The sequence below is a fragment of the Stegodyphus dumicola genome, chromosome X1, assembly GCF_044657685.1.
Source record: "Stegodyphus dumicola isolate Sdum_Otavi_A_Nest chromosome X1, ASM4465768v1".
Classification (NCBI taxonomy): domain Eukaryota; kingdom Metazoa; phylum Arthropoda; class Arachnida; order Araneae; family Eresidae; genus Stegodyphus; species Stegodyphus dumicola.
Window position 1 is genome coordinate 200087405 of NC_140780.1, and position 72089 is coordinate 200159493.

Below are 72089 nucleotides of genomic sequence, written 5' to 3' on the forward strand. Positions count from 1 at the left end.
TTATTCAAATACTTTACCTTTAGCCTTGAAGCAGGTGTTCTATATTAAACTGTGTTAATTCACATACAGAATTAGTAATATAATAGCTCAAAATATTTTAAGAACCAAACACGCATTAAATAAACATTAAAAAATCTATATACATTTATTAGTGTTACGAGGGTTTATTCTGAAATATTATAAGGTCACTTTCAAAGAAATGATAGAACTTTTCACTCAGGGAAGGGACATTCTGTCTGGCTGCCCGGGTTCCATCCCAGCTTCTGTTACAAAAGTGTCATAGAAGAATTTTAAAAATCCAGAAACGAAACTTATGAAGAAATTATTGAACATACCTGGTTCTATGATTTAGCCATTCTTACAGACATAGTAACTAAATCTTAAATTTGAGGGAGGGGGCGGGAGAACTAAACTAAAGTCTTTGAATTAATGGGTATTATAAATTCATTTTAAATCAAAATTAATTTTGTGAAAATATTACACAAATATGAGGAATATACATTTTTACCATAATGTAATGTACGTTTTGCCCCTTTGAAAATCTGGAGAACTAAGGGGTGAAATATAAGAAAACTGAAAGAATCATTTGGAAAATCTCATCGAGCTTAAATTAGTTTCTAAATTAGATGTTTTGAGTGTATTTAAAATTACGCTAACCACTTCATTCACTTCAAACCCATTACATAATACTAGTATTTAAGAAAAATGGTAAAAGATTGCAAATATGTTAAATAACAATTCTATTGATATAGAAATGGAAATAACTGATTTTCATCCTAATTAAGATCAAGAATATCACAAAAAGCCATTTGAATAGTCCTAGAACAGAAACATCATGAACAGTTAAACTTTTAAAAAGATAAATTCCTGCTTCCAATCTACTTAAAAATGTGAAAGAGGATTTTCAACAATGAACTTGTTAAAATCAATGTTTAGATACAGGATAACAAATCAACATCCCAACGACTGCAAGGATTTAGCCATAACATCGCATGTATCAGAGGCAAAAAAAAAAAAACTCGCAGAAGAAATGCAGTGTTAAATTTCACATTAAAATACGATTTCCCTGTATTTAACTTTCATCTTGCTGAATTTTTTGTAAATAATACAAAGAGTATACCTTTTCTTTAACATATTATACCACACGTTTTTATACTTTGTGTAATGCATTTATAACTGAAATATTAAAAGTGCACTAGATACTTGTAGCTCGCCAAAATTTTATAAACTCAAAATTGGCTCCCTTTAAGTTAAAGTTGCACATAACTGCACTAAGGGAAGGAATGCAATTTTATTTCTTTGTCTGTATTTGGTTTCATTTTCATACAAAAAGAGTTAAAAATAGGGTTATCTAATATTGTTATCTAGGTAACAAAATTTAAACAGACATTTTCAGTAAAAATTACAGAATAAAAGATTTTGTTTCCCTGAAGATGCAACACCTCGCTATTCCAGGTATGGTACAGACTGCATACTGTCAGAAAGAAATTCCTTTCTTAAACAGGGAATCCATATACTTTAATCTGTTTTTACACAAGTACTGTTTATGACTAATGGTCCAGGAGTAAAATACTTTATAGTTAATCCATCTAAATTTTTATTATTTCCGGTCATCTGTATAGACTGTTTATTTATCACGACTAAACTACCAATCTGCATTCTAGATACCTCATATAATTCTTAAAGTCACGTTTCGTAGCCTATCATTTCTAATACAGCAGGTACTTGCTGAGCGCAGACTTGTAAAGCGTGATTTTGCGTATAGCAGTACCTTACAGGATTCCATTTAATTTGTCCACTGCTAGAATTTCATTCATACGTGGTTCAACATTCATCCATCAACACCAGAAAGAATTTATCTGCTACTTTAAACAAATTCCATAGACTGAAAATGAAGTTAAAAAAGTCTTACAAATCTCAAATGTGAAGCATTCCGAAGAATTTTCACATATGGAAGATAGAGAAGTCAAACAATGAATCAGAAAATTACAAAAGAAGAATTGGGTGCTTATAAAACCCCTTGATAATAAAAGCGCTCATTACGAGAAAAAGCTTTTAACTGAAGATTAGATGAAGGAATCGTTAAATAACAGAGAAGCAATGTCTGATCTTCTAGCGGAGATGGACACAATTAAAGAAAAAAACGGACACTTTGAAAGAGCTACTGGGAAATATGTGCTCTTTACAGCGACATGGTTACAGTTGCATCAGTCATTCTTATAAGCAAAAGACGTCAGCTTTTTCAAAAAATAATTCTGCCATGTATTTGCCAAGAGAACGAAAACAAGTGCTAAAGAAACTTTCAGAGTGCTTTTCAAAACCAAGTTGAAAGTTAGTCTGCAGAATTTTACTTCGATAATAATAAAACATCTCTGATTTTATTTAAAAATGATTTTTTTTTTTTATCGATTTTAAAGAGATCTTCGCAAATTGGTTCATAAAACTTCACAATATGCCAAAATTGTTCAGATTAGGGACAAAATATAATAAAGTATGCTTAAAACAACTAAGAAAAAGCACATTTTGAGCATCCTTAACAGAAGACAATTTGGCTCCACTAACTTTCTTTACAAGTATACATTAAATTTTTATTTACATTTCTTTTTTATTCAACACTTAACTTTCAATGGTTTTAAGAGAAACAGCACTTGATAGAGAGACTCTAAATTCGGAAAAAACTGAAACAAAATTGGTTTATACCCAGGCAGTGCAATTACACTGGCCTGTTGGGAAGAGAAGACCCCGTTGGACATGGAAAATATTAGGCCACACAGAGAGGAAAATGTTTAGCCTCCTCCTCGTAATGCGAAAGGAGGCCTCTTGGGAAAAAATTACACCACAGCAGTACTTTTGAAACCACTACGAAGCAACAGAACTCTAACAAATCTCAGACTTCTGATAATTATAGTGTGATTAACAGTTCAACCTCACTTCGAATATTACAATACAATATAGAGAAAGCACCAATTCAGACACTTCAATATGAAATTCAAAACCTACGAAATTAATGCACAAATGCTACCCTAAACATTAAAACATAATGTGACACGTTCATGTAACATAAATAACTAGTAAAGCTCCAATATAAAGCAACATGTGAAAAGGGATGGACAAATTATAACGTTCAAGTATTTCTAGTGGAAATAAAGTTGATATAAAACAAGACTTACCAGCCACAGATGTCTTTTTGCTCTGCATTATTCCCCCGTTCTTTTCATCATCGTTCTTTTTCTTTCACGATATCATGTTCTGAATTCCAAGAGTGCACAAAAGTGATAAAAATTACACTAGAAGAGGCCAAAAGGGAAAAAAAAATGAATCATTAGATTTTAACTACTTTGATATTAAAGAATAATTATACACAAAGAGAAATATCTAATATTGTTTCTTAATATATAAAACTTCAAGAGTCGCCTTCTTTGTTTTAAACTCCAGCAATGTGCTACTAAAAGCATGACTGCAATCGATAGAAAAGCTGATTTTCCTAATACGACAGAAGTACAAGTAAGCGAAAGGGGTATTTAATATATGGGTACAACATGAATAATGAAAGAAAAAAAAATTAGACAGTTATTACGGATACACAGAATAAAAGGGAAAATGATCTTCGAGAAGAGTAAATAATTGCAGCGCTGGTAGAAAGATGGCACCAAAAGACAAAGAGCAGGTAATTTTAAATCACAAATAAATAAAATAAACTTTACTGCTAGCTTTGAAGCAGGTGTTATATATTAGACTATCTTAATTCACACACATTAATTAGTGACATAACAGATCAAAATAGAGTAATCAAACTCGCAATACATTAATATTAAAAGAGCTATACATATATACTTTTAAAGATTTTTTTTAAAAAAGGGCACAAAAACACCTCTCTAAACACAGACTTGGAAGAACATCTCGGAAACAAAAGTCGTATACCATAAAAGAAATATTTCATTCAGAATTTTAATGTAAGAACCATTTCTAATTTTAAGTTCTCTACTTAGGTACTCTCATCCATGAGAGAGGACGGCTTAGTGCGATATACCAGAAATTATCTTGAAATATTACCAGGAGACTTTAATGTAATTACAGAAATATTTCACTCAGGGAAAGAACATATTGTGTAGCTGCCCGGGTTCGAGCCCAGCTTTAATATAGCAAGCTAAAACACATCAAATGCCATTGAATGATACAGCATTTTGAAATGTTACAAAAAATTCAAATGCAATTTCGTGGAAGAGCTATTGCAATTACCTACATACTAAAATTTTGACCAAAAATTCAAGAAAACTAAGATACTCCTTTTTCTTTCGAAGGAATCAAAGTCATATACTAATGTAGGGATGCTCAACCTATTGTACTATGGAACCTACACATAGGAATGAAATTTTGTCAGCTATGTGAGACGTCCAATACCGAGAAATTCCGTAAATTGTAGAATAGAACCTGCGTCTGAAAACAGACGAAAGGTAAAACATTATTCAAATACTTTACCTTTAGCCTTGAAGCAGGTGTTCTATATTAAACTGTGTTAATTCACATACAGAATTAGTAATATAATAGCTCAAAATATTTTAAGAACCAAACACGCATTAAATAAACATTAAAAAATCTATATACATTTATTAGTGTTACGAGGGTTTATTCTGAAATATTATAAGGTCACTTTTAAAGAAATGATAGAACTTTTCACTCAGGGAAGGGACATTCTGTCTGGCTGCCCGGGTTCCATCCCAGCTTCTGTTACAAAAGTGTCATAGAAGAATTTTAAAAATCCAGAAACGAAACTTATGAAGAAATTATTGAACATACCTGGTTCTATGATTTAGCCATTCTTACAGACATAGTAACTAAATCTTAAATTTGAGGGAGGGGGCGGGAGAACTAAACTAAAGTCTTTGAATTAATGGGTATTATAAATTCATTTTAAATCAAAATTAATTTTGTGAAAATATTACACAAATATGAGGAATATACATTTTTACCATAATGTAATGTACGTTTTGCCCCTTTGAAAATCTGGAGAACTAAGGGGTGAAATATAAGAAAACTGAAAGAATCATTTGGAAAATCTCATCGAGCTTAAATTAGTTTCTAAATTAGATGTTTTGAGTGTATTTAAAATTACGCTAACCACTTCATTCACTTCAAACCCATTACATAATACTAGTATTTAAGAAAAATGGTAAAAGATTGCAAATATGTTAAATAACAATTCTATTGATATAGAAATGGAAATAACTGATTTTCATCCTAATTAAGATCAAGAATATCACAAAAAGCCATTTGAATAGTCCTAGAACAGAAACATCATGAACAGTTAAACTTTTAAAAAGATAAATTCCTGCTTCCAATCTACTTAAAAATGTGAAAGAGGATTTTCAACAATGAACTTGTTAAAATCAATGTTTAGATACAGGATAACAAATCAACATCCCAACGACTGCAAGGATTTAGCCATAACATCGCATGTATCAGAGGCAAAAAAAAAACTCGCAGAAGAAATGCAGTGTTAAATTTCACATTAAAATACGATTCCCCTGTATTTAACTTTCATCTTGCTGAATTTTTTGTAAATAATACAAAGAGTATACCTTTTCTTTAACATATTATACCACACGTTTTTATACTTTGTGTAATGCATTTATAACTGAAATATTAAAAGTGCACTAGATACTTGTAGCTCGCCAAAATTTTATAAACTCAAAATTGGCTCCCTTTAAGTTAAAGTTGCACATAACTGCACTAAGGGAAGGAATGCAATTTTATTTCTTTGTCTGTATTTGGTTTCATTTTCATACAAAAAGAGTTAAAAATAGGGTTATCTAATATTGTTATCTAGGTAACAAAATTTAAACAGACATTTTCAGTAAAAATTACAGAATAAAAGATTTTGTTTCCCTGAAGATGCAACACCTCGCTATTCCAGGTATGGTACAGACTGCATACTGTCAGAAAGAAATTCCTTTCTTAAACAGGGAATCCATATACTTTAATCTGTTTTTACACAAGTACTGTTTATGACTAATGGTCCAGGAGTAAAATACTTTATAGTTAATCCATCTAAATTTTTATTATTTCTGGTCATCTGTATAGACTGTTTATTTATCACGACTAAACTACCAATCTGCATTCTAGATACCTCATATGATTCTTAAAGTCACGTTTCGTAGCCTATCATTTCTAATACAGCAGGTACTTGCTGAGCGCAGACTTGTAAAGCGTGATTTCGCGTATAGCAGTACCTTACAGGATTCCATTTAATTTGTCCACTGCTAGAATTTCATTCATACGTGGTTCAACATTCATCCATCAACACCAGAAAGAATTTATCTGCTACTTTAAACAAATTCCATAGACTGAAAATGAAGTTAAAAAAGTCTTACAAATCTCAAATGTGAAGCATTCCGAAGAATTTTCACATATGGAAGATAGAGAAGTCAAACAATGAATCAGAAAATTACAAAAGAAGAATTGGGTGCTTATAAAACCCCTTGATAATAAAAGCGCTCATTACGAGAAACAGCTTTTAACTGAAGATTAGATGAAGGAATCGTTAAATAACAGAGAAGCAATGTCTGATCTTCTAGCGGAGATGGACACAATTAAAGAAAAAAACGGACACTTTGAAAGAGCTACTGGGAAATATGTGCTCTTTACAGCGACATGGTTACAGTTGCATCAGTCATTCTTATAAGCAAAAGACGTCAGCTTTTTCAAAAAATAATTCTGCCATGTATTTGCCAAGAGAACGAAAACAAGTCCTAAAGAAACTTTCAGAGTGCTTTTCAAAACCAAGTTGAAAGTTAGTCTGCAGAATTTTACTTCGATAATAATAAAACATCTCTGATTTTATTTCAAAATGAATTTTTTTTTTATCGATTTTAAAGAGATCTTCGCAAATTGGTTCATAAAACTTCACAATATGCCAAAATTGTTCAGATTAGGGACAAAATATAATAAAGTATGCTTAAAACAACTAAGAAAAAGCACATTTTGAGCATCCTTAACAGAAGACAATTTGGCTCCACTAACTTTCTTTACAAGTATACATTAAATTTTTATTTACATTTCTTTTTTATTCAACACTTAACTTTCAATGGTTTTAAGAGAAACAGCACTTGATAGAGAGACTCTAAATTCGGAAAAAACTGAAACAAAATTGGTTTATACCCAGGCAGTGCAATTACACTGGCCTGTTGGGAAGAGAAGATCCCGTTGGACATGGAAAATATTAGGCCACACAGAGAGGAAAATGTTTAGCCTCCTCCTCGTAATGCGAAAGGAGGCCACTTGGGAAAAAATTACACCACAGCAGTACTTTTGAAACCACTACGAAGCAACAGAACTCTAACAAATCTCAGACTTCTGATAATTATAGTGTGATTAACAGTTCAACCTCACTTCGAATATTACAATACAATATAGAGAAAGCACCAATTCAGACACTTCAATATGAAATTCAAAACCTACGAAATTAATGCACAAATGCTACCCTAAACATTAAAACATAATGTGACACGTTCATGTAAAATAAATAACTAGTAAAGCTCCAATATAAAGCAACATGTGAAAAGGGATGGACAAATTATAACATTCAAGTATTTCTAGTGGAAATAAAGTTGATATAAAACAAGACTTACCAGCCACAGATGTCTTTTTGCTCTGCATTATTCCCCTGTTCTTTTCATCATCGTTCTTTTTCTTTCACGATATCATGTTCTGAATTCCAAGAGTGCACAAAAGTGATGACAAATTACACTAGAAGAGGCCAAAAGGGAAAAAAAAATGAATCATTAGATTTTAACTACTTTGATATTAAAGAATAATTATACACAAAGAGAAATATCTAATATCGTTTCTTAATATATAAAACTTCAAGAGTCGCCTTCTTTGTTTTAAACTCCAGCAATGTGCTACTAAAAGCATGACTGCAATCGATAGAAAAGCTGATTTTCCTAATACGACAGAAGTACAAGTAAGCGAAAGGGGTTTTTAATATATGGGTACAACATGAATAATGAAAGAAAAAAAAATTAGACAGTTATTACGGATACACAGAATAAAAGGGAAAATGATCTTCGAGAAGAGTAAATAATTGCAGCGCTGGTAGAAAGATGGCACCAAAAGACAAAGAGCAGGTAATTTTAAGTCACAAATAAACAAAATAAACTTTACTGCTAGCTTTAAAGCAGGTGTTATATATTAGACTATCTTAATTCACACACATTAATTAGTGACATAACAGATCAAAATAGAGTAATCAAACTCGCAATACATTAATATTAAAAGAGCTATACATATATACTTTTAAAGATTTTTTTAAAAAAAGGGCACAAAAACACCTCTCTAAACACAGACTTGGAAGAACATCTCGGAAACAAAAGTCGTATACCATAAAAGAAATATTTCATTCAGAATTTTAATGTAAGAACCATTTCTAATTTTAAGTTCTCTACTTAGGTACTCTCATCCATGAGAGAGGACGGCTTAGTGCGATATACCAGAAATTATCTTGAAATATTACCAGGAGACTTTAATGTAATTACACAAATATTTCACTCAGGGAAAGAACATATTGTGTAGCTGCCCGGGTTCGAGCCCAGCTTTAATATAGCAAGCTAAAACACATCAAATGCCATTGAATGATACAGCATTTTGAAATGTTACAAAAAATTCAAATGCAATTTCGTGGAAGAGCTATTGCAATTACCTACATACTAAAATTTTGACCAAAAATTCAAGAAAACTAAGATACTCCTTTTTCTTTCGAAGGAATCAAAGTCATATACTAATGTAGGGATGCTCAACCTATTGTACTATGGAACCTACACATAGGAATGAAATTTTGTCAGCTATGTGAGACGTCCAATACCGAGAAATTCCGTAAATTGTAGAATAGAACCTGCGTCTGAAAACAGACGAAAGGTAAAACATTATTCAAATACTTTACCTTTAGCCTTGAAGCAGGTGTTCTATATTAAACTGTGTTAATTCACATACAGAATTAGTAATATAATAGCTCAAAATATTTTAAGAACCAAACACGCATTAAATAAACATTAAAAAATCTATATACATTTATTAGTGTTACGAGGGTTTATTCTGAAATATTATAAGGTCACTTTTAAAGAAATGATAGAACTTTTCACTCAGGGAAGGGACATTCTGTCTGGCTGCCCGGGTTCCATCCCAGCTTCTGTTACAAAAGTGTCATAGAAGAATTTTAAAAATCCAGAAACGAAACTTATGAAGAAATTATTGAACATACCTGGTTCTATGATTTAGCCATTCTTACAGACATAGTAACTAAATCTTAAATTTGAGGGAGGGGGCGGGAGAACTAAACTAAAGTCTTTGAATTAATGGGTATTATAAATTCATTTTAAATCAAAATTAATTTTGTGAAAATATTACACAAATATGAGGAATATACATTTTTACCATAATGTAATGTACGTTTTGCCCCTTTGAAAATCTGGAGAACTAAGGGGTGAAATATAAGAAAACTGAAAGAATCATTTGGAAAATCTCATCGAGCTTAAATTAGTTTCTAAATTAGATGTTTTGAGTGTATTTAAAATTAGGCTAACCACTTCATTCACTTCAAACCCATTACATAATACTAGTATTTAAGAAAAATGGTAAAAGATTGCAAATATGTTAAATAACAATTCTATTGATATAGAAATGGAAATAACTGATTTTCATCCTAATTAAGATCAAGAATATCACAAAAAGCCATTTGAATAGTCCTAGAACAGAAACATCATGAACAGTTAAACTTTTAAAAAGATAAATTCCTGCTTCCAATCTACTTAAAAATGTGAAAGAGGATTTTCAACAATGAACTTGTTAAAATCAATGTTTAGATACAGGATAACAAATCAACATCCCAACGACTGCAAGGATTTAGCCATAACATCGCATGTATCAGAGGCAAAAAAAAAACTCGCAGAAGAAATGCAGTGTTAAATTTCACATTAAAATACGATTCCCCTGTATTTAACTTTCATCTTGCTGAATTTTTTGTAAATAATACAAAGAGTATACCTTTTCTTTAACATATTATACCACACGTTTTTATACTTTGTGTAATGCATTTATAACTGAAATATTAAAAGTGCACTAGATACTTGTAGCTCGCCAAAATTTTATAAACTCAAAATTGGCTCCCTTTAAGTTAAAGTTGCACATAACTGCACTAAGGGAAGGAATGCAATTTTATTTCTTTGTCTGTATTTGGTTTCATTTTCATACAAAATGAGTTAAAAATAGGGTTATCTAATATTGTTATCTAGGTAACAAAATTTAAACAGACATTTTCAGTAAAAATTACAGAATAAAAGATTTTGTTTCCCTGAAGATGCAACACCTCGCTATTCCAGGTATGGTACAGACTGCATACTGTCAGAAAGAAATTCCTTTCTTAAACAGGGAATCCATATACTTTAATCTGTTTTTACACAAGTACTGTTTATGACTAATGGTCCAGGAGTAAAATACTTTATAGTTAATCCATCTAAATTTTTATTATTTCTGGTCATCTGTATAGACTGTTTATTTATCACGACTAAACTACCAATCTGCATTCTAGATACCTCATATGATTCTTAAAGTCACGTTTCGTAGCCTATCATTTCTAATACAGCAGGTACTTGCTGAGCGCAGACTTGTAAAGCGTGATTTCGCGTATAGCAGTACCTTACAGGATTCCATTTAATTTGTCCACTGCTAGAATTTCATTCATACGTGGTTCAACATTCATCCATCAACACCAGAAAGAATTTATCTGCTACTTTAAACAAATTCCATAGACTGAAAATGAAGTTTAAAAAAATCTTACAAATCTCAAATGCGAAGCATTCCGAAGAATTTTCACATATGGAAGATAGAGAAGTCAAACAATGAATCAGAAAATTACAAAAGAAGAATTGGGTGCTTATAAAACCCCTTGATAATAAAAGCGCTCATTACGAGAATTAGCTTTTAACTGAAGATTAGATGAAGGAATCGTTAAATAACAGAGAAGCAATGTCTGATCTTCTAGCGGAGATGGACACAATTAAAGAAAAAAACGGACACTTTGAAAGAGCTACTGGGAAATATGTGCTCTTTACAGCGACATGGTTACAGTTGCATCAGTCATTCTTATAAGCAAAAGACGTCAGCTTTTTCAAAAAATAATTCTGCCATGTATTTGCCAAGAGAACGAAAACAAGTCCTAAAGAAACTTTCAGAGTGCTTTTCAAAACCAAGTTGAAAGTTAGTCTGCAGAATTTTACTTTGATAATAATAAAACATCTCTGATTTTATTTCAAAATGAATTTTTTTTTTATCGATTTTAAAGAGATCTTCGCAAATTGGTTCATAAAACTTCACAATATGCCAAAATTGTTCAGATTAGGGACAAAATATAATAAAGTATGCTTAAAACAACTAAGAAAAAGCACATTTTGAGCATCCTTAACAGAAGACAATTTGGCTCCACTAACTTTCTTTACAAGTATACATTAAATTTTTATTTACATTTCTTTTTTATTCAACACTTAACTTTCAATGGTTTTAAGAGAAACAGCACTTGATAGAGAGACTCTAAATTCGGAAAAAACTGAAACAAAATTGGTTTATACCCAGGCAGTGCAATTACACTGGCCTGTTGGGAAGAGAAGATCCCGTTGGACATGGAAAATATTAGGCCACACAGAGAGGAAAATGTTTAGCCTCCTCCTCGTAATGCGAAAGGAGGCCACTTGGGAAAAAATTACACCACAGCAGTACTTTTGAAACCACTACGAAGCAACAGAACTCTAACAAATCTCAGACTTCTGATAATTATAGTGTGTTTAACAGTTCAACCTCACTTCGAATATTACAATACAATATAGAGAAAGCACCAATTCAGACACTTCAATATGAAATTCAAAACCTACGAAATTAATGCACAAATGCTACCCTAAACATTAAAACATAATGTGACACGTTCATGTAAAATAAATAACTAGTAAAGCTCCAATATAAAGCAACATGTGAAAAGGGATGGACAAATTATAACATTCAAGTATTTCTAGTGGAAATAAAGTTGATATAAAACAAGACTTACCAGCCACAGATGTCTTTTTGCTCTGCATTATTCCCCTGTTCTTTTCATCATCGTTCTTTTTCTTTCACGATATCATGTTCTGAATTCCAAGAGTGCACAAAAGTGATGACAAATTACACTAGAAGAGGCCAAAAGGGAAAAAAAAATGAATCATTAGATTTTAACTACTTTGATATTAAAGAATAATTATACACAAAGAGAAATATCTAATATCGTTTCTTAATATATAAAACTTCAAGAGTCGCCTTCTTTGTTTTAAACTCCAGCAATGTGCTACTAAAAGCATGACTGCAATCGATAGAAAAGCTGATTTTCCTAATACGACAGAAGTACAGTAAGCGAAAGGGGTTTTTAATATATGGGTACAACATGAATAATGAAAGAAAAAAAAAATTAGACAGTTATTACGGATACACAGAATAAAAGGGAAAATGATCTTCGAGAAGAGTAAATAATTGCAGCGCTGGTAGAAAGATGGCACCAAAAGACAAAGAGCAGGTAATTTTAAGTCACAAATAAACAAAATAAACTTTACTGCTAGCTTTAAAGCAGGTGTTATATATTAGACTATCTTAATTCACACACATTAATTAGTGACATAACAGATCAAAATAGAGTAATCAAACTCGCAATACATTAATATTAAAAGAGCTATACATATATACTTTTAAAGATTTTTTTTAAAAAAGGGCACAAAAACACCTCTCTAAACACAGACTTGGAAGAACATCTCGGAAACAAAAGTCGTATACCATAAAAGAAATATTTCATTCAGAATTTTAATGTAAGAACCATTTCTAATTTTAAGTTCTCTACTTAGGTACTCTCATCCATGAGAGAGGACGGCTTAGTGCGATATACCAGAAATTATCTTGAAATATTACCAGGAGACTTTAATGTAATTACAGAAATATTTCACTCAGGGAAAGAACATATTGTGTAGCTGCCCGGGTTCGAGCCCAGCTTTAATATAGCAAGCTAAAACACATCAAATGCCATTGAATGATACAGCATTTTGAAATGTTACAAAAAATTCAAATGCAATTTCGTGGAAGAGCTATTGCAATTACCTACATACTAAAATTTTGACCAAAAATTCAAGAAAACTAAGATACTCCTTTTTCTTTCGAAGGAATCAAAGTCATATACTAATGTAGGGATGCTCAACCTATTGTACTATGGAACCTACACATAGGAATGAAATTTTGTCAGCTATGTGAGACGTCCAATACCGAGAAATTCCGTAAATTGTAGAATAGAACCTGCGTCTGAAAACAGACGAAAGGTAAAACATTATTCAAATACTTTACCTTTAGCCTTGAAGCAGGTGTTCTATATTAAACTGTGTTAATTCACATACAGAATTAGTAATATAATAGCTCAAAATATTTTAAGAACCAAACACGCATTAAATAAACATTAAAAAATCTATATACATTTATTAGTGTTACGAGGATTTATTCTGAAATATTATAAGGTCACTTTCAAAGAAATGATAGAACTTTTCACTCAGGGAAGGGACATTCTGTCTGGCTGCCCGGGTTCCATCCCAGCTTCTGTTACAAAAGTGTCATAGAAGAATTTTAAAAATCCAGAAACGAAACTTATGAAGAAATTATTGAACATACCTGGTTCTATGATTTAGCCATTCTTACAGACATTGTAACTAAATCTTAAATTTGAGGGAGGGGGCGGGAGAACTAAACTAAAGTCTTTGAATTAATGGGTATTATAAATTCATTTTAAATCAAAATTAATTTTGTGAAAATATTACACAAATATGAGGAATATACATTTTTACCATAATGTAATGTACGTTTTGCCCCTTTGAAAATCTGGAGAACTAAGGGGTGAAATATAAGAAAACTGAAAGAATCATTTGGAAAATCTCATCGAGCTTAAATTAGTTTCTAAATTAGATGTTTTGAGTGTATTTAAAATTAGGCTAACTACTTCATTCACTTCAAACCCATTACATAATACTAGTATTTAAGAAAAATGGTAAAAGATTGCAAATATGTTAAATAACAATTCTATTGATATAGAAATGGAAATAACTGATTTTCATCCTAATTAAGATCAAGAATATCACAAAAAGCCATTTGAATAGTCCTAGAACAGAAACATCATGAACAGTTAAACTTTTAAAAAGATAAATTCCTGCTTCCAATCTACTTAAAAATGTGAAAGAGGATTTTCAACAATGAACTTGTTAAAATCAATGTTTAGATACAGGATAACAAATCAACATCCCAACGACTGCAAGGATTTAGCCATAACATCGCATGTATCAGAGGCAAAAAAAAAAACTCGCAGAAGAAATGCAGTGTTAAATTTCACATTAAAATACGATTCCCCTGTATTTAACTTTCATCTTGCTGAATTTTTTGTAAACAATACAAAGAGTATACCTTTTCTTTAACATATTATACCACACGTTTTTATACTTTGTGTAATGCATTTATAACTGAAATATTAAAAGTGCACTAGATACTTGTAGCTCGCCAAAATTTTATAAACTCAAAATTGGCTCCCTTTAAGTTAAAGTTGCACATAACTGCACTAAGGGAAGGAATGCAATTTTATTTCTTTGTCTGTATTTGGTTTCATTTTCATATAAAAAGAGTTAAAAATAGGGTTATCTAATTTTGTTATCTAGGTAACAAAATTTAAACAGACATTTTCAGTAAAAATTACAGAATAAAAGATTTTGTTTCCCTGAAGATGCAACACCTCGCTATTCCAGGTATGGTACAGACTGCATACTGTCAGAAATTCCTTTCTTAAACAGGGAATCCATATACTTTAATCTGTTTTTACACAAGTACTGTTTATGACTAATGGTCCAGGAGTAAAATACTTTATAGTTAATCCATCTAAATTTTTATTATTTCTGGTCATCTGTATAGACTGTTTATTTATCACGACTAAACTACCAATCTGCATTCTAGATACCTCATATGATTCTTAAAGTCACGTTTCGTAGCCTATCATTTCTAATACAGCAGGTACTTGCTGAGCGCAGACTTGTAAAGCGTGATTTTGCGTATAGCAGTACCTTACAGGATTCCATTTAATTTGTCCACTGCTAGAATTTCATTCATACGTGGTTCAACATTCATCCATCAACACCAGAAAGAATTTATCTGCTACTTTAAACAAATTCCATAGACTGAAAATGAAGTTTAAAAAAATCTTACAAATCTCAAATGCGAAGCATTCCGAAGAATTTTCACATATGGAAGATAGAGAAGTCAAACAATGAATCAGAAAATTACAAAAGAAGAATTGGGTGCTTATAAAACCCCTTGATAATAAAAGCGCTCATTACGAGAAAAAGCTTTTAACTGAAGATTAGATGAAGGAATCGTTAAATAACAGAGAAGCAATGTCTGATCTTCTAGCGGAGATGGACACAATTAAAGAAAAAAACGGACACTTTGAAAGAGCTACTGGGAAATATGTGCTCTTTACAGCGACATGGTTACAGTTGCATCAGTCATTCTTATAAGCAAAAGACGTCAGCTTTTTCAAAAAATAATTCTGCCATGTATTTGCCAAGAGAACGAAAACAAGTGCTAAAGAAACTTTCAGAGTGCTTTTCAAAACCAAGTTGAAAGTTAGTCTGCAGAATTTTACTTCGATAATAATAAAACATCTCTGATTTTATTTAAAAATGAATTTTTTTTTTATCGATTTTAAAGAGATCTTCGCAAATTGGTTCATAAAACTTCACAATATGCCAAAATTGTTCAGATTAGGGACAAAATATAATAAAGTATGCTTAAAACAACTAAGAAAAAGCACATTTTGAGCATCCTTAACAGAAGACAATTTGGCTCCACTAACTTTCTTTACAAGTATACATTAAATTTTTATTTACATTTCTTTTTTATTCAACACTTAACTTTCAATGGTTTTAAGAGAAACAGCACTTGATAGAGAGACTCTAAATTCGGAAAAAACTGAAACAAAATTGGTTTATACCCAGGCAGTGCAATTACACTGGCCTGTTGGGAAGAGAAGACCCCGTTGGACATGGAAAATATTAGGCCACACAGAGAGGAAAATGTTTAGCCTCCTCCTCGTAATGCGAAAGGAGGCCTCTTGGGAAAAAATTACACCACAGCAGTACTTTTGAAACCACTACGAAGCAACAGAACTCTAACAAATCTCAGACTTCTGATAATTATAGTGTGATTAACAGTTCAACCTCACTTCGAATATTACAATACAATATAGAGAAAGCACCAATTCAGACACTTCAATATGAAATTCAAAACCTACGAAATTAATGCACAAATGCTACCCTAAACATTAAAACATAATGTGACACGTTCATGTAACATAAATAACTAGTAAAGCTCCAATATAAAGCAACATGTGAAAAGGGATGGACAAATTATAACATTCAAGTATTTCTAGTGGAAATAAAGTTGATATAAAACAAGACTTACCAGCCACAGATGTCTTTTTGCTCTGCATTATTCCCCCGTTCTTTTCATCATCGTTCTTTTTCTTTCACGATATCATGTTCTGAATTCCAAGAGTGCACAAAAGTGATGACAAATTACACTAGAAGAGGCCAAAAGGGGAAAAAAATGAATCATTAGATTTTAACTACTTTGATATTAAAGAATAATTATACACAAAGAGAAATATCTAATATTGTTTCTTAATATATAAAACTTCAAGAGTCGCCTTCTTTGTTTTAAACTCCAGCAATGTGCTACTAAAAGCATGACTGCAATCGATAGAAAAGCTGATTTTCCTAATACGACAGAAGTACAAGTAAGCGAAAGGGGTTTTTAATATATGGGTACAACATGAATAATGAAAGAAAAAAAAATTAGACAGTTATTACGGATACACAGAATAAAAGGGAAAATGATCTTCGAGAAGAGTAAATAATTGCAGCGCTGGTAGAAAGATGGCACCAAAAGACAAAGAGCAGGTAATTTTAAATCACAAATAAACAAAATAAACTTTACTGCTAGCTTTGAAGCAGGTGTTATATATTAGACTATCTTAATTCACACACATTAATTACTGACATAACAGATCAAAATAGAGTAATCAAACTCGCAATACATTAATATTAAAAGAGCTATACATATATACTTTTAAAGATTTTTTTTAAAAAAGGGCACAAAAACACCTCTCTAAACACAGACTTGGAAGAACATCTCGGAAACAAAAGTCGTATACCATAAAAGAAATATTTCATTCAGAATTTTAATGTAAGAACCATTTCTAATTTTAAGTTCTCTACTTAGGTACTCTCATCCATGAGAGAGGACGGCTTAGTGCGATATACCAGAAATTATCTTGAAATATTACCAGGAGACTTTAATGTAATTACAGAAATATTTCACTCAGGGAAAGAACATATTGTGTAGCTGCCCGGTTTCGAGCCCAGCTTTAATATAGCAAGCTAAAACACATCAAATGCCATTGAATGATACAGCATTTTGAAATGTTACAAAAAATTCAAATGCAATTTCGTGGAAGAGCTATTGCAATTACCTACATACTAAAATTTTGACCAAAAATTCAAGAAAACTAAGATACTCCTTTTTCTTTCGAAGGAATCAAAGTCATACACTAATGTAGGGATGCTCAACCTATTGTACTATGAAACCTACACATAGGAATGAAATTTTGTCAGCTATGTGAGATGTCCAATACCGAGAAATTCCGTAAATTGTAGAATAGAACCTGCGTCTGAAAACAGACGAAAGGTAAAACATTATTCAAATACTTTACCTTTAGCCTTGAAGCAGGTGTTCTGTATTAAACTGTGTTAATTCACATACAGAATTAGTAATATATTAGCTCAAAATATTTTAAGAACCAAACACGCATTAAATAAACATTAAAAAATCTATATACATTTATTAGTGTTACGAGAGTTTATTCTGAAATATTATATTGTCACTTTCAAAGAAACGATAGAACTTTTCCCTCAGGGAAGGGACATTCTGTCTGGCTGCCCGGGTTCCATCCCAGCTTCTGTTACAAAAGTGTCATAGAAGAATTTTAAAAATCCAGAAACGAAACTTATGAAGAAATTATTGAACATACCTGGTTCTATGATTTAGCCATTCTTACAGACATAGTAACTAAATCTTAAATTTGAGGGAGGGGGCGGGAGAACTAAACTCAACTCTTTGAATTAAAGGGTATTATAAATTCATTTTAAATCAAAATTAATTTTGTGAAAATATTACACAAATATGAGGAATATACATTTTTACCATAATGTAATGTACGTTTTGCCCCTTTGAAAATCTGGAGAACTAAGGGGTAAAATATAAGAAAACTGAAAGAATCATTTGGAAAATCTCATCGAGCTTAAATTAGTTTCTAAATTAGATGTTTTGAGTGTATTTAAAATTAGGCTAACTACTTCATTCACTTCAAACCCATTACATAATACTAGTATTTAAGAAAAATGGTAAAAGATTGCAAATATGTTAAATAACAATTCTATTGATCTAGAAATGGAAATAACTGATTTTCATCCTAATTAAGATCAAGAATATCACAAAAAGCCATTTGAATAGTATTAGAACAGAAACATCATGAACAGTTAAACTTTTAAAAAGATAAATTCCTGCTTCCAATCTACTTAAAAATGTGAAAGAGGATTTTCAACAATGAACTTGTTAAAATCAATGTTTAGATACAGGATAACAAATCAACATCCCAACGACTGCAAGGATTTAGCCATAACATCGCATGTATCAGAGGCAAAAAAAAAACTCGCAGAAGAAATGCAGTGTTAAATTTCACATTAAAATACGATTCCCCTGTATTTAACTTTCATCTTGCTGAATTTTTTGTAAATAATACAAAGAGTATACCTTTTCTTTAACATATTATACCACACGTTTTTATACTTTGTGTAATGCATTTATAACTGAAATATTAAAAGTGCACTAGATACTTGTAGCTCGCCAAAATTTTATAAACTCAAAATTGGCTCCCTTTAAGTTAAAGTTGCACATAACTGCACTAAGGGAAGGAATGCAATTTTATTTCTTTGTCTGTATTTGGTTTCATTTTCATACAAAAAGAGTTAAAAATAGGGTTATCTAATATTGTTATCTAGGTAACAAAATTTAAACAGACATTTTCAGTAAAAATTACAGAATAAAAGATTTTGTTTCCCTGAAGATGCAACACCTCGCTATTCCAGGTATGGTACAGACTGCATACTGTCAGAAAGAAATTCCTTTCTTAAACAGGGAATCCATATACTTTAATCTGTTTTTACACAAGTACTGTTTATGACTAATGGTCCAGGAGTAAAATACTTTATAGTTAATCCATCTAAATTTTTATTATTTCCGGTCATCTGTATAGACTGTTTATTTATCACGACTAAACTACCAATCTGCATTCTAGATACCTCATATAATTCTTAAAGTCACGTTTCGTAGCCTATCATTTCTAATACAGCAGGTACTTGCTGAGCGCAGACTTGTAAAGCGTGATTTTGCGTATAGCAGTACCTTACAGGATTCCATTTAATTTGTCCACTGCTAGAATTTCATTCATACGTGGTTCAACATTCATCCATCAACACCAGAAAGAATTTATCTGCTACTTTAAACAAATTCCATAGACTGAAAATGAAGTTAAAAAAGTCTTACAAATCTCAAATGTGAAGCATTCCGAAGAATTTTCACATATGGAAGATAGAGAAGTCAAACAATGAATCAGAAAATTACAAAAGAAGAATTGGGTGCTTATAAAACCCCTTGATAATAAAAGCGCTCATTACGAGAAAAAGCTTTTAACTGAAGATTAGATGAAGGAATCGTTAAATAACAGAGAAGCAATGTCTGATCTTCTAGCGGAGATGGACACAATTAAAGAAAAAAACGGACACTTTGAAAGAGCTACTGGGAAATATGTGCTCTTTACAGCGACATGGTTACAGTTGCATCAGTCATTCTTATAAGCAAAAGACGTCAGCTTTTTCAAAAAATAATTCTGCCATGTATTTGCCAAGAGAACGAAAACAAGTGCTAAAGAAACTTTCAGAGTGCTTTTCAAAACCAAGTTGAAAGTTAGTCTGCAGAATTTTACTTCGATAATAATAAAACATCTCTGATTTTATTTAAAAATGAATTTTTTTTTTATCGATTTTAAAGAGATCTTCGCAAATTGGTTCATAAAACTTCACCATATGCCAAAATTGTTCAGATTAGGGACAAAATATAATAAAGTATGCTTAAAACAACTAAGAAAAAGCACATTTTGAGCATCCTTAACAGAAGACAATTTGGCTCCACTAACTTTCTTTACAAGTATACATTAAATTTTTATTTACATTTCTTTTTTATTCAACACTTAACTTTCAATGGTTTTAAGAGAAACAGCACTTGATAGAGAGACTCTAAATTCGGAAAAAACTGAAACAAAATTGGTTTATACCCAGGCAGTGCAATTACACTGGCCTGTTGGGAAGAGAAGACCCCGTTGGACATGGAAAATATTAGGCCACACAGAGAGGAAAATGTTTAGCCTCCTCCTCGTAATGCGAAAGGAGGCCTCTTGGGAAAAAATTACACCACAGCAGTACTTTTGAAACCACTACGAAGCAACAGAACTCTAACAAATCTCAGACTTCTGATAATTATAGTGTGATTAACAGTTCAACCTCACTTCGAATATTACAATACAATATAGAGAAAGCACCAATTCAGACACTTCAATATGAAATTCAAAACCTACGAAATTAATGCACAAATGCTACCCTAAACATTAAAACATAATGTGACACGTTCATGTAACATAAATAACTAGTAAAGCTCCAATATAAAGCAACATGTGAAAAGGGATGGACAAATTATAACATTCAAGTATTTCTAGTGGAAATAAAGTTGATATAAAACAAGACTTACCAGCCACAGATGTCTTTTTGCTCTGCATTATTCCCCCGTTCTTTTCATCATCGTTCTTTTTCTTTCACGATATCATGTTCTGAATTCCAAGAGTGCACAAAAGTGATAAAAATTACACTAGAAGAGGCCAAAAGGGAAAAAAAATGAATCATTAGATTTTAACTACTTTGATATTAAAGAATAATTATACACAAAGAGAAATATCTAATATTGTTTCTTAATATATAAAACTTCAAGAGTCGCCTTCTTTGTTTTAAACTCCAGCAATGTGCTACTAAAAGCATGACTGCAATCGATAGAAAAGCTGATTTTCCTAATACGACAGAAGTACAAGTAAGCGAAAGGGGTTTTTAATATATGGGTACAACATGAATAATGAAAGAAAAAAAAATTAGACAGTTATTACGGATACACAGAATAAAAGGGAAAATGATCTTCGAGAAGAGTAAATAATTGCAGCGCTGGTAGAAAGATGGCACCAAAAGACAAAGAGCAGGTAATTTTAAATCACAAATAAACAAAATAAACTTTACTGCTAGCTTTGAAGCAGGTGTTATATATTAGACTATCTTAATTCACACACATTAATTACTGACATAACAGATCAAAATAGAGTAATCAAACTCGCAATACATTAATATTAAAAGAGCTATACATATATACTTTTAAAGATTTTTTTTAAAAAAGGGCACAAAAACACCTCTCTAAACACAGACTTGGAAGAACATCTCGGAAACAAAAGTCGTATACCATAAAAGAAATATTTCATTCAGAATTTTAATGTAAGAACCATTTCTAATTTTAAGTTCTCTACTTAGGTACTCTCATCCATGAGAGAGGACGGCTTAGTGCGATATACCAGAAATTATCTTGAAATATTACCAGGAGACTTTAATGTAATTACAGAAATATTTCACTCAGGGAAAGAACATATTGTGTAGCTGCCCGGTTTCGAGCCCAGCTTTAATATAGCAAGCTAAAACACATCAAATGCCATTGAATGATACAGCATTTTGAAACGTTACAAAAAATTCAAATGCAATTTCGTGGAAGAGCTATTGCAATTACCTACATACTAAAATTTTGACCAAAAATTCAAGAAAACTAAGATACTCCTTTTTCTTTCGAAGGAATCAAAGTCATACACTAATGTAGGGATGCTCAACCTATTGTACTATGAAACCTACACATAGGAATGAAATTTTGTCAGCTATGTGAGATGTCCAATACCGAGAAATTCCGTAAATTGTAGAATAGAACCTGCGTCTGAAAACAGACGAAAGGTAAAACATTATTCAAATACTTTACCTTTAGCCTTGAAGCAGGTGTTCTGTATTAAACTGTGTTAATTCACATACAGAATTAGTAATATATTAGCTCAAAATATTTTAAGAACCAAACACGCATTAAATAAACATTAAAAAATCTATATACATTTATTAGTGTTACGAGAGTTTATTCTGAAATATTATATTGTCACTTTCAAAGAAACGATAGAACTTTTCCCTCAGGGAAGGGACATTCTGTCTGGCTGCCCGGGTTCCATCCCAGCTTCTGTTACAAAAGTGTCATAGAAGAATTTTAAAAATCCAGAAACGAAACTTATGAAGAAATTATTGAACATACCTGGTTCTATGATTTAGCCATTCTTACAGACATAGTAACTAAATCTTAAATTTGAGGGAGGGGGCGGGAGAACTAAACTCAACTCTTTGAATTAAAGGGTATTATAAATTCATTTTAAATCAAAATTAATTTTGTGAAAATATTACACAAATATGAGGAATATACATTTTTACCATAATGTAATGTACGTTTTGCCCCTTTGAAAATCTGGAGAACTAAGGGGTAAAATATAAGAAAACTGAAAGAATCATTTGGAAAATCTCATCGAGCTTAAATTAGTTTCTAAATTAGATGTTTTGAGTGTATTTAAAATTAGGCTAACTACTTCATTCACTTCAAACCCATTACATAATACTAGTATTTAAGAAAAATGGTAAAAGATTGCAAATATGTTAAATAACAATTCTATTGATCTAGAAATGGAAATAACTGATTTTCATCCTAATTAAGATCAAGAATATCACAAAAAGCCATTTGAATAGTATTAGAACAGAAACATCATGAACAGTTAAACTTTTAAAAAGATAAATTCCTGCTTCCAATCTACTTAAAAATGTGAAAGAGGATTTTCAACAATGAACTTGTTAAAATCAATGTTTAGATACAGGATAACAAATCAACATCCCAACGACTGCAAGGATTTAGCCATAACATCGCATGTATCAGAGGCAAAAAAAAAACTCGCAGAAGAAATGCAGTGTTAAATTTCACATTAAAATACGATTCCCCTGTATTTAACTTTCATCTTGCTGAATTTTTTGTAAATAATACAAAGAGTATACCTTTTCTTTAACATATTATACCACACGTTTTTATACTTTGTGTAATGCATTTATAACTGAAATATTAAAAGTGCACTAGATACTTGTAGCTCGCCAAAATTTTATAAACTCAAAATTGGCTCCCTTTAAGTTAAAGTTGCACATAACTGCACTAAGGGAAGGAATGCAATTTTATTTCTTTGTCTGTATTTGGTTTCATTTTCATACAAAAAGAGTTAAAAATAGGGTTATCTAATATTGTTATCTAGGTAACAAAATTTAAACAGACATTTTCAGTAAAAATTACAGAATAAAAGATTTTGTTTCCCTGAAGATGCAACACCTCGCTATTCCAGGTATGGTACAGACTGCATACTGTCAGAAAGAAATTCCTTTCTTAAACAGGGAATCCATATACTTTAATCTGTTTTTACACAAGTACTGTTTATGACTAATGGTCCAGGAGTAAAATACTTTATAGTTAATCCATCTAAATTTTTATTATTTCCGGTCATCTGTATAGACTGTTTATTTATCACGACTAAACTACCAATCTGCATTCTAGATACCTCATATAATTCTTAAAGTCACGTTTCGTAGCCTATCATTTCTAATACAGCAGGTACTTGCTGAGCGCAGACTTGTAAAGCGTGATTTTGCGTATAGCAGTACCTTACAGGATTCCATTTAATTTGTCCACTGCTAGAATTTCATTCATACGTGGTTCAACATTCATCCATCAACACCAGAAAGAATTTATCTGCTACTTTAAACAAATTCCATAGACTGAAAATGAAGTTAAAAAAGTCTTACAAATCTCAAATGTGAAGCATTCCGAAGAATTTTCACATATGGAAGATAGAGAAGTCAAACAATGAATCAGAAAATTACAAAAGAAGAATTGGGTGCTTATAAAACCCCTTGATAATAAAAGCGCTCATTACGAGAAAAAGCTTTTAACTGAAGATTAGATGAAGGAATCGTTAAATAACAGAGAAGCAATGTCTGATCTTCTAGCGGAGATGGACACAATTAAAGAAAAAAACGGACACTTTGAAAGAGCTACTGGGAAATATGTGCTCTTTACAGCGACATGGTTACAGTTGCATCAGTCATTCTTATAAGCAAAAGACGTCAGCTTTTTCAAAAAATAATTCTGCCATGTATTTGCCAAGAGAACGAAAACAAGTGCTAAAGAAACTTTCAGAGTGCTTTTCAAAACCAAGTTGAAAGTTAGTCTGCAGAATTTTACTTCGATAATAATAAAACATCTCTGATTTTATTTAAAAATGAATTTTTTTTTTATCGATTTTAAAGAGATCTTCGCAAATTGGTTCATAAAACTTCACAATATGCCAAAATTGTTCAGATTAGGGACAAAATATAATAAAGTATGCTTAAAACAACTAAGAAAAAGCACATTTTGAGCATCCTTAACAGAAGACAATTTGGCTCCACTAACTTTCTTTACAAGTATACATTAAATTTTTATTTACATTTCTTTTTTATTCAACACTTAACTTTCAATGGTTTTAAGAGAAACAGCACTTGATAGAGAGACTCTAAATTCGGAAAAAACTGAAACAAAATTGGTTTATACCCAGGCAGTGCAATTACACTGGCCTGTTGGGAAGAGAAGACCCCGTTGGACATGGAAAATATTAGGCCACACAGAGAGGAAAATGTTTAGCCTCCTCCTCGTAATGCGAAAGGAGGCCTCTTGGGAAAAAATTACACCACAGCAGTACTTTTGAAACCACTACGAAGCAACAGAACTCTAACAAATCTCAGACTTCTGATAATTATAGTGTGATTAACAGTTCAACCTCACTTCGAATATTACAATACAATATAGAGAAAGCACCAATTCAGACACTTCAATATGAAATTCAAAACCTACGAAATTAATGCACAAATGCTACCCTAAACATTAAAACATAATGTGACACGTTCATGTAACATAAATAACTAGTAAAGCTCCAATATAAAGCAACATGTGAAAAGGGATGGACAAATTATAACATTCAAGTATTTCTAGTGGAAATAAAGTTGATATAAAACAAGACTTACCAGCCACAGATGTCTTTTTGCTCTGCATTATTCCCCCGTTCTTTTCATCATCGTTCTTTTTCTTTCACGATATCATGTTCTGAATTCCAAGAGTGCACAAAAGTGATAAAAATTACACTAGAAGAGGCCAAAAGGGAAAAAAAATGAATCATTAGATTTTAACTACTTTGATATTAAAGAATAATTATACACAAAGAGAAATATCTAATATTGTTTCTTAATATATAAAACTTCAAGAGTCGCCTTCTTTGTTTTAAACTCCAGCAATGTGCTACTAAAAGCATGACTGCAATCGATAGAAAAGCTGATTTTCCTAATACGACAGAAGTACAAGTAAGCGAAAGGGGTTTTTAATATATGGGTACAACATGAATAATGAAAGAAAAAAAAATTAGACAGTTATTACGGATACACAGAATAAAAGGGAAAATGATCTTCGAGAAGAGTAAATAATTGCAGCGCTGGTAGAAAGATGGCACCAAAAGACAAAGAGCAGGTAATTTTAAATCACAAATAAACAAAATAAACTTTACTGCTAGCTTTGAAGCAGGTGTTATATATTAGACTATCTTAATTCACACACATTAATTACTGACATAACAGATCAAAATAGAGTAATCAAACTCGCAATACATTAATATTGAAAGAGCTATACATATATACTTTTAAAGATTTTTTTTAAAAAAGGGCACAAAAACACCTCTCTAAACACAGACTTGGAAGAACATCTCGGAAACAAAAGTCGTATACCATAAAAGAAATATTTCATTCAGAATTTTAATGTAAGAACCATTTCTAATTTTAAGTTCTCTACTTAGGTACTCTCATCCATGAGAGAGGACGGCTTAGTGCGATATACCAGAAATTATCTTGAAATATTACCAGGAGACTTTAATGTAATTACAGAAATATTTCACTCAGGGAAAGAACATATTGTGTAGCTGCCCGGTTTCGAGCCCAGCTTTAATATAGCAAGCTAAAACACATCAAATGCCATTGAATGATACAGCATTTTGAAATGTTACAAAAAATTCAAATGCAATTTCGTGGAAGAGCTATTGCAATTACCTACATACTAAAATTTTGACCAAAAATTCAAGAAAACTAAGATACTCCTTTTTCTTTCGAAGGAATCAAAGTCATACACTAATGTAGGGATGCTCAACCTATTGTACTATGAAACCTACACATAGGAATGAAATTTTGTCAGCTATGTGAGATGTCCAATACCGAGAAATTCCGTAAATTGTAGAATAGAACCTGCGTCTGAAAACAGACGAAAGGTAAAACATTATTCAAATACTTTACCTTTAGCCTTGAAGCAGGTGTTCTGTATTAAACTGTGTTAATTCACATACAGAATTAGTAATATATTAGCTCAAAATATTTTAAGAACCAAACACGCATTAAATAAACATTAAAAAATCTATATACATTTATTAGTGTTACGAGAGTTTATTCTGAAATATTATATTGTCACTTTCAAAGAAACGATAGAACTTTTCCCTCAGGGAAGGGACATTCTGTCTGGCTGCCCGGGTTCCATCCCAGCTTCTGTTACAAAAGTGTCATAGAAGAATTTTAAAAATCCAGAAACGAAACTTATGAAGAAATTATTGAACATACCTGGTTCTATGATTTAGCCATTCTTACAGACATAGTAACTAAATCTTAAATTTGAGGGAGGGGGCGGGAGAACTAAACTCAACTCTTTGAATTAAAGGGTATTATAAATTCATTTTAAATCAAAATTAATTTTGTGAAAATATTACACAAATATGAGGAATATACATTTTTACCATAATGTAATGTACGTTTTGCCCCTTTGAAAATCTGGAGAACTAAGGGGTAAAATATAAGAAAACTGAAAGAATCATTTGGAAAATCTCATCGAGCTTAAATTAGTTTCTAAATTAGATGTTTTGAGTGTATTTAAAATTAGGCTAACTACTTCATTCACTTCAAACCCATTACATAATACTAGTATTTAAGAAAAATGGTAAAAGATTGCAAATATGTTAAATAACAATTCTATTGATCTAGAAATGGAAATAACTGATTTTCATCCTAATTAAGATCAAGAATATCACAAAAAGCCATTTGAATAGTATTAGAACAGAAACATCATGAACAGTTAAACTTTTAAAAAGATAAATTCCTGCTTCCAATCTACTTAAAAATGTGAAAGAGGATTTTCAACAATGAACTTGTTAAAATCAATGTTTAGATACAGGATAACAAATCAACATCCCAACGACTGCAAGGATTTAGCCATAACATCGCATGTATCAGAGGCAAAAAAAAAAACTCGCAGAAGAAATGCAGTGTTAAATTTCACATTAAAATACGATTCCCCTGTATTTAACTTTCATCTTGCTGAATTTTTTGTAAATAATACAAAGAGTATACCTTTTCTTTAACATATTATACCACATGTTTTTATACTTTGTGTAATGCATTTATAACTGAAATATTAAAAGTGCACTAGATACTTGTAGCTCGCCAAAATTTTATAAACTCAAAATTGGCTCCCTTTAAGTTAAAGTTGCGCATAACTGCACTAAGGGAAGGAATGCAATTTTATTTCTTTGTCTGTATTTGGTTTCATTTTCATACAAAAAGAGTTAAAAATAGGGTTATCTAATATTGTTATCTAGGTAACAAAATTTAAACAGACATTTTCAGTAAAAATTACAGAATAAAAGATTTTGTTTCCCTGAAGATGCAACACCTCGCTATTCCAGGTATGGTACAGACTGCATACTGTCAGAAAGAAATTCCTTTCTTAAACAGGGAATCCATATACTTTAATCTGTTTTTACACAAGTACTGTTTATGACTAATGGTCCAGGAGTAAAATACTTTATAGTTAATCCATCTAAATTTTTATTATTTCCGGTCATCTGTATAGACTGTTTATTTATCACGACTAAACTACCAATCTGCATTCTAGATACCTCATATAATTCTTAAAGTCACGTTTCGTAGCCTATCATTTCTAATACAGCAGGTACTTGCTGAGCGCAGACTTGTAAAGCGTGATTTTGCGTATAGCAGTACCTTACAGGATTTCATTTAATTTGTCCACTGCTAGAATTTCATTCATACGTGGTTCAACATTCATCCATCAACACCAGAAAGAATTTATCTGCTACTTTAAACAAATTCCATAGACTGAAAATGAAGTTAAAAAAGTCTTACAAATCTCAAATGTGAAGCATTCCGAAGAATTTTCACATATGGAAGATAGAGAAGTCAAACAATGAATCAGAAAATTACAAAAGAAGAATTGGGTGCTTATAAAACCCCTTGATAATAAAAGCGCTCATTACGAGAAAAAGCTTTTAACTGAAGATTAGATGAAGGAATCGTTAAATAACAGAGAAGCAATGTCTGATCTTCTAGCGGAGATGGACACAATTAAAGAAAAAAACGGACACTTTGAAAGAGCTACTGGGAAATATGTGCTCTTTACAGCGACATGGTTACAGTTGCATCAGTCATTCTTATAAGCAAAAGACGTCAGCTTTTTCAAAAAATAATTCTGCCATGTATTTGCCAAGAGAACGAAAACAAGTGCTAAAGAAACTTTCAGAGTGCTTTTCAAAACCAAGTTGAAAGTTAGTCTGCAGAATTTTACTTCGATAATAATAAAACATCTCTGATTTTATTTAAAAATGAATTTTTTTTTTATCGATTTTAAAGAGATCTTCGCAAATTGGTTCATAAAACTTCACAATATGCCAAAATTGTTCAGATTAGGGACAAAATATAATAAAGTATGCTTAAAACAACTAAGAAAAAGCACATTTTGAGCATCCTTAACAGAAGACAATTTGGCTCCACTAACTTTCTTTACAAGTATACATTAAATTTTTATTTACATTTCTTTTTTATTCAACACTTAACTTTCAATGGTTTTAAGAGAAACAGCACTTGATAGAGAGACTCTAAATTCGGAAAAAACTGAAACAAAATTGGTTTATACCCAGGCAGTGCAATTACACTGGCCTGTTGGGAAGAGAAGACCCCGTTGGACATGGAAAATATTAGGCCACACAGAGAGGAAAATGTTTAGCCTCCTCCTCGTAATGCGAAAGGAGGCCTCTTGGGAAAAAATTACACCACAGCAGTACTTTTGAAACCACTACGAAGCAACAGAACTCTAACAAATCTCAGACTTCTGATAATTATAGTGTGATTAACAGTTCAACCTCACTTCGAATATTACAATACAATATAGAGAAAGCACCAATTCAGACACTTCAATATGAAATTCAAAACCTACGAAATTAATGCACAAATGCTACCCTAAACATTAAAACATAATGTGACACGTTCATGTAACATAAATAACTAGTAAAGCTCCAATATAAAGCAACATGTGAAAAGGGATGGACAAATTATAACATTCAAGTATTTCTAGTGGAAATAAAGTTGATATAAAACAAGACTTACCAGCCACAGATGTCTTTTTGCTCTGCATTATTCCCCCGTTCTTTTCATCATCGTTCTTTTTCTTTCACGATATCATGTTCTGAATTCCAAGAGTGCACAAAAGTGATAAAAATTACACTAGAAGAGGCCAAAAGGGAAAAAAAATGAATCATTAGATTTTAACTACTTTGATATTAAAGAATAATTATACACAAAGAGAAATATCTAATATTGTTTCTTAATATATAAAACTTCAAGAGTCGCCTTCTTTGTTTTAAACTCCAGCAATGTGCTACTAAAAGCATGACTGCAATCGATAGAAAAGCTGATTTTCCTAATACGACAGAAGTACAAGTAAGCGAAAGGGGTTTTTAATATATGGGTACAACATGAATAATGAAAGAAAAAAAAATTAGACAGTTATTACGGATACACAGAATAAAAGGGAAAATGATCTTCGAGAAGAGTAAATAATTGCAGCGCTGGTAGAAAGATGGCACCAAAAGACAAAGAGCAGGTAATTTTAAATCACAAATAAACAAAATAAACTTTACTGCTAGCTTTGAAGCAGGTGTTATATATTAGACTATCTTAATTCACACACATTAATTACTGACATAACAGATCAAAATAGAGTAATCAAACTCGCAATACATTAATATTAAAAGAGCTATACATATATACTTTTAAAGATTTTTTTTAAAAAAGGGCACAAAAACACCTCTCTAAACACAGACTTGGAAGAACATCTCGGAAACAAAAGTCGTATACCATAAAAGAAATATTTCATTCAGAATTTTAATGTAAGAACCATTTCTAATTTTAAGTTCTCTACTTAGGTACTCTCATCCATGAGAGAGGACGGCTTAGTGCGATATACCAGAAATTATCTTGAAATATTACCAGGAGACTTTAATGTAATTACAGAAATATTTCACTCAGGGAAAGAACATATTGTGTAGCTGCCCGGTTTCGAGCCCAGCTTTAATATAGCAAGCTAAAACACATCAAATGCCATTGAATGATACAGCATTTTGAAATGTTACAAAAAATTCAAATGCAATTTCGTGGAAGAGCTATTGCAATTACCTACATACTAAAATTTTGACCAAAAATTCAAGAAAACTAAGATACTCCTTTTTCTTTCGAAGGAATCAAAGTCATACACTAATGTAGGGATGCTCAACCTATTGTACTATGAAACCTACACATAGGAATGAAATTTTGTCAGCTATGTGAGATGTCCAATACCGAGAAATTCCGTAAATTGTAGAATAGAACCTGCGTCTGAAAACAGACGAAAGGTAAAACATTATTCAAATACTTTACCTTTAGCCTTGAAGCAGGTGTTCTGTATTAAACTGTGTTAATTCACATACAGAATTAGTAATATATTAGCTCAAAATATTTTAAGAACCAAACACGCATTAAATAAACATTAAAAAATCTATATACATTTATTAGTGTTACGAGAGTTTATTCTGAAATATTATATTGTCACTTTCAAAGAAACGATAGAACTTTTCCCTCAGGGAAGGGACATTCTGTCTGGCTGCCCGGGTTCCATCCCAGCTTCTGTTACAAAAGTGTCATAGAAGAATTTTAAAAATCCAGAAACGAAACTTATGAAGAAATTATTGAACATACCTGGTTCTATGATTTAGCCATTCTTACAGACATAGTAACTAAATCTTAAATTTGAGGGAGGGGGCGGGAGAACTAAACTCAACTCTTTGAATTAAAGGGTATTATAAATTCATTTTAAATCAAAATTAATTTTGTGAAAATATTACACAAATATCAGGAATATACATTTTTACCATAATGTAATGTACGTTTTGCCCCTTTGAAAATCTGGAGAACTAAGGGGTAAAATATAAGAAAACTGAAAGAATCATTTGGAAAATCTCATCGAGCTTAAATTAGTTTCTAAATTAGATGTTTTGAGTGTATTTAAAATTAGGCTAACTACTTCATTCACTTCAAACCCATTACATAATACTAGTATTTAAGAAAAATGGTAAAAGATTGCAAATATGTTAAATAACAATTCTATTGATCTAGAAATGGAAATAACTGATTTTCATCCTAATTAAGATCAAGAATATCACAAAAAGCCATTTGAATAGTATTAGAACAGAAACATCATGAACAGTTAAACTTTTAAAAAGATAAATTCCTGCTTCCAATCTACTTAAAAATGTGAAAGAGGATTTTCAACAATGAACTTGTTAAAATCAATGTTTAGATACAGGATAACAAATCAACATCCCAACGACTGCAAGGATTTAGCCATAACATCGCATGTATCAGAGGCAAAAAAAAAACTCGCAGAAGAAATGCAGTGTTAAATTTCACATTAAAATACGATTCCCCTGTATTTAACTTTCATCTTGCTGAATTTTTTGTAAATAATACAAAGAGTATACCTTTTCTTTAACATATTATACCACACGTTTTTATACTTTGTGTAATGCATTTATAACTGAAATATTAAAAGTGCACTAGATACTTGTAGCTCGCCAAAATTTTATAAACTCAAAATTGGCTCCCTTTAAGTTAAAGTTGCACATAACTGCACTAAGGGAAGGAATGCAATTTTATTTCTTTGTCTGTATTTGGTTTCATTTTCATACAAAAAGAGTTAAAAATAGGGTTATCTAATATTGTTATCTAGGTAACAAAATTTAAACAGACATTTTCAGTAAAAATTACAGAATAAAAGATTTTGTTTCCCTGAAGATGCAACACCTCGCTATTCCAGGTATGGTACAGACTGCATACTGTCAGAAAGAAATTCCTTTCTTAAACAGGGAATCCATATACTTTAATCTGTTTTTACACAAGTACTGTTTATGACTAATGGTCCAGGAGTAAAATACTTTATAGTTAATCCATCTAAATTTTTATTATTTCCGGTCATCTGTATAGACTGTTTATTTATCACGACTAAACTACCAATCTGCATTCTAGATACCTCATATAATTCTTAAAGTCACGTTTCGTAGCCTATCATTTCTAATACAGCAGGTACTTGCTGAGCGCAGACTTGTAAAGCGTGATTTTGCGTATAGCAGTACCTTACAGGATTCCATTTAATTTGTCCACTGCTAGAATTTCATTCATACGTGGTTCAACATTCATCCATCAACACCAAAAAGAATTTATCTGCTACTTTAAACAAATTCCATAGACTGAAAATGAAGTTAAAAAAGTCTTACAAATCTCAAATGTGAAGCATTCCGAAGAATTTTCACATATGGAAGATAGAGAAGTCAAACAATGAATCAGAAAATTACAAAAGAAGAATTGGGTGCTTATAAAACCCCTTGATAATAAAAGCGCTCATTACGAGAAAAAGCTTTTAACTGAAGATTAGATGAAGGAATCGTTAAATAACAGAGAAGCAATGTCTGATCTTCTAGCGGAGATGGACACAATTAAAGAAAAAAACGGACACTTTGAAAGAGCTACTGGGAAATATGTGCTCTTTACAGCGACATGGTTACAGTTGCATCAGTCATTCTTATAAGCAAAAGACGTCAGCTTTTTCAAAAAATAATTCTGCCATGTATTTGCCAAGAGAACGAAAACAAGTGCTAAAGAAACTTTCAGAGTGCTTTTCAAAACCAAGTTGAAAGTTAGTCTGCAGAATTTTACTTCGATAATAATAAAACATCTCTGATTTTATTTAAAAATGAATTTTTTTTTTATCGATTTTAAAGAGATCTTCGCAAATTGGTTCATAAAACTTCACAATATGCCAAAATTGTTCAGATTAGGGACAAAATATAATAAAGTATGCTTAAAACAACTAAGAAAAAGCACATTTTGAGCATCCTTAACAGAAGACAATTTGGCTCCACTAACTTTCTTTACAAGTATACATTAAATTTTTATTTACATTTCTTTTTTATTCAACACTTAACTTTCAATGGTTTTAAGAGAAACAGCACTTGATAGAGAGACTCTAAATTCGGAAAAAACTGAAACAAAATTGGTTTATACCCAGGCAGTGCAATTACACTGGCCTGTTGGGAAGAGAAGACCCCGTTGGACATGGAAAATATTAGGCCACACAGAGAGGAAAATGTTTAGCCTCCTCCTCGTAATGCGAAAGGAGGCCTCTTGGGAAAAAATTACACCACAGCAGTACTTTTGAAACCACTACGAAGCAACAGAACTCTAACAAATCTCAGACTTCTGATAATTATAGTGTGATTAACAGTTCAACCTCACTTCGAATATTACAATACAATATAGAGAAAGCACCAATTCAGACACTTCAATATGAAATTCAAAACCTACGAAATTAATGCACAAATGCTACCCTAAACATTAAAACATAATGTGACACGTTCATGTAACATAAATAACTAGTAAAGCTCCAATATAAAGCAACATGTGAAAAGGGATGGACAAATTATAACATTCAAGTATTTCTAGTGGAAATAAAGTTGATATAAAACAAGACTTACCAGCCACAGATGTCTTTTTGCTCTGCATTATTCCCCCGTTCTTTTCATCATCGTTCTTTTTCTTTCACGATATCATGTTCTGAATTCCAAGAGTGCACAAAAGTGATAAAAATTACACTAGAAGAGGCCAAAAGGGAAAAAAAATGAATCATTAGATTTTAACTACTTTGATATTAAAGAATAATTATACACAAAGAGAAATATCTAATATTGTTTCTTAATATATAAAACTTCAAGAGTCGCCTTCTTTGTTTTAAACTCCAGCAATGTGCTACTAAAAGCATGACTGCAATCGATAGAAAAGCTGATTTTCCTAATACGACAGAAGTACAAGTAAGCGAAAGGGGTTTTTAATATATGGGTACAACATGAATAATGAAAGAAAAAAAAAAATTAGACAGTTATTACGGATACACAGAATAAAAGGGAAAATGATCTTCGAGAAGAGTAAATAATTGCAGCGCTGGTAGAAAGATGGCACCAAAAGACAAAGAGCAGGTAATTTTAAATCACAAATAAACAAAATAAACTTTACTGCTAGCTTTGAAGCAGGTGTTATATATTAGACTATCTTAATTCACACACATTAATTACTGACATAACAGATCAAAATAGAGTAATCAAACTCGCAATACATTAATATTAAAAGAGCTATACATATATACTTTTAAAGATTTTTTTTAAAAAAGGGCACAAAAACACCTCTCTAAACACAGACTTGGAAGAACATCTCGGAAACAAAAGTCGTATACCATAAAAGAAATATTTCATTCAGAATTTTAATGTAAGAACCATTTCTAATTTTAAGTTCTCTACTTAGGTACTCTCATCCATGAGAGAGGACGGCTTAGTGCGATATACCAGAAATTATCTTGAAATATTACCAGGAGACTTTAATGTAATTACAGAAATATTTCACTCAGGGAAAGAACATATTGTGTAGCTGCCCGGTTTCGAGCCCAGCTTTAATATAGCAAGCTAAAACACATCAAATGCCATTGAATGATACAGCATTTTGAAATGTTACAAAAAATTCAAATGCAATTTCGTGGAAGAGCTATTGCAATTACCTACATACTAAAATTTTGACCAAAAATTCAAGAAAACTAAGATACTCCTTTTTCTTTCGAAGGAATCAAAGTCATACACTAATGTAGGGATGCTCAACCTATTGTACTATGAAACCTACACATAGGAATGAAATTTTGTCAGCTATGTGAGATGTCCAATACCGAGAAATTCCGTAAATTGTAGAATAGAACCTGCGTCTGAAAACAGACGAAAGGTAAAACATTATTCAAATACTTTACCTTTAGCCTTGAAGCAGGTGTTCTGTATTAAACTGTGTTAATTCACATACAGAATTAGTAATATATTAGCTCAAAATATTTTAAGAACCAAATACGCATTAAATAAACATTAAAAAATCTATATACATTTATTAGTGTTACGAGAGTTTATTCTGAAATATTATATTGTCACTTTCAAAGAAACGATAGAACTTTTCCCTCAGGGAAGGGACATTCTGTCTGGCTGCCCGGGTTCCATCCCAGCTTCTGTTACAAAAGTGTCATAGAAGAATTTTAAAAATCCAGAAACGAAACTTATGAAGAAATTATTGAACATACCTGGTTCTATGATTTAGCCATTCTTACAGACATAGTAACTAAATCTTAAATTTGAGGGAGGGGGCGGGAGAACTAAACTCAACTCTTTGAATTAAAGGGTATTATAAATTCATTTTAAATCAAAATTAATTTTGTGAAAATATTACACAAATATGAGGAATATACATTTTTACCATAATGTAATGTACGTTTTGCCCCTTTGAAAATCTGGAGAACTAAGGGGTAAAATATAAGAAAACTGAAAGAATCATTTGGAAAATCTCATCGAGCTTAAATTAGTTTCTAAATTAGATGTTTTGAGTGTATTTAAAATTAGGCTAACTACTTCATTCACTTCAAACCCATTACATAATACTAGTATTTAAGAAAAATGGTAAAAGATTGCAAATATGTTAAATAACAATTCTATTGATCTAGAAATGGAAATAACTGATTTTCATCCTAATTAAGATCAAGAATATCACAAAAAGCCATTTGAATAGTATTAGAACAGAAACATCATGAACAGTTAAACTTTTAAAAAGATAAATTCCTGCTTCCAATCTACTTAAAAATGTGAAAGAGGATTTTCAACAATGAACTTGTTAAAATCAATGTTTAGATACAGGATAACAAATCAACATCCCAACGACTGCAAGGATTTAGCCATAACATCGCATGTATCAGAGGCAAAAAAAAAACTCGCAGAAGAAATGCAGTGTTAAATTTCACATTAAAATACGATTCCCCTGTATTTAACTTTCATCTTGCTGAATTTTTTGTAAATAATACAAAGAGTATACCTTTTCTTTAACATATTATACCACATGTTTTTATACTTTGTGTAATGCATTTATAACTGAAATATTAAAAGTGCACTAGATACTTGTAGCTCGCCAAAATTTTATAAACTCAAAATTGGCTCCCTTTAAGTTAAAGTTGCGCATAACTGCACTAAGGGAAGGAATGCAATTTTATTTCTTTGTCTGTATTTGGTTTCATTTTCATACAAAAAGAGTTAAAAATAGGGTTATCTAATATTGTTATCTAGGTAACAAAATTTAAACAGACATTTTCAGTAAAAATTACAGAATAAAAGATTTTGTTTCCCTGAAGATGCAACACCTCGCTATTCCAGGTATGGTACAGACTGCATACTGTCAGAAAGAAATTCCTTTCTTAAACAGGGAATCCATATACTTTAATCTGTTTTTACACAAGTACTGTTTATGACTAATGGTCCAGGAGTAAAATACTTTATAGTTAATCCATCTAAATTTTTATTATTTCCGGTCATCTGTATAGACTGTTTATTTATCACGACTAAACTACCAATCTGCATTCTAGATACCTCATATAATTCTTAAAGTCACGTTTCGTAGCCTATCATTTCTAATACAGCAGGTACTTGCTGAGCGCAGACTTGTAAAGCGTGATTTTGCGTATAGCAGTACCTTACAGGATTTCATTTAATTTGTCCACTGCTAGAATTTCATTCATACGTGGTTCAACATTCATCCATCAACACCAGAAAGAATTTATCTGCTACTTTAAACAAATTCCATAGACTGAAAATGAAGTTAAAAAAGTCTTACAAATCTCAAATGTGAAGCATTCCGAAGAATTTTCACATATGGAAGATAGAGAAGTCAAACAATGAATCAGAAAATTACAAAAGAAGAATTGGGTGCTTATAAAACCCCTTGATAATAAAAGCGCTCATTACGAGAAAAAGCTTTTAACTGAAGATTAGATGAAGGAATCGTTAAATAACAGAGAAGCAATGTCTGATCTTCTAGCGGAGATGGACACAATTAAAGAAAAAAACGGACACTTTGAAAGAGCTACTGGGAAATATGTGCTCTTTACAGCGACATGGTTACAGTTGCATCAGTCATTCTTATAAGCAAAAGACGTCAGCTTTTTCAAAAAATAATTCTGCCATGTATTTGCCAAGAGAACGAAAACAAGTGCTAAAGAAACTTTCAGAGTGCTTTTCAAAACCAAGTTGAAAGTTAGTCTGCAGAATTTTACTTCGATAATAATAAAACATCTCTGATTTTATTTAAAAATGAATTTTTTTTTTATCGATTTTAAAGAGATCTTCGCAAATTGGTTCATAAAACTTCACAATATGCCAAAATTGTTCAGATTAGGGACAAAATATAATAAAGTATGCTTAAAACAACTAAGAAAAAGCACATTTTGAGCATCCTTAACAGAAGACAATTTGGCTCCACTAACTTTCTTTACAAGTATACATTAAATTTTTATTTACATTTCTTTTTTATTCAACACTTAACTTTCAATGGTTTTAAGAGAAACAGCACTTGATAGAGAGACTCTAAATTCGGAAAAAACTGAAACAAAATTGGTTTATACCCAGGCAGTGCAATTACACTGGCCTGTTGGGAAGAGAAGACCCCGTTGGACATGGAAAATATTAGGCCACACAGAGAGGAAAATGTTTAGCCTCCTCCTCGTAATGCGAAAGGAGGCCTCTTGGGAAAAAATTACACCACAGCAGTACTTTTGAAACCACTACGAAGCAACAGAACTCTAACAAATCTCAGACTTCTGATAATTATAGTGTGATTAACAGTTCAACCTCACTTCGAATATTACAATACAATATAGAGAAAGCACCAATTCAGACACTTCAATATGAAATTCAAAACCTACGAAATTAATGCACAAATGCTACCCTAAACATTAAAACATAATGTGACACGTTCATGTAACATAAATAACTAGTAAAGCTCCAATATAAAGCAACATGTGAAAAGGGATGGACAAATTATAACATTCAAGTATTTCTAGTGGAAATAAAGTTGATATAAAACAAGACTTACCAGCCACAGATGTCTTTTTGCTCTGCATTATTCCCCCGTTCTTTTCATCATCGTTCTTTTTCTTTCACGATATCATGTTCTGAATTCCAAGAGTGCACAAAAGTGATAAAAATTACACTAGAAGAGGCCAAAAGGGAAAAAAAATGAATCATTAGATTTTAACTACTTTGATATTAAAGAATAATTATACACAAAGAGAAATATCTAATATTGTTTCTTAATATATAAAACTTCAAGAGTCGCCTTCTTTGTTTTAAACTCCAGCAATGTGCTACTAAAAGCATGACTGCAATCGATAGAAAAGCTGATTTTCCTAATACGACAGAAGTACAAGTAAGCGAAAGGGGTTTTTAATATATGGGTACAACATGAATAATGAAAGAAAAAAAAATTAGACAGTTATTACGGATACACAGAATAAAAGGGAAAATGATCTTCGAGAAGAGTAAATAATTGCAGCGCTGGTAGAAAGATGGCACCAAAAGACAAAGAGCAGGTAATTTTAAATCACAAATAAACAAAATAAACTTTACTGCTAGCTTTGAAGCAGGTGTTATATATTAGACTATCTTAATTCACACACATTAATTACTGACATAACAGATCAAAATAGAGTAATCAAACTCGCAATACATTAATATTAAAAGAGCTATACATATATACTTTTAAAGATTTTTTTTAAAAAAGGGCACAAAAACACCTCTCTAAACACAGACTTGGAAGAACATCTCGGAAACAAAAGTCGTATACCATAAAAGAAATATTTCATTCAGAATTTTAATGTAAGAACCATTTCTAATTTTAAGTTCTCTACTTAGGTACTCTCATCCATGAGAGAGGACGGCTTAGTGCGATATACCAGAAATTATCTTGAAATATTACCAGGAGACTTTAATGTAATTACAGAAATATTTCACTCAGGGAAAGAACATATTGTGTAGCTGCCCGGTTTCGAGCCCAGCTTTAATATAGCAAGCTAAAACACATCAAATGCCATTGAATGATACAGCATTTTGAAATGTTACAAAAAATTCAAATGCAATTTCGTGGAAGAGCTATTGCAATTACCTACATACTAAAATTTTGACCAAAAATTCAAGAAAACTAAGATACTCCTTTTTCTTTCGAAGGAATCAAAGTCATACACTAATGTAGGGATGCTCAACCTATTGTACTATGAAACCTACACATAGGAATGAAATTTTGTCAGCTATGTGAGATGTCCAATACCGAGAAATTCCGTAAATTGTAGAATAGAACCTGCGTCTGAAAACAGACGAAAGGTAAAACATTATTCAAATACTTTACCTTTAGCCTTGAAGCAGGTGTTCTGTATTAAACTGTGTTAATTCACATACAGAATTAGTAATATATTAGCTCAAAATATTTTAAGAACCAAACACGCATTAAATAAACATTAAAAAATCTATATACATTTATTAGTGTTACGAGAGTTTATTCTGAAATATTATATTGTCACTTTCAAAGAAACGATAGAACTTTTCCCTCAGGGAAGGGACATTCTGTCTGGCTGCCCGGGTTCCATCCCAGCTTCTGTTACAAAAGTGTCATAGAAGAATTTTAAAAATCCAGAAACGAAACTTATGAAGAAATTATTGAACATACCTGGTTCTATGATTTAGCCATTCTTACAGACATAGTAACTAAATCTTAAATTTGAGGGAGGGGGCGGGAGAACTAAACTCAACTCTTTGAATTAAAGGGTATTATAAATTCATTTTAAATCAAAATTAATTTTGTGAAAATATTACACAAATATCAGGAATATACATTTTTACCATAATGTAATGTACGTTTTGCCCCTTTGAAAATCTGGAGAACTAAGGGGTAAAATATAAGAAAACTGAAAGAATCATTTGGAAAATCTCATCGAGCTTAAATTAGTTTCTAAATTAGATGTTTTGAGTGTATTTAAAATTAGGCTAACTACTTCATTCACTTCAAACCCATTACATAATACTAGTATTTAAGAAAAATGGTAAAAGATTGCAAATATGTTAAATAACAATTCTATTGATCTAGAAATGGAAATAACTGATTTTCATCCTAATTAAGATCAAGAATATCACAAAAAGCCATTTGAATAGTATTAGAACAGAAACATCATGAACAGTTAAACTTTTAAAAAGATAAATTCCTGCTTCCAATCTACTTAAAAATGTGAAAGAGGATTTTCAACAATGAACTTGTTAAAATCAATGTTTAGATACAGGATAACAAATCAGCATCCCAACGACTGCAAGGATTTAGCCATAACATCGCATGTATCAGAGGCAAAAAAAAAACTCGCAGAAGAAATGCAGTGTTAAATTTCACATTAAAATACGATTCCCCTGTATTTAACTTTCATCTTGCTGAATTTTTTGTAAATAATACAAAGAGTATACCTTTTCTTTAACATATTATACCACACGTTTTTATACTTTGTGTAATGCATTTATAACTGAAATATTAAAAGTGCACTAGATACTTGTAGCTCGCCAAAATTTTATAAACTCAAAATTGGCTCCCTTTAAGTTAAAGTTGCACATAACTGCACTAAGGGAAGGAATGCAATTTTATTTCTTTGTCTGTATTTGGTTTCATTTTCATACAAAAAGAGTTAAAAATAGGGTTATCTAATATTGTTATCTAGGTAACAAAATTTAAACAGACATTTTCAGTAAAAATTACAGAATAAAAGATTTTGTTTCCCTGAAGATGCAACACCTCGCTATTCCAGGTATGGTACAGACTGCATACTGTCAGAAAGAAATTCCTTTCTTAAACAGGGAATCCATATACTTTAATCTGTTTTTACACAAGTACTGTTTATGACTAATGGTCCAGGAGTAAAATACTTTATAGTTAATCCATCTAAATTTTTATTATTTCCGGTCATCTGTATAGACTGTTTATTTATCACGACTAAACTACCAATCTGCATTCTAGATACCTCATATAATTCTTAAAGTCACGTTTCGTAGCCTATCATTTCTAATACAGCAGGTACTTGCTGAGCGCAGACTTGTAAAGCGTGATTTTGCGTATAGCAGTACCTTACAGGATTCCATTTAATTTGTCCACTGCTAGAATTTCATTCATACGTGGTTCAACATTCATCCATCAACACCAAAAAGAATTTATCTGCTACTTTAAACAAATTCCATAGACTGAAAATGAAGTTAAAAAAGTCTTACAAATCTCAAATGTGAAGCATTCCGAAGAATTTTCACATATGGAAGATAGAGAAGTCAAACAATGAATCAGAAAATTACAAAAGAAGAATTGGGTGCTTATAAAACCCCTTGATAATAAAAGCGCTCATTACGAGAAAAAGCTTTTAACTGAAGATTAGATGAAGGAATCGTTAAATAACAGAGAAGCAATGTCTGATCTTCTAGCGGAGATGGACACAATTAAAGAAAAAAACGGACACTTTGAAAGAGCTACTGGGAAATATGTGCTCTTTACAGCGACATGGTTACAGTTGCATCAGTCATTCTTATAAGCAAAAGACGTCAGCTTTTTCAAAAAATAATTCTGCCATGTATTTGCCAAGAGAACGAAAACAAGTGCTAAAGAAACTTTCAGAGTGCTTTTCAAAACCAAGTTGAAAGTTAGTCTGCAGAATTTTACTTCGATAATAATAAAACATCTCTGATTTTATTTAAAAATGAATTTTTTTTTTATCGATTTTAAAGAGATCTTCGCAAATTGGTTCATAAAACTTCACAATATGCCAAAATTGTTCAGATTAGGGACAAAATATAATAAAGTATGCTTAAAACAACTAAGAAAAAGCACATTTTGAGCATCCTTAACAGAAGACAATTTGGCTCCACTAACTTTCTTTACAAGTATACATTAAATTTTTATTTACATTTCTTTTTTATTCAACACTTAACTTTCAATGGTTTTAAGAGAAACAGCACTTGATAGAGAGACTCTAAATTCGGAAAAAACTGAAACAAAATTGGTTTATACCCAGGCAGTGCAATTACACTGGCCTGTTGGGAAGAGAAGACCCCGTTGGACATGGAAAATATTAGGCCACACAGAGAGGAAAATGTTTAGCCTCCTCCTCGTAATGCGAAAGGAGGCCTCTTGGGAAAAAATTACACCACAGCAGTACTTTTGAAACCACTACGAAGCAACAGAACTCTAACAAATCTCAGACTTCTGATAATTATAGTGTGATTAACAGTTCAACCTCACTTCGAATATTACAATACAATATAGAGAAAGCACCAATTCAGACACTTCAATATGAAATTCAAAACCTACGAAATTAATGCACAAATGCTACCCTAAACATTAAAACATAATGTGACACGTTCATGTAACATAAATAACTAGTAAAGCTCCAATATAAAGCAACATGTGAAAAGGGATGGACAAATTATAACATTCAAGTATTTCTAGTGGAAATAAAGTTGATATAAAACAAGACTTACCAGCCACAGATGTCTTTTTGCTCTGCATTATTCCCCCGTTCTTTTCATCATCGTTCTTTTTCTTTCACGATATCATGTTCTGAATTCCAAGAGTGCACAAAAGTGATAAAAATTACACTAGAAGAGGCCAAAAGGGAAAAAAAATGAATCATTAGATTTTAACTACTTTGATATTAAAGAATAATTATACACAAAGAGAAATATCTAATATTGTTTCTTAATATATAAAACTTCAAGAGTCGCCTTCTTTGTTTTAAACTCCAGCAATGTGCTACTAAAAGCATGACTGCAATCGATAGAAAAGCTGATTTTCCTAATACGACAGAAGTACAAGTAAGCGAAAGGGGTTTTTAATATATGGGTACAACATGAATAATGAAAGAAAAAAAAAAATTAGACAGTTATTACGGATACACAGAATAAAAGGGAAAATGATCTTCGAGAAGAGTAAATAATTGCAGCGCTGGTAGAAAGATGGCACCAAAAGACAAAGAGCAGGTAATTTTAAATCACAAATAAACAAAATAAACTTTACTGCTAGCTTTGAAGCAGGTGTTATATATTAGACTATCTTAATTCACACACATTAATTACTGACATAACAGATCAAAATAGAGTAATCAAACTCGCAATACATTAATATTAAAAGAGCTATACATATATACTTTTAAAGATTTTTTTTAAAAAAGGGCACAAAAACACCTCTCTAAACACAGACTTGGAAGAACATCTCGGAAACAAAAGTCGTATACCATAAAAGAAATATTTCATTCAGAATTTTAATGTAAGAACCATTTCTAATTTTAAGTTCTCTACTTAGGTACTCTCATCCATGAGAGAGGACGGCTTAGTGCGATATACCAGAAATTATCTTGAAATATTACCAGGAGACTTTAATGTAATTACAGAAATATTTCACTCAGGGAAAGAACATATTGTGTAGCTGCCCGGTTTCGAGCCCAGCTTTAATACAGCAAGCTAAAACACATCAAATGCCATTGAATGATACAGCATTTTGAAATGTTACAAAAAATTCAAATGCAATTTCGTGGAAGAGCTATTGCAATTACCTACATACTAAAATTTTGACCAAAAATTCAAGAAAACTAAGATACTCCTTTTTCTTTCGAAGGAATCAAAGTCATACACTAATGTAGGGATGCTCAACCTATTGTACTATGAAACCTACACATAGGAATGAAATTTTGTCAGCTATGTGAGATGTCCAATACCGAGAAATTCCGTAAATTGTAGAATAGAACCTGCGTCTGAAAACAGACGAAAGGTAAAACATTATTCAAATACTTTACCTTTAGCCTTGAAGCAGGTGTTCTGTATTAAACTGTGTTAATTCACATACAGAATTAGTAATATATTAGCTCAAAATATTTTAAGAACCAAATACGCATTAAATAAACATTAAAAAATCTATATACATTTATTAGTGTTACGAGAGTTTATTCTGAAATATTATATTGTCACTTTCAAAGAAACGATAGAACTTTTCCCTCAGGGAAGGGACATTCTGTCTGGCTGCCCGGGTTCCATCCCAGCTTCTGTTACAAAAGTGTCATAGAAGAATTTTAAAAATCCAGAAACGAAACTTATGAAGAAATTATTGAACATACCTGGTTCTATGATTTAGCCATTCTTACAGACATAGTAACTAAATCTTAAATTTGAGGGAGGGGGCGGGAGAACTAAACTCAACTCTTTGAATTAAAGGGTATTATAAATTCATTTTAAATCAAAATTAATTTTGTGAAAATATTACACAAATATGAGGAATATACATTTTTACCATAATGTAATGTACGTTTTGCCCCTTTGAAAATCTGGAGAACTAAGGGGTAAAATATAAGAAAACTGAAAGAATCATTTGGAAAATCTCATCGAGCTTAAATTAGTTTCTAAATTAGATGTTTTGAGTGTATTTAAAATTAGGCTAACTACTTCATTCACTTCAAACCCATTACATAATACTAGTATTTAAGAAAAATGGTAAAAGATTGCAAATATGTTAAATAACAATTCTATTGATCTAGAAATGGAAATAACTGATTTTCATCCTAATTAAGATCAAGAATATCACAAAAAGCCATTTGAATAGTATTAGAACAGAAACATCATGAACAGTTAAACTTTTAAAAAGATAAATTCCTGCTTCCAATCTACTTAAAAATGTGAAAGAGGATTTTCAACAATGAACTTGTTAAAATCAATGTTTAGATACAGGATAACAAATCAGCATCCCAACGACTGCAAGGATTTAGCCATAACATCGCATGTATCAGAGGCAAAAAAAAAACTCGCAGAAGAAATGCAGTGTTAAATTTCACATTAAAATACGATTCCCCTGTATTTAACTTTCATCTTGCTGAATTTTTTGTAAATAATACAAAGAGTATACCTTTTCTTTAACATATTATACCACACGTTTTTATACTTTGTGTAATGCATTTATAACTGAAATATTAAAAGTGCACTAGATACTTGTAGCTCGCCAAAATTTTATAAACTCAAAATTGGCTCCCTTTAAGTTAAAGTTGCACATAACTGCACTAAGGGAAGGAATGCAATTTTATTTCTTTGTCTGTATTTGGTTTCATTTTCATACAAAAAGAGTTAAAAATAGGGTTATCTAATATTGTTATCTAGGTAACAAAATTTAAACAGACATTTTCAGTAAAAATTACAGAATAAAAGATTTTGTTTCCCTGAAGATGCAACACCTCGCTATTCCAGGTATGGTACAGACTGCATACTGTCAGAAAGAAATTCCTTTCTTAAACAGGGAATCCATATACTTTAATCTGTTTTTACACAAGTACTGTTTATGACTAATGGTCCAGGAGTAAAATACTTTATAGTTAATCCATCTAAATTTTTATTATTTCCGGTCATCTGTATAGACTGTTTATTTATCACGACTAAACTACCAATCTGCATTCTAGATACCTCATATAATTCTTAAAGTCACGTTTCGTAGCCTATCATTTCTAATACAGCAGGTACTTGCTGAGCGCAGACTTGTAAAGCGTGATTTCGCGTATAGCAGTACCTTACAGGATTCCATTTAATTTGTCCACTGCTAGAATTTCATTCATACGTGGTTCAACATTCATCCATCAACACCAGAAAGAATTTATCTGCTACTTTAAACAAATTCCATAGACTGAAAATGAAGTTAAAAAAGTCTTACAAATCTCAAATGTGAAGCATTCCGAAGAATTTTCACATATGGAAGATAGAGAAGTCAAACAATGAATCAGAAAATTACAAAAGAAGAATTGGGTGCTTATAAAACCCCTTGATAATAAAAGCGCTCATTACGAGAAAAAGCTTTTAACTGAAGATTAGATGAAGGAATCGTTAAATAACAGAGAAGCAATGTCTGATCTTCTAGCGGAGATGGACACAATTAAAGAAAAAAACGGACACTTTGAAAGAGCTACTGGGAAATATGTGCTCTTTACAGCGACATGGTTACAGTTGCATCAGTCATTCTTATAAGCAAAAGACGTCAGCTTTTTCAAAAAATAATTCTGCCATGTATTTGCCAAGAGAACGAAAACAAGTGCTAAAGAAACTTTCAGAGTGCTTTTCAAAACCAAGTTGAAAGTTAGTCTGCAGAATTTTACTTCGATAATAATAAAACATCTCTGATTTTATTTAAAAATGAATTTTTTTTTTATCGATTTTAAAGAGATCTTCGCAAATTGGTTCATAAAACTTCACAATATGCCAAAATTGTTCAGATTAGGGACAAAATATAATAAAGTATGCTTAAAACAACTAAGAAAAAGCACATTTTGAGCATCCTTAACAGAAGACAATTTGGCTCCACTAACTTTCTTTACAAGTATACATTAAATTTTTATTTACATTTCTTTTTTATTCAACACTTAACTTTCAATGGTTTTAAGAGAAACAGCACTTGATAGAGAGACTCTAAATTCGGAAAAAACTGAAACAAAATTGGTTTATACCCAGGCAGTGCAATTACACTGGCCTGTTGGGAAGAGAAGACCCCGTTGGACATGGAAAATATTAGGCCACACAGAGAGGAAAATGTTTAGCCTCCTCCTCGTAATGCGAAAGGAGGCCTCTTGGGAAAAAATTACACCACAGCAGTACTTTTGAAACCACTACGAAGCAACAGAACTCTAACAAATCTCAGACTTCTGATAATTATAGTGTGATTAACAGTTCAACCTCACTTCGAATATTACAATACAATATAGAGAAAGCACCAATTCAGACACTTCAATATGAAATTCAAAACCTACGAAATTAATGCACAAATGCTACCCTAAACATTAAAACATAATGTGACACGTTCATGTAACATAAATAACTAGTAAAGCTCCAATATAAAGCAACATGTGAAAAGGGATGGACAAATTATAACATTCAAGTATTTCTAGTGGAAATAAAGTTGATATAAAACAAGACTTACCAGCCACAGATGTCTTTTTGCTCTGCATTATTCCCCCGTTCTTTTCATCATCGTTCTTTTTCTTTCACGATATCATGTTCTGAATTCCAAGAGTGCACAAAAGTGATAAAAATTACACTAGAAGAGGCCAAAAGGGAAAAAAAATGAATCATTAGATTTTAACTACTTTGATATTAAAGAATAATTATACACAAAGAGAAATATCTAATATTGTTTCTTAATATATAAAACTTCAAGAGTCGCCTTCTTTGTTTTAAACTCCAGCAATGTGCTACTAAAAGCATGACTGCAATCGATAGAAAAGCTGATTTTCCTAATACGACAGAAGTACAAGTAAGCGAAAGGGGTTTTTAATATATGGGTACAACATGAATAATGAAAGAAAAAAAAATTAGACAGTTATTACGGATACACAGAATAAAAGGGAAAATGATCTTCGAGAAGAGTAAATAATTGCAGCGCTGGTAGAAAGATGGCACCAAAAGACAAAGAGCAGGTAATTTTAAATCACAAATAAACAAAATAAACTTTACTGCTAGCTTTGAAGCAGGTGTTATATATTAGACTATCTTAATTCACACACATTAATTACTGACATAACAGATCAAAATAGAGTAATCAAACTCGCAATACATTAATATTAAAAGAGCTATACATATATACTTTTAAAGATTTTTTTTAAAAAAGGGCACAAAAACACCTCTCTAAACACAGACTTGGAAGAACATCTCGGAAACAAAAGTCGTATACCATAAAAGAAATATTTCATTCAGAATTTTAATGTAAGAACCATTTCTAATTTTAAGTTCTCTACTTAGGTACTCTCATCCATGAGAGAGGACGGCTTAGTGCGATATACCAGAAATTATCTTGAAATATTACCAGGAGACTTTAATGTAATTACAGAAATATTTCACTCAGGGAAAGAACATATTGTGTAGCTGCCCGGTTTCGAGCCCAGCTTTAATATAGCAAGCTAAAACACATCAAATGCCATTGAATGATACAGCATTTTGAAATGTTACAAAAAATTCAAATGCAATTTCGTGGAAGAGCTATTGCAATTACCTACATACTAAAATTTTGACCAAAAATTCAAGAAAACTAAGATACTCCTTTTTCTTTCGAAGGAATCAAAGTCATACACTAATGTAGGGATGCTCAACCTATTGTACTATGAAACCTACACATAGGAATGAAATTTTGTCAGCTATGTGAGATGTCCAATACCGAGAAATTCCGTAAATTGTAGAATAGAACCTGCGTCTGAAAACAGACGAAAGGTAAAACATTATTCAAATACTTTACCTTTAGCCTTGAAGCAGGTGTTCTGTATTAAACTGTGTTAATTCACATACAGAATTAGTAATATATTAGCTCAAAATATTTTAAGAACCAAATACGCATTAAATAAACATTAAAAAATCTATATACATTTATTAGTGTTACGAGAGTTTATTCTGAAATATTATATTGTCACTTTCAAAGAAACGATAGAACTTTTCCCTCAGGGAAGGGACATTCTGTCTGGCTGCCCGGGTTCCATCCCAGCTTCTGTTACAAAAGTGTCATAGAAGAATTTTAAAAATCCAGAAACGAAACTTATGAAGAAATTATTGAACATACCTGGTTCTATGATTTAGCCATTCTTACAGACATAGTAACTAAATCTTAAATTTGAGGGAGGGGGCGGGAGAACTAAACTCAACTCTTTGAATTAAAGGGTATTATAAATTCATTTTAAATCAAAATTAATTTTGTGAAAATATTACACAAATATGAGGAATATACATTTTTACCATAATGTAATGTACGTTTTGCCCCTTTGAAAATCTGGAGAACTAAGGGGTAAAATATAAGAAAACTGAAAGAATCATTTGGAAAATCTCATCGAGCTTAAATTAGTTTCTAAATTAGATGTTTTGAGTGTATTTAAAATTAGGCTAACTACTTCATTCACTTCAAACCCATTACATAATACTAGTATTTAAGAAAAATGGTAAAAGATTGCAAATATGTTAAATAACAATTCTATTGATCTAGAAATGGAAATAACTGATTTTCATCCTAATTAAGATCAAGAATATCACAAAAAGCCATTTGAATAGTATTAGAACAGAAACATCATGAACAGTTAAACTTTTAAAAAGATAAATTCCTGCTTCCAATCTACTTAAAAATGTGAAAGAGGATTTTCAACAATGAACTTGTTAAAATCAATGTTTAGATACAGGATAACAAATCAACATCCCAACGACTGCAAGGATTTAGCCATAACATCGCATGTATCAGAGGCAAAAAAAAAAACTCGCAGAAGAAATGCAGTGTTAAATTTCACATTAAAATACGATTCCCCTGTATTTAACTTTCATCTTGCTGAATTTTTTGTAAATAATACAAAGAGTATACCTTTTCTTTAACATATTATACCACACGTTTTTATACTTTGTGTAATGCATTTATAACTGAAATATTAAAAGTGCACTAGATACTTGTAGCTCGCCAAAATTTTATAAACTCAAAATTGGCTCCCTTTAAGTTAAAGTTGCACATAACTGCACTAAGGGAAGGAATGCAATTTTATTTCTTTGTCTGTATTTGGTTTCATTTTCATACAAAAAGAGTTAAAAATAGGGTTATCTAATATTGTTATCTAGGTAACAAAATTTAAACAGACATTTTCAGTAAAAATTACAGAATAAAAGATTTTGTTTCCCTGAAGATGCAACACCTCGCTATTCCAGGTATGGTACAGACTGCATACTGTCAGAAAGAAATTCCTTTCTTAAACAGGGAATCCATATACTTTAATCTGTTTTTACACAAGTACTGTTTATGACTAATGGTCCAGGAGTAAAATACTTTATAGTTAATCCATCTAAATTTTTATTATTTCCGGTCATCTGTATAGACTGTTTATTTATCACGACTAAACTACCAATCTGCATTCTAGATACCTCATATAATTCTTAAAGTCACGTTTCGTAGCCTATCATTTCTAATACAGCAGGTACTTGCTGAGCGCAGACTTGTAAAGCGTGATTTTGCGTATAGCAGTACCTTACAGGATTCCATTTAATTTGTCCACTGCTAGAATTTCATTCATACGTGGTTCAACATTCATCCATCAACACCAGAAAGAATTTATCTGCTACTTTAAACAAATTCCATAGACTGAAAATGAAGTTAAAAAAGTCTTACAAATCTCAAATGTGAAGCATTCCGAAGAATTTTCACATATGGAAGATAGAGAAGTCAAACAATGAATCAGAAAATTACAAAAGAAGAATTGGGTGCTTATAAAACCCCTTGATAATAAAAGCGCTCATTACGAGAAAAAGCTTTTAACTGAAGATTAGATGAAGGAATCGTTAAATAACAGAGAAGCAATGTCTGATCTTCTAGCGGAGATGGACACAATTAAAGAAAAAAACGGACACTTTGAAAGAGCTACTGGGAAATATGTGCTCTTTACAGCGACATGGTTACAGTTGCATCAGTCATTCTTATAAGCAAAAGACGTCAGCTTTTTCAAAAAATAATTCTGCCATGTATTTGCCAAGAGAACGAAAACAAGTGCTAAAGAAACTTTCAGAGTGCTTTTCAAAACCAAGTTGAAAGTTAGTCTGCAGAATTTTACTTCGATAATAATAAAACATCTCTGATTTTATTTAAAAATGAATTTTTTTTTTATCGATTTTAAAGAGATCTTCGCAAATTGGTTCATAAAACTTCACAATATGCCAAAATTGTTCAGATTAGGGACAAAATATAATAAAGTATGCTTAAAACAACTAAGAAAAAGCACATTTTGAGCATCCTTAACAGAAGACAATTTGGCTCCACTAACTTTCTTTACAAGTATACATTAAATTTTTATTTACATTTCTTTTTTATTCAACACTTAACTTTCAATGGTTTTAAGAGAAACAGCACTTGATAGAGAGACTCTAAATTCGGAAAAAACTGAAACAAAATTGGTTTATACCCAGGCAGTGCAATTACACTGGCCTGTTGGGAAGAGAAGACCCCGTTGGACATGGAAAATATTAGGCCACACAGAGAGGAAAATGTTTAGCCTCCTCCTCGTAATGCGAAAGGAGGCCTCTTGGGAAAAAATTACACCACAGCAGTACTTTTGAAACCACTACGAAGCAACAGAACTCTAACAAATCTCAGACTTCTGATAATTATAGTGTGATTAACAGTTCAACCTCACTTCGAATATTACAATACAATATAGAGAAAGCACCAATTCAGACACTTCAATATGAAATTCAAAACCTACGAAATTAATGCACAAATGCTACCCTAAACATTAAAACATAATGTGACACGTTCATGTAACATAAATAACTAGTAAAGCTCCAATATAAAGCAACATGTGAAAAGGGATGGACAAATTATAACATTCAAGTATTTCTAGTGGAAATAAAGTTGATATAAAACAAGACTTACCAGCCACAGATGTCTTTTTGCTCTGCATTATTCCCCCGTTCTTTTCATCATCGTTCTTTTTCTTTCACGATATCATGTTCTGAATTCCAAGAGTGCACAAAAGTGATAAAAATTACACTAGAAGAGGCCAAAAGGGAAAAAAAATGAATCATTAGATTTTAACTACTTTGATATTAAAGAATAATTATACACAAAGAGAAATATCTAATATTGTTTCTTAATATATAAAACTTCAAGAGTCGCCTTCTTTGTTTTAAACTCCAGCAATGTGCTACTAAAAGCATGACTGCAATCGATAGAAAAGCTGATTTTCCTAATACGACAGAAGTACAAGTAAGCGAAAGGGGTTTTTAATATATGGGTACAACATGAATAATGAAAGAAAAAAAAATTAGACAGTTATTACGGATACACAGAATAAAAGGGAAAATGATCTTCGAGAAGAGTAAATAATTGCAGCGCTGGTAGAAAGATGGCACCAAAAGACAAAGAGCAGGTAATTTTAAATCACAAATAAACAAAATAAACTTTACTGCTAGCTTTGAAGCAGGTGTTATATATTAGACTATCTTAATTCACACACATTAATTACTGACATAACAGATCAAAATAGAGTAATCAAACTCGCAATACATTAATATTAAAAGAGCTATACATATATACTTTTAAAGATTTTTTTTAAAAAAGGGCACAAAAACACCTCTCTAAACACAGACTTGGAAGAACATCTCGGAAACAAAAGTCGTATACCATAAAAGAAATATTTCATTCAGAATTTTAATGTAAGAACCATTTCTAATTTTAAGTTCTCTACTTAGGTACTCTCATCCATGAGAGAGGACGGCTTAGTGCGATATACCAGAAATTATCTTGAAATATTACCAGGAGACTTTAATGTAATTACAGAAATATTTCACTCAGGGAAAGAACATATTGTGTAGCTGCCCGGTTTCGAGCCCAGCTTTAATATAGCAAGCTAAAACACATCAAATGCCATTGAATGATACAGCATTTTGAAATGTTACAAAAAATTCAAATGCAATTTCGTGGAAGAGCTATTGCAATTACCTACATACTAAAATTTTGACCAAAAATTCAAGAAAACTAAGATACTCCTTTTTCTTTCGAAGGAATCAAAGTCATACACTAATGTAGGGATGCTCAACCTATTGTACTATGAAACCTACACATAGGAATGAAATTTTGTCAGCTATGTGAGATGTCCAATACCGAGAAATTCCGTAAATTGTAGAATAGAACCTGCGTCTGAAAACAGACGAAAGGTAAAACATTATTCAAATACTTTACCTTTAGCCTTGAAGCAGGTGTTCTGTATTAAACTGTGTTAATTCACATACAGAATTAGTAATATATTAGCTCAAAATATTTTAAGAACCAAATACGCATTAAATAAACATTAAAAAATCTATATACATTTATTAGTGTTACGAGAGTTTATTCTGAAATATTATATTGTCACTTTCAAAGAAACGATAGAACTTTTCCCTCAGGGAAGGGACATTCTGTCTGGCTGCCCGGGTTCCATCCCAGCTTCTGTTACAAAAGTGTCATAGAAGAATTTTAAAAATCCAGAAACGAAACTTATGAAGAAATTATTGAACATACCTGGTTCTATGATTTAGCCATTCTTACAGACATAGTAACTAAATCTTAAATTTGAGGGAGGGGGCGGGAGAACTAAACTCAACTCTTTGAATTAAAGGGTATTATAAATTCATTTTAAATCAAAATTAATTTTGTGAAAATATTACACAAATATGAGGAATATACATTTTTACCATAATGTAATGTACGTTTTGCCCCTTTGAAAATCTGGAGAACTAAGGGGTAAAATATAAGAAAACTGAAAGAATCATTTGGAAAATCTCATCGAGCTTAAATTAGTTTCTAAATTAGATGTTTTGAGTGTATTTAAAATTAGGCTAACTACTTCATTCACTTCAAACCCATTACATAATACTAGTATTTAAGAAAAATGGTAAAAGATTGCAAATATGTTAAATAACAATTCTATTGATCTAGAAATGGAAATAACTGATTTTCATCCTAATTAAGATCAAGAATATCACAAAAAGCCATTTGAATAGTATTAGAACAGAAACATCATGAACAGTTAAACTTTTAAAAAGATAAATTCCTGCTTCCAATCTACTTAAAAATGTGAAAGAGGATTTTCAACAATGAACTTGTTAAAATCAATGTTTAGATACAGGATAACAAATCAACATCCCAACGACTGCAAGGATTTAGCCATAACATCGCATGTATCAGAGGCAAAAAAAAAACTCGCAGAAGAAATGCAGTGTTAAATTTCACATTAAAATACGATTCCCCTGTATTTAACTTTCATCTTGCTGAATTTTTTGTAAATAATACAAAGAGTATACCTTGTCTTTAACATATTATACCACACGTTTTTATACTTTGTGTAATGCATTTATAACTGAAATATTAAAAGTGCACTAGATACTTGTAGCTCGCCAAAATTTTATAAACTCAAAATTGGCTCCCTTTAAGTTAAAGTTGCACATAACTGCACTAAGGGAAGGAATGCAATTTTATTTCTTTGTCTGTATTTGGTTTCATTTTCATACAAAAAGAGTTAAAAATAGGGTTATCTAATATTGTTATCTAGGTAACAAAATTTAAACAGACATTTTCAGTAAAAATTACAGAATAAAAGATTTTGTTTCCCTGAAGATGCAACACCTCGCTATTCCAGGTATGGTACAGACTGCATACTGTCAGAAAGAAATTCCTTTCTTAAACAGGGAATCCATATACTTTAATCTGTTTTTACACAAGTACTGTTTATGACTAATGGTCCAGGAGTAAAATACTTTATAGTTAATCCATCTAAATTTTTATTATTTCCGGTCATCTGTATAGACTGTTTATTTATCACGACTAAACTACCAATCTGCATTCTAGATACCTCATATAATTCTTAAAGTCACGTTTCGTAGCCTATCATTTCTAATACAGCAGGTACTTGCTGAGCGCAGACTTGTAAAGCGTGATTTTGCGTATAGCAGTACCTTACAGGATTCCATTTAATTTGTCCACTGCTAGAATTTCATTCATACGTGGTTCAACATTCATCCATCAACACCAGAAAGAATTTATCTGCTACTTTAAACAAATTCCATAGACTGAAAATGAAGTTAAAAAAGTCTTACAAATCTCAAATGTGAAGCATTCCGAAGAATTTTCACATATGGAAGATAGAGAAGTCAAACAATGAATCAGAAAATTACAAAAGAAGAATTGGGTGCTTATAAAACCCCTTGATAATAAAAGCGCTCATTACGAGAAAAAGCTTTTAACTGAAGATTAGATGAAGGAATCGTTAAATAACAGAGAAGCAATGTCTGATCTTCTAGCGGAGATGGACACAATTAAAGAAAAAAACGGACACTTTGAAAGAGCTACTGGGAAATATGTGCTCTTTACAGCGACATGGTTACAGTTGCATCAGTCATTCTTATAAGCAAAAGACGTCAGCTTTTTCAAAAAATAATTCTGCCATGTATTTGCCAAGAGAACGAAAACAAGTGCTAAAGAAACTTTCAGAGTGCTTTTCAAAACCAAGTTGAAAGTTAGTCTGCAGAATTTTACTTCGATAATAATAAAACATCTCTGATTTTATTTAAAAATGAATTTTTTTTTTATCGATTTTAAAGAGATCTTCGCAAATTGGTTCATAAAACTTCACAATATGCCAAAATTGTTCAGATTAGGGACAAAATATAATAAAGTATGCTTAAAACAACTAAGAAAAAGCACATTTTGAGCATCCTTAACAGAAGACAATTTGGCTCCACTAACTTTCTTTACAAGTATACATTAAATTTTTATTTACATTTCTTTTTTATTCAACACTTAACTTTCAATGGTTTTAAGAGAAACAGCACTTGATAGAGAGACTCTAAATTCGGAAAAAACTGAAACAAAATTGGTTTATACCCAGGCAGTGCAATTACACTGGCCTGTTGGGAAGAGAAGACCCCGTTGGACATGGAAAATATTAGGCCACACAGAGAGGAAAATGTTTAGCCTCCTCCTCGTAATGCGAAAGGAGGCCTCTTGGGAAAAAATTACACCACAGCAGTACTTTTGAAACCACTACGAAGCAACAGAACTCTAACAAATCTCAGACTTCTGATAATTATAGTGTGATTAACAGTTCAACCTCACTTCGAATATTACAATACAATATAGAGAAAGCACCAATTCAGACACTTCAATATGAAATTCAAAACCTACGAAATTAATGCACAAATGCTACCCTAAACATTAAAACATAATGTGACACGTTCATGTAACATAAATAACTAGTAAAGCTCCAATATAAAGCAACATGTGAAAAGGGATGGACAAATTATAACATTCAAGTATTTCTAGTGGAAATAAAGTTGATATAAAACAAGACTTACCAGCCACAGATGTCTTTTTGCTCTGCATTATTCCCCCGTTCTTTTCATCATCGTTCTTTTTCTTTCACGATATCATGTTCTGAATTCCAAGAGTGCACAAAAGTGATAAAAATTACACTAGAAGAGGCCAAAAGGGAAAAAAAATGAATCATTAGATTTTAACTACTTTGATATTAAAGAATAATTATACACAAAGAGAAATATCTAATATTGTTTCTTAATATATAAAACTTCAAGAGTTGCCTTCTTTGTTTTAAACTCCAGCAATGTGCTACTAAAAGCATGACTGCAATCGATAGAAAAGCTGATTTTCCTAATACGACAGAAGTACAAGTAAGCGAAAGGGGTTTTTAATATATGGGTACAACATGAATAATGAAAGAAAAAAAAATTAGACAGTTATTACGGATACACAGAATAAAAGGGAAAATGATCTTCGAGAAGAGTAAATAATTGCAGCGCTGGTAGAAAGATGGCACCAAAAGACAAAGAGCAGGTAATTTTAAATCACAAATAAACAAAATAAACTTTACTGCTAGCTTTGAAGCAGGTGTTATATATTAGACTATCTTAATTCACACACATTAATTACTGACATAACAGATCAAAATAGAGTAATCAAACTCGCAATACATTAATATTAAAAGAGCTATACATATATACTTTTAAAGATTTTTTTTAAAAAAGGGCACAAAAACACCTCTCTAAACACAGACTTGGAAGAACATCTCGGAAACAAAAGTCGTATACCATAAAAGAAATATTTCATTCAGAATTTTAATGTAAGAACCATTTCTAATTTTAAGTTCTCTACTTAGGTACTCTCATCCATGAGAGAGGACGGCTTAGTGCGATATACCAGAAATTATCTTGAAATATTACCAGGAGACTTTAATGTAATTACAGAAATATTTCACTCAGGGAAAGAACATATTGTGTAGCTGCCCGGTTTCGAGCCCAGCTTTAATATAGCAAGCTAAAACACATCAAATGCCATTGAATGATACAGCATTTTGAAATGTTACAAAAAATTCAAATGCAATTTCGTGGAAGAGCTATTGCAATTACCTACATACTAAAATTTTGACCAAAAATTCAAGAAAACTAAGATACTCCTTTTTCTTTCGAAGGAATCAAAAGTCATACACTAATGTAGGGATGCTCAACCTATTGTACTATGAAACCTACACATAGGAATGAAATTTTGTCAGCTATGTGAGATGTCCAATACCGAGAAATTCCGTAAATTGTAGAATAGAACCTGCGTCTGAAAACAGACGAAAGGTAAAACATTATTCAAATACTTTACCTTTAGCCTTGAAGCAGGTGTTCTGTATTAAACTGTGTTAATTCACATACAGAATTAGTAATATATTAGCTCAAAATATTTTAAGAACCAAACACGCATTAAATAAACATTAAAAAATCTATATACATTTATTAGTGTTACGAGAGTTTATTCTGAAATATTATATTGTCACTTTCAAAGAAACGATAGAACTTTTCCCTCAGGGAAGGGACATTCTGTCTGGCTGCCCGGGTTCCATCCCAGCTTCTGTTACAAAAGTGTCATAGAAGAATTTTAAAAATCCAGAAACGAAACTTATGAAGAAATTATTGAACATACCTGGTTCTATGATTTAGCCATTCTTACAGACATAGTAACTAAATCTTAAATTTGAGGGAGGGGGCGGGAGAACTAAACTCAACTCTTTGAATTAAAGGGTATTATAAATTCATTTTAAATCAAAATTAATTTTGTGAAAATATTACACAAATATGAGGAATATACATTTTTACCATAATGTAATGTACGTTTTGCCCCTTTGAAAATCTGGAGAACTAAGGGGTAAAATATAAGAAAACTGAAAGAATCATTTGGAAAATCTCATCGAGCTTAAATTAGTTTCTAAATTAGATGTTTTGAGTGTATTTAAAATTAGGCTAACTACTTCATTCACTTCAAACCCATTACATAATACTAGTATTTAAGAAAAATGGTAAAAGATTGCAAATATGTTAAATAACAATTCTATTGATCTAGAAATGGAAATAACTGATTTTCATCCTAATTAAGATCAAGAATATCACAAAAAGCCATTTGAATAGTATTAGAACAGAAACATCATGAACAGTTAAACTTTTAAAAAGATAAATTCCTGCTTCCAATCTACTTAAAAATGTGAAAGAGGATTTTCAACAATGAACTTGTTAAAATCAATGTTTAGATACAGGATAACAAATCAACATCCCAACGACTGCAAGGATTTAGCCATAACATCGCATGTATCAGAGGCAAAAAAAAAACTCGCAGAAGAAATGCAGTGTTAAATTTCACATTAAAATACGATTCCCCTGTATTTAACTTTCATCTTGCTGAATTTTTTGTAAATAATACAAAGAGTATACCTTTTCTTTAACATATTATACCACACGTTTTTATACTTTGTGTAATGCATTTATAACTGAAATATTAAAAGTGCACTAGATACTTGTAGCTCGCCAAAATTTTATAAACTCAAAATTGGCTCCCTTTAAGTTAAAGTTGCACATAACTGCACTAAGGGAAGGAATGCAATTTTATTTCTTTGTCTGTATTTGGTTTCATTTTCATACAAAAAGAGTTAAAAATAGGGTTATCTAATATTGTTATCTAGGTAACAAAATTTAAACAGACATTTTCAGTAAAAATTACAGAATAAAAGATTTTGTTTCCCTGAAGATGCAACACCTCGCTATTCCAGGTATGGTACAGACTGCATACTGTCAGAAAGAAATTCCTTTCTTAAACAGGGAATCCATATACTTTAATCTGTTTTTACACAAGTACTGTTTATGACTAATGGTCCAGGAGTAAAATACTTTATAGTTAATCCATCTAAATTTTTATTATTTCCGGTCATCTGTATAGACTGTTTATTTATCACGACTAAACTACCAATCTGCATTCTAGATACCTCATATAATTCTTAAAGTCACGTTTCGTAGCCTATCATTTCTAATACAGCAGGTACTTGCTGAGCGCAGACTTGTAAAGCGTGATTTTGCGTATAGCAGTACCTTACAGGATTTCATTTAATTTGTCCACTGCTAGAATTTCATTCATACGTGGTTCAACATTCATCCATCAACACCAGAAAGAATTTATCTGCTACTTTAAACAAATTCCATAGACTGAAAATGAAGTTAAAAAAGTCTTACAAATCTCAAATGTGAAGCATTCCGAAGAATTTTCACATATGGAAGATAGAGAAGTCAAACAATGAATCAGAAAATTACAAAAGAAGAATTGGGTGCTTATAAAACCCCTTGATAATAAAAGCGCTCATTACGAGAAAAAGCTTTTAACTGAAGATTAGATGAAGGAATCGTTAAATAACAGAGAAGCAATGTCTGATCTTCTAGCGGAGATGGACACAATTAAAGAAAAAAACGGACACTTTGAAAGAGCTACTGGGAAATATGTGCTCTTTACAGCGACATGGTTACAGTTGCATCAGTCATTCTTATAAGCAAAAGACGTCAGCTTTTTCAAAAAATAATTCTGCCATGTATTTGCCAAGAGAACGAAAACAAGTGCTAAAGAAACTTTCAGAGTGCTTTTCAAAACCAAGTTGAAAGTTAGTCTGCAGAATTTTACTTCGATAATAATAAAACATCTCTGATTTTATTTAAAAATGAATTTTTTTTTTATCGATTTTAAAGAGATCTTCGCAAATTGGTTCATAAAACTTCACCATATGCCAAAATTGTTCAGATTAGGGACAAAATATAATAAAGTATGCTTAAAACAACTAAGAAAAAGCACATTTTGAGCATCCTTAACAGAAGACAATTTGGCTCCACTAACTTTCTTTACAAGTATACATTAAATTTTTATTTACATTTCTTTTTTATTCAACACTTAACTTTCAATGGTTTTAAGAGAAACAGCACTTGATAGAGAGACTCTAAATTCGGAAAAAACTGAAACAAAATTGGTTTATACCCAGGCAGTGCAATTACACTGGCCTGTTGGGAAGAGAAGACCCCGTTGGACATGGAAAATATTAGGCCACACAGAGAGGAAAATGTTTAGCCTCCTCCTCGTAATGCGAAAGGAGGCCTCTTGGGAAAAAATTACACCACAGCAGTACTTTTGAAACCACTACGAAGCAACAGAACTCTAACAAATCTCAGACTTCTGATAATTATAGTGTGATTAACAGTTCAACCTCACTTCGAATATTACAATACAATATAGAGAAAGCACCAATTCAGACACTTCAATATGAAATTCAAAACCTACGAAATTAATGCACAAATGCTACCCTAAACATTAAAACATAATGTGACACGTTCATGTAACATAAATAACTAGTAAAGCTCCAATATAAAGCAACATGTGAAAAGGGATGGACAAATTATAACATTCAAGTATTTCTAGTGGAAATAAAGTTGATATAAAACAAGACTTACCAGCCACAGATGTCTTTTTGCTCTGCATTATTCCCCCGTTCTTTTCATCATCGTTCTTTTTCTTTCACGATATCATGTTCTGAATTCCAAGAGTGCACAAAAGTGATAAAAATTACACTAGAAGAGGCCAAAAGGGAAAAAAAATGAATCATTAGATTTTAACTACTTTGATATTAAAGAATAATTATACACAAAGAGAAATATCTAATATTGTTTCTTAATATATAAAACTTCAAGAGTCGCCTTCTTTGTTTTAAACTCCAGCAATGTGCTACTAAAAGCATGACTGCAATCGATAGAAAAGCTGATTTTCCTAATACGACAGAAGTACAAGTAAGCGAAAGGGGTTTTTAATATATGGGTACAACATGAATAATGAAAGAAAAAAAAATTAGACAGTTATTACGGATACACAGAATAAAAGGGAAAATGATCTTCGAGAAGAGTAAATAATTGCAGCGCTGGTAGAAAGATGGCACCAAAAGACAAAGAGCAGGTAATTTTAAATCACAAATAAACAAAATAAACTTTACTGCTAGCTTTGAAGCAGGTGTTATATATTAGACTATCTTAATTCACACACATTAATTACTGACATAACAGATCAAAATAGAGTAATCAAACTCGCAATACATTAATATTAAAAGAGCTATACATATATACTTTTAAAGATTTTTTTTAAAAAAGGGCACAAAAACACCTCTCTAAACACAGACTTGGAAGAACATCTCGGAAACAAAAGTCGTATACCATAAAAGAAATATTTCATTCAGAATTTTAATGTAAGAACCATTTCTAATTTTAAGTTCTCTACTTAGGTACTCTCATCCATGAGAGAGGACGGCTTAGTGCGATATACCAGAAATTATCTTGAAATATTACCAGGAGACTTTAATGTAATTACAGAAATATTTCACTCAGGGAAAGAACATATTGTGTAGCTGCCCGGTTTCGAGCCCAGCTTTAATATAGCAAGCTAAAACACATCAAATGCCATTGAATGATACAGCATTTTGAAATGTTACAAAAAATTCAAATGCAATTTCGTGGAAGAGCTATTGCAATTACCTACATACTAAAATTTTGACCAAAAATTCAAGAAAACTAAGATACTCCTTTTTCTTTCGAAGGAATCAAAGTCATACACTAATGTAGGGATGCTCAACCTATTGTACTATGAAACCTACACATAGGAATGAAATTTTGTCAGCTATGTGAGATGTCCAATACCGAGAAATTCCGTAAATTGTAGAATAGAACCTGCGTCTGAAAACAGACGAAAGGTAAAACATTATTCAAATACTTTACCTTTAGCCTTGAAGCAGGTGTTCTGTATTAAACTGTGTTAATTCACATACAGAATTAGTAATATATTAGCTCAAAATATTTTAAGAACCAAACACGCATTAAATAAACATTAAAAAATCTATATACATTTATTAGTGTTACGAGAGTTTATTCTGAAATATTATATTGTCACTTTCAAAGAAACGATAGAACTTTTCCCTCAGGGTAGGGACATTCTGTCTGGCTGCCCGGGTTCCATCCCAGCTTCTGTTACAAAAGTGTCATAGAAGAATTTTAAAAATCCAGAAACGAAACTTATGAAGAAATTATTGAACATACCTGGTTCTATGATTTAGCCATTCTTACAGACATAGTAACTAAATCTTAAATTTGAGGGAGGGGGCGGGAGAACTAAACTCAACTCTTTGAATTAAAGGGTATTATAAATTCATTTTAAATCAAAATTAATTTTGTGAAAATATTACACAAATATGAGGAATATACATTTTTACCATAATGTAATGTACGTTTTGCCCCTTTGAAAATCTGGAGAACTAAGGGATAAAATATAAGAAAACTGAAAGAATCATTTGGAAAATCTCATCGAGCTTAAATTAGTTTCTAAATTAGATGTTTTGAGTGTATTTAAAATTAGGCTAACTACTTCATTCACTTCAAACCCATTACATAATACTAGTATTTAAGAAAAATGGTAAAAGATTGCAAATATGTTAAATAACAATTCTATTGATCTAGAAATGGAAATAACTGATTTTCATCCTAATTAAGATCAAGAATATCACAAAAAGCCATTTGAATAGTATTAGAACAGAAACATCATGAACAGTTAAACTTTTAAAAAGATAAATTCCTGCTTCCAATCTACTTAAAAATGTGAAAGAGGATTTTCAACAATGAACTTGTTAAAATCAATGTTTAGATACAGGATAACAAATCAACATCCCAACGACTGCAAGGATTTAGCCATAACATCGCATGTATCAGAGGCAAAAAAAAAACTCGCAGAAGAAATGCAGTGTTAAATTTCACATTAAAATACGATTCCCCTGTATTTAACTTTCATCTTGCTGAATTTTTTGTAAATAATACAAAGAGTATACCTTTTCTTTAACATATTATACCACACGTTTTTATACTTTGTGTAATGCATTTATAACTGAAATATTAAAAGTGCACTAGATACTTGTAGCTCGCCAAAATTTTATAAACTCAAAATTGGCTCCCTTTAAGTTAAAGTTGCACATAACTGCACTAAGGGAAGGAATGCAATTTTATTTCTTTGTCTGTATTTGGTTTCATTTTCATACAAAAAGAGTTAAAAATAGGGTTATCTAATATTGTTATCTAGGTAACAAAATTTAAACAGACATTTTCAGTAAAAATTACAGAATAAAAGATTTTGTTTCCCTGAAGATGCAACACCTCGCTATTCCAGGTATGGTACAGACTGCATACTGTCAGAAAGAAATTCCTTTCTTAAACAGGGAATCCATATACTTTAATCTGTTTTTACACAAGTACTGTTTATGACTAATGGTCCAGGAGTAAAATACTTTATAGTTAATCCATCTAAATTTTTATTATTTCCGGTCATCTGTATAGACTGTTTATTTATCACGACTAAACTACCAATCTGCATTCTAGATACCTCATATAATTCTTAAAGTCACGTTTCGTAGCCTATCATTTCTAATACAGCAGGTACTTGCTGAGCGCAGACTTGTAAAGCGTGATTTTGCGTATAGCAGTACCTTACAGGATTCCATTTAATTTGTCCACTGCTAGAATTTCATTCATACGTGGTTCAACATTCATCCATCAACACCAGAAAGAATTTATCTGCTACTTTAAACAAATTCCATAGACTGAAAATGAAGTTAAAAAAGTCTTACAAATCTCAAATGTGAAGCATTCCGAAGAATTTTCACATATGGAAGATAGAGAAGTCAAACAATGAATCAGAAAATTACAAAAGAAGAATTGGGTGCTCATAAAACCCCTTGATAATAAAAGCGCTCATTACGAGAAAAAGCTTTTAACTGAAGATTAGATGAAGGAATCGTTAAATAACAGAGAAGCAATGTCTGATCTTCTAGCGGAGATGGACACAATTAAAGAAAAAAACGGACACTTTGAAAGAGCTACTGGGAAATATGTGCTCTTTACAGCGACATGGTTACAGTTGCATCAGTCATTCTTATAAGCAAAAGACGTCAGCTTTTTCAAAAAATAATTCTGCCATGTATTTGCCAAGAGAACGAAAACAAGTGCTAAAGAAACTTTCAGAGTGCTTTTCAAAACCAAGTTGAAAGTTAGTCTGCAGAATTTTACTTCGATAATAATAAAACATCTCTGATTTTATTTAAAAATGAATTTTTTTTTTCTCGATTTTAAAGAGATCTTCGCAAATTGGTTCATAAAACTTCACCATATGCCAAAATTGTTCAGATTAGGGACAAAATATAATAAAGTATGCTTAAAACAACTAAGAAAAAGCACATTTTGAGCATCCTTAACAGAAGACAATTTGGCTCCACTAACTTTCTTTACAAGTATACATTAAATTTTTATTTACATTTCTTTTTTATTCAACACTTAACTTTCAATGGTTTTAAGAGAAACAGCACTTGATAGAGAGACTCTAAATTCGGAAAAAACTGAAACAAAATTGGTTTATACCCAGGCAGTGCAATTACACTGGCCTGTTGGGAAGAGAAGACCCCGTTGGACATGGAAAATATTAGGCCACACAGAGAGGAAAATGTTTAGCCTCCTCCTCGTAATGCGAAAGGAGGCCTCTTGGGAAAAAATTACACCACAGCAGTACTTTTGAAACCACTACGAAGCAACAGAACTCTAACAAATCTCAGACTTCTGATAATTATAGTGTGATTAACAGTTCAACCTCACTTCGAATATTACAATACAATATAGAGAAAGCACCAATTCAGACACTTCAATATGAAATTCAAAACCTACGAGATTAATGCACAAATGCTACCCTAAACATTAAAACATAATGTGACACGTTCATGTAACATAAATAACTAGTAAAGCTCCAATATAAAGCAACATGTGAAAAGGGATGGACAAATTATAACATTCAAGTATTTCTAGTGGAAATAAAGTTGATATAAAACAAGACTTACCAGCCACAGATGTCTTTTTGCTCTGCATTATTCCCCCGTTCTTTTCATCATCGTTCTTTTTCTTTCACGATATCATGTTCTGAATTCCAAGAGTGCACAAAAGTGATAAAAATTACACTAGAAGAGGCCAAAAGGGAAAAAAAATGAATCATTAGATTTTAACTACTTTGATATTAAAGAATAATTATACACAAAGAGAAATATCTAATATTGTTTCTTAATATATAAAACTTCAAGAGTCGCCTTCTTTGTTTTAAACTCCAGCAATGTGCTACTAAAAGCATGACTGCAATCGATAGAAAAGCTGATTTTCCTAATACGACAGAAGTACAAGTAAGCGAAAGGGGTTTTTAATATATGGGTACAACATGAATAATGAAAGAAAAAAAAATTAGACAGTTATTACGGATACACAGAATAAAAGGGAAAATGATCTTCGAGAAGAGTAAATAATTGCAGCGCTGGTAGAAAGATGGCACCAAAAGACAAAGAGCAGGTAATTTTAAATCACAAATAAACAAAATAAACTTTACTGCTAGCTTTGAAGCAGGTGTTATATATTAGACTATCTTAATTCACACACATTAATTACTGACATAACAGATCAAAATAGAGTAATCAAACTCGCAATACATTAATATTAAAAGAGCTATACATATATACTTTTAAAGATTTTTTTTTAAAAAGGGCACAAAAACACCTCTCTAAACACAGACTTGGAAGAACATCTCGGAAACAAAAGTCGTATACCATAAAAGAAATATTTCATTCAGAATTTTAATGTAAGAACCATTTCTAATTTTAAGTTCTCTACTTAGGTACTCTCATCCATGAGAGAGGACGGCTTAGTGCGATATACCAGAAATTATCTTGAAATATTACCAGGAGACTTTAATGTAATTACAGAAATATTTCACTCAGGGAAAGAACATATTGTGTAGCTGCCCGGTTTCGAGCCCAGCTTTAATATAGCAAGCTAAAACACATCAAATGCCATTGAATGATACAGCATTTTGAAATGTTACAAAAAATTCAAATGCAATTTCGTGGAAGAGCTATTGCAATTACCTACATACTAAAATTTTGACCAAAAATTCAAGAAAACTAAGATACTCCTTTTTCTTTCGAAGGAATCAAAGTCATACACTAATGTAGGGATGCTCAACCTATTGTACTATGAAACCTACACATAGGAATGAAATTTTGTCAGCTATGTGAGATGTCCAATACCGAGAAATTCCGTAAATTGTAGAATAGAACCTGCGTCTGAAAACAGACGAAAGGTAAAACATTATTCAAATACTTTACCTTTAGCCTTGAAGCAGGTGTTCTGTATTAAACTGTGTTAATTCACATACAGAATTAGTAATATATTAGCTCAAAATATTTTAAGAACCAAACACGCATTAAATAAACATTAAAAAATCTATATACATTTATTAGTGTTACGAGAGTTTATTCTGAAATATTATATTGTCACTTTCAAAGAAACGATAGAACTTTTCCCTCAGGGAAGGGACATTCTGTCTGGCTGCCCGGGTTCCATCCCAGCTTCTGTTACAAAAGTGTCATAGAAGAATTTTAAAAATCCAGAAACGAAACTTATGAAGAAATTATTGAACATACCTGGTTCTATGATTTAGCCATTCTTACAGACATAGTAACTAAATCTTAAATTTGAGGGAGGGGGCGGGAGAACTAAACTCAACTCTTTGAATTAAAGGGTATTATAAATTCATTTTAAATCAAAATTAATTTTGTGAAAATATTACACAAATATGAGGAATATACATTTTTACCATAATGTAATGTACGTTTTGCCCCTTTGAAAATCTGGAGAACTAAGGGGTAAAATATAAGAAAACTGAAAGAATCATTTGGAAAATCTCATCGAGCTTAAATTAGTTTCTAAATTAGATGTTTTGAGTGTATTTAAAATTAGGCTAACTACTTCATTCACTTCAAACCCATTACATAATACTAGTATTTAAGAAAAATGGTAAAAGATTGCAAATATGTTAAATAACAATTCTATTGATCTAGAAATGGAAATAACTGATTTTCATCCTAATTAAGATCAAGAATATCACAAAAAGCCATTTGAACAGTATTAGAACAGAAACATCATGAACAGTTAAACTTTTAAAAAGATAAATTCCTGCTTCCAATCTACTTAAAAATGTGAAAGAGGATTTTCAACAATGAACTTGTTAAAATCAATGTTTAGATACAGGATAACAAATCAACATCCCAACGACTGCAAGGATTTAGCCATAACATCGCATGTATCAGAGGCAAAAAAAAAACTCGCAGAAGAAATGCAGTGTTAAATTTCACATTAAAATACGATTCCCCTGTATTTAACTTTCATCTTGCTGAATTTTTTGTAAATAATACAAAGAGTATACCTTTTCTTTAACATATTATACCACACGTTTTTATACTTTGTGTAATGCATTTATAACTGAAATATTAAAAGTGCACTAGATACTTGTAGCTCGCCAAAATTTTATAAACTCAAAATTGGCTCCCTTTAAGTTAAAGTTGCACATAACTGCACTAAGGGAAGGAATGCAATTTTATTTCTTTGTCTGTATTTGGTTTCATTTTCATACAAAAAGAGTTAAAAATAGGGTTATCTAATATTGTTATCTAGGTAACAAAATTTAAACAGACATTTTCAGTAAAAATTACAGAATAAAAGATTTTGTTTCCCTGAAGATGCAACACCTCGCTATTCCAGGTATGGTACAGACTGCATACTGTCAGAAAGAAATTCCTTTCTTAAACAGGGAATCCATATACTTTAATCTGTTTTTACACAAGTACTGTTTATGACTAATGGTCCAGGAGTAAAATACTTTATAGTTAATCCATCTAAATTTTTATTATTTCCGGTCATCTGTATAGACTGTTTATTTATCACGACTAAACTACCAATCTGCATTCTAGATACCTCATATAATTCTTAAAGTCACGTTTCGTAGCCTATCATTTCTAATACAGCAGGTACTTGCTGAGCGCAGACTTGTAAAGCGTGATTTTGCGTATAGCAGTACCTTACAGGATTCCATTTAATTTGTCCACTGCTAGAATTTCATTCATACGTGGTTCAACATTCATCCATCAACACCAGAAAGAATTTATCTGCTACTTTAAACAAATTCCATAGACTGAAAATGAAGTTAAAAAAGTCTTACAAATCTCAAATGTGAAGCATTCCGAAGAATTTTCACATATGGAAGATAGAGAAGTCAAACAATGAATCAGAAAATTACAAAAGAAGAATTGGGTGCTCATAAAACCCCTTGATAATAAAAGCGCTCATTACGAGAAAAAGCTTTTAACTGAAGATTAGATGAAGGAATCGTTAAATAACAGAGAAGCAATGTCTGATCTTCTAGCGGAGATGGACACAATTAAAGAAAAAAACGGACACTTTGAAAGAGCTACTGGGAAATATGTGCTCTTTACAGCGACATGGTTACAGTTGCATCAGTCATTCTTATAAGCAAAAGACGTCAGCTTTTTCAAAAAATAATTCTGCCATGTATTTGCCAAGAGAACGAAAACAAGTGCTAAAGAAACTTTCAGAGTGCTTTTCAAAACCAAGTTGAAAGTTAGTCTGCAGAATTTTACTTCGATAATAATAAAACATCTCTGATTTTATTTAAAAATGAATTTTTTTTTTATCGATTTTAAAGAGATCTTCGCAAATTGGTTCATAAAACTTCACAATATGCCAAAATTGTTCAGATTAGGGACAAAATATAATAAAGTATGCTTAAAACAACTAAGAAAAAGCACATTTTGAGCATCCTTAACAGAAGACAATTTGGCTCCACTAACTTTCTTTACAAGTATACATTAAATTTTTATTTACATTTCTTTTTTATTCAACACTTAACTTTCAATGGTTTTAAGAGAAACAGCACTTGATAGAGAGACTCTAAATTCGGAAAAAACTGAAACAAAATTGGTTTATACCCAGGCAGTGCAATTACACTGGCCTGTTGGGAAGAGAAGACCCCGTTGGACATGGAAAATATTAGGCCACACAGAGAGGAAAATGTTTAGCCTCCTCCTCGTAATGCGAAAGGAGGCCTCTTGGGAAAAAATTACACCACAGCAGTACTTTTGAAACCACTACGAAGCAACAGAACTCTAACAAATCTCAGACTTCTGATAATTATAGTGTGATTAACAGTTCAACCTCACTTCGAATATTACAATACAATATAGAGAAAGCACCAATTCAGACACTTCAATATGAAATTCAAAACCTACGAAATTAATGCACAAATGCTACCCTAAACATTAAAACATAATGTGACACGTTCATGTAACATAAATAACTAGTAAAGCTCCAATATAAAGCAACATGTGAAAAGGGATGGACAAATTATAACATTCAAGTATTTCTAGTGGAAATAAAGTTGATATAAAACAAGACTTACCAGCCACAGATGTCTTTTTGCTCTGCATTATTCCCCCGTTCTTTTCATCATCGTTCTTTTTCTTTCACGATATCATGTTCTGAATTCCAAGAGTGCACAAAAGTGATAAAAATTACACTAGAAGAGGCCAAAAGGGAAAAAAAATGAATCATTAGATTTTAACTACTTTGATATTAAAGAATAATTATACACAAAGAGAAATATCTAATATTGTTTCTTAATATATAAAACTTCAAGAGTCGCCTTCTTTGTTTTAAACTCCAGCAATGTGCTACTAAAAGCATGACTGCAATCGATAGAAAAGCTGATTTTCCTAATACGACAGAAGTACAAGTAAGCGAAAGGGGTTTTTAATATATGGGTACAACATGAATAATGAAAGAAAAAAAAATTAGACAGTTATTACGGATACACAGAATAAAAGGGAAAATGATCTTCGAGAAGAGTAAATAATTGCAGCGCTGGTAGAAAGATGGCACCAAAAGACAAAGAGCAGGTAATTTTAAATCACAAATAAACAAAATAAACTTTACTGCTAGCTTTGAAGCAGGTGTTATATATTAGACTATCTTAATTCACACACATTAATTACTGACATAACAGATCAAAATAGAGTAATCAAACTCGCAATACATTAATATTAAAAGAGCTATACATATATACTTTTAAAGATTTTTTTTAAAAAAGGGCACAAAAACACCTCTCTAAACACAGACTTGGAAGAACATCTCGGAAACAAAAGTCGTATACCATAAAAGAAATATTTCATTCAGAATTTTAATGTAAGAACCATTTCTAATTTTAAGTTCTCTACTTAGGTACTCTCATCCATGAGAGAGGACGGCTTAGTGCGATATACCAGAAATTATCTTGAAATATTACCAGGAGACTTTAATGTAATTACAGAAATATTTCACTCAGGGAAAGAACATATTGTGTAGCTGCCCGGTTTCGAGCCCAGCTTTAATATAGCAAGCTAAAACACATCAAATGCCATTGAATGATACAGCATTTTGAAATGTTACAAAAAATTCAAATGCAATTTCGTGGAAGAGCTATTGCAATTACCTACATACTAAAATTTTGACCAAAAATTCAAGAAAACTAAGATACTCCTTTTTCTTTCGAAGGAATCAAAGTCATACACTAATGTAGGGATGCTCAACCTATTGTACTATGAAACCTACACATAGGAATGAAATTTTGTCAGCTATGTGAGATGTCCAATACCGAGAAATTCCGTAAATTGTAGAATAGAACCTGCGTCTGAAAACAGACGAAAGGTAAAACATTATTCAAATACTTTACCTTTAGCCTTGAAGCAGGTGTTCTGTATTAAACTGTGTTAATTCACATACAGAATTAGTAATATATTAGCTCAAAATATTTTAAGAACCAAACACGCATTAAATAAACATTAAAAAATCTATATACATTTATTAGTGTTACGAGAGTTTATTCTGAAATATTATATTGTCACTTTCAAAGAAACGATAGAACTTTTCCCTCAGGGAAGGGACATTCTGTCTGGCTGCCCGGGTTCCATCCCAGCTTCTGTTACAAAAGTGTCATAGAAGAATTTTAAAAATCCAGAAACGAAACTTATGAAGAAATTATTGAACATACCTGGTTCTATGATTTAGCCATTCTTACAGACATAGTAACTAAATCTTAAATTTGAGGGAGGGGGCGGGAGAACTAAACTCAACTCTTTGAATTAAAGGGTATTATAAATTCATTTTAAATCAAAATTAATTTTGTGAAAATATTACACAAATATGAGGAATATACATTTTTACCATAATGTAATGTACGTTTTGCCCCTTTGAAAATCTGGAGAACTAAGGGGTAAAATATAAGAAAACTGAAAGAATCATTTGGAAAATCTCATCGAGCTTAAATTAGTTTCTAAATTAGATGTTTTGAGTGTATTTAAAATTAGGCTAACTACTTCATTCACTTCAAACCCATTACATAATACTAGTATTTAAGAAAAATGGTAAAAGATTGCAAATATGTTAAATAACAATTCTATTGATCTAGAAATGGAAA